Source organism: Dioscorea cayenensis, chromosome 10 (genome assembly GCF_009730915.1).
Source record: "Dioscorea cayenensis subsp. rotundata cultivar TDr96_F1 chromosome 10, TDr96_F1_v2_PseudoChromosome.rev07_lg8_w22 25.fasta, whole genome shotgun sequence".
Taxonomy (NCBI): domain Eukaryota; kingdom Viridiplantae; phylum Streptophyta; class Magnoliopsida; order Dioscoreales; family Dioscoreaceae; genus Dioscorea; species Dioscorea cayenensis.
In genome coordinates this window covers 20,118,583-20,190,671 of record NC_052480.1, presented here as the reverse complement: position 1 = coordinate 20,190,671, position 72,089 = coordinate 20,118,583, and the positions used below count along the sequence as shown (strand labels likewise).

The 72,089-nt window shown below is 33.5% G+C and overlaps 3 protein-coding genes and 1 pseudogene across 3 annotated transcripts; 3 read left to right on the top strand and 1 right to left on the bottom strand.

The window, feature by feature from the left end:
* Nucleotides 1-33,643: 33,643 nt before the first annotated feature.
* On the top strand, nt 33,644-38,325 carry LOC120270344 (annotated as a pseudogene).
* Nucleotides 38,326-41,965: 3,640 nt separating this feature from the next.
* Nucleotides 41,966-46,498, top strand: LOC120270966 (SUMO-activating enzyme subunit 1B-1-like). The gene is made up of 10 exons (XM_039278058.1): nt 41,966-42,127; nt 42,228-42,279; nt 42,746-42,941; nt 43,071-43,150; nt 43,328-43,444; nt 44,187-44,237; nt 44,788-44,854; nt 45,229-45,332; nt 45,409-45,516; nt 46,135-46,498. Exons 1-10 carry the CDS (start codon nt 42,045-42,047, stop codon nt 46,297-46,299), a joined length of 1,023 nt encoding a protein of 340 aa, XP_039133992.1. The 5' UTR covers nt 41,966-42,044; the 3' UTR covers nt 46,300-46,498.
* An 8,799-nt stretch (nt 46,499-55,297) lies between these two features.
* Nucleotides 55,298-57,419, bottom strand: LOC120270342. The gene is made up of 2 exons (XM_039277345.1): nt 57,348-57,419; nt 55,298-55,741 (listed from the first exon to the last, which is right to left on the bottom strand). The coding sequence occupies exons 1-2, from the start codon at nt 57,417-57,419 to the stop codon at nt 55,298-55,300; spliced, it is 516 nt and encodes a 171-aa protein (XP_039133279.1).
* Nucleotides 57,420-70,059: 12,640 nt separating this feature from the next.
* Nucleotides 70,060-70,880, top strand: LOC120270757 (putative protein TPRXL). The gene has a single exon (XM_039277829.1). It carries the CDS (start codon nt 70,101-70,103, stop codon nt 70,869-70,871), a length of 771 nt encoding a protein of 256 aa, XP_039133763.1. The 5' UTR covers nt 70,060-70,100; the 3' UTR covers nt 70,872-70,880.
* Nucleotides 70,881-72,089: the final 1,209 nt, after the last annotated feature.

The window sequence follows — 72,089 nt, the reverse complement described above, 5'->3', positions numbered from 1 at the left end:
GCTGACTGACTGAGCGCCCACATAAAAGCCGTCAATCCTTAGTTTTTATTTTTTTTATTTTTAACATTTTTGTTTGTGTTTTTGGTTCTATCATTCTTGTATTCATCCTTTATAACCAGAGTTAGCCCTGCTACTTTTGCATTTCATTTTTGGACCTTTAATGGTGATATGTGTGTAAATACATAAGTTTTTTGCTATGTATTTTATTTACTTTCATGCATATTTTTATAAATCTGATGCCCTTTCACGTAATTTCTTCTTTATTTTTGTTGTAGGATATCGAAGGACCATCGAGAGTGTGGGAGAGCTGCTTTGACACATTTTAGAGGATTTTTTCAATGCTCACACACACATATCCAAGCTTTGGGTAATGAGTGTACATTTGTTCATTATTTTATATTATTTTGCAGACTCATTAGGCATGTATTAGAGCTATATTTTAGAATTCAATGTTAAACATGGTGTATTTTACATTCTCAGGCTTCGGGTAGTGCTTAAAAATGAAAGAGAGATAGCCAAAAGAAGCATTTCAAAGCCAAAATGATGAAGATGGAACTCTCTTGGCATCATCAATCAACGAAGGACAAGCCAAAGAGACTCACTTATGGCACCATACGGCCATACTTACGACAGTAAGCCTCTTCCAGAGAACCTTGCGGGTAAGTTTATGCCCGTAAGGAAGAGCATAAAAATTTTTAGAGGAACTTACGAGCAGGACTTACTCCCACAAGTCGAACCATAAGGATCACCTAGAAAAGCCTATAAGCAGAGCATACGCCTGTAAGAGCGGTTGCAAGGGGTGTATAAAGAAGCTTACAGTCCAACATTCACGGTCGTAAGCCAGACTATAACACTATACAAAAGACCATTTGGATAAGACTTACGGCCATAAGTGATCCCATAAGGCTCATGACTCATCATTCCCAGCTTCTTACAGCCAGGTCCTTACTCCCATAAGTAGTCTGTAAGTGGCACAGTATAAATATTTCTAATGAGGATTTTTATGAAATCTTTCGTTCCATTGAGAAGTGAGACTAAGAGAAAAAAGAGGGGCAAATCTATAGGGCTTTAGAGACGCTTCTAGAGGGATATTCAATCCATCTACCTTGGAGAAGAAGGATTGTTGCCATCAAGATTAGCTTGGTGGCGTTTGTGTAAGGTCCTTGGGCGTTCTTCAGCAAGTATCTTTTGGGATAATTGAGAAGGGGGTTTTCATATCTTCTTTTATTCTCTTCATGTCTTATTATTTGGATGCTTATCCTCCATTAATGGAGGGCTAATTATGTAGATGTTCAGGCATAGTTGAACTCTAGGGTTTTCTTCTATTTGACATTGGTTGTGAATCTTGGTGATTTAATTGTTTCTTAATTGCAATCCATGTTATTTGAATAAAATTACGTATTTTGTATGGCTTGATAGCTAACGAAATGAAAGCTTTGGTTCTCATGTATGATGTGTTTTGTGACGAGTAGAAATACCCACCTAGCATAGACAAGCCACAATTGGAGGGGATTGTTAGTAAGCCTAGCAATGGGTTACTTTAGAATTGAGAGTTCTCCTTCCTCCATCCTTCCGAGTGGATTAACAATTAAGTGATTTCCATGTTCTTTGTAATCATAGGGAATAGAATTTAGGAGAAATCATATTTCCATTCTGTATGGGATTAAAATAATCTCTTCACAAGAAGGATTATCTATTTCAGAATTTATTGTTAATCCATAATGAGATTTTATAGAGTGCAATACGATTGTGGGGTGTCTGTATCAACACTATATTGAATCAGTTACTAATTGCCTTGCAAGAGGGGTTTAGTATATTTTAGGATTGCATACTTACACAACCTTTATCCTACACTTAACAAACCTTAGAGGGATACTATGCCCGGGTATCCCTTCTCTCCCCTGATTTCTTGAATTCTTTTATCCCTTTATTCTTGTTTTCTTCACTTTTGTTTCTTAGTTTGCTCACACACATCACAACTTTCATTTATACTAATTTTCGGGATTATGGCTAGTACTAGTACTCTCACTCTTCTATGTGGATCAATACCCTACCTTTGTGCACACTGTTACTACTTGATCGGTGCATACACTTGCATTAGCCCCCATCACCAGAAAAAAAAAGCCAAAATTCTAGTACCAATCACTATGGCAGTATTGTAGCATGTACTGCAGTAGTGGATTTCACCCGCATGCTGACTGCATGACTCGTCTAGAAGGGCATCCGGTCACCATGTGCCCGCAAAGCACTTGCATGATTTGAAGAAGGACTTTTATAGGCCATTTTGAGGGCTTTAAGAAGGTAATCTTGGACTCCTTGCCACCATTCTTCACCACAACAAATTCAAGGACACAATAAGGTCGTACTCAAGCAAGCACAGTGAGGAGTTCGACAGAGTGGAACTGATGAACTCTTGTCACCATCTCTACTCGATGATATAGGGGATTTGCTACAAACTTTTTCATTAATTATTTATATTCTATGCTTTCTCTCTTGTTGATGTTAAACTAGACTCCCAAGGTCACCAGGCATCTGGTGAACTTTAAGAGAAGAACTTGTATGGATGATGATTTTTAGTATTAATTGATTGTTGGCTTGTGTTTTTGCTTTCATTCTATTGTTATAATGTTCAACCTACAATGGATGGATTCTGTAGGTTTGATTCTTGAATGATACTTGTATAGCGGGATGCTTGCTTGATTTAGGTCACACAAAAAGAAGATTCATTGTACTAGTATGCCAGAGGTTTCGGGTGCCGGTAGCCCCGTAGACATTAGTGTTAGTTCTAGCCTAGAGAGCATTACAACTTCCCTAGCCAAGTCTCATTACATCCAATGACATCGTAGGGGTATCTACGGGATGGAGATACCCATATGGGATTAAGGTTACACCAAGAAGGTTCCAGGGTAGTCGAGTTTAGAGTCTAGCAGACCAAACCTAGCCAACATTGCATTTCAGTTCCTATTTCATTCGTACTTGTTCTTCTCCCGGGGTGTCCTCGCATGAGGCCTTCCATTATAATTGGCTTTCTTTCATTTCTTCAAATTGCTTGTGTGGTATGTCCTAGTCCTTTTATTTATTTTAATTTTTGTTTTTTTTTTATATTTTGTTTCAAGCAACAATCTCCAGTTAATAGATTAGATAGTGTCGCCTAAAAAGAAGTAATAGTAGATCTTGGGACTCAAGGGAATACGACCCTCTCCTGCTGGCACGAGAGGATTATTACTTGACAGTTCGTGCACTTGCGGCCTGGGAGTCATGTATGTACTTTCTAGCAACGCGCTCAGTCATCATCAAGTTTTTGGCGCCGTTGCCGGAGAATTTCAAGAGTACCGGAACATTCCTAGCTCATTGCTCTAGTCACTTTTCTTTCATACTTTTCTTGTTTTTTTTTATTTTCTTTCCTTTCTTTTCGTTTGTATATATTCATCTTTCGTATTTTCTATTTTCATTCTTTATTCTTTTGTATGTGCTTCTTATATTCTTTATTCTTATATTCACTCTAAAATTAGCTTGTCAACTATTTATAATTCCTACTCTCTTATAAGGTATCTTATTCATGAACTCAATTTTAGAGATAGAGGTCCCAATAACATAGGAGAGGATCCATGTAGGGATGAGGTCGAGCAAAATACAGACAGTTATTAAACATCATGCTTGCAATCAATTAAATCGATTAATGGGAAGTTTGTCACCTGGGCTTTGAAGTAAGTACTGAATTCTACACCATGGGACACAAAGGAACAAAGATTGGGAAAGGTGTTAAAAAATTTATGACAAGGTACTGAATTCTACGCCTATGTTACTGAGTGGGAAGCCCAAGTGAGGCTTGCATGCATACTGAGCAAGTGGAAGGAGAACAAACAAAGGAGGAAATTCATCTTGGGTCTGATGAATAAGTTTAGGAAATATATGAGGAATATGAACTAGAAAGCTCTATAGAAGAGAAAGACAAGATTGACAAGATTGGTCGTGACAGTGGTTATAGGTTTAAACCTTCCATTAAAGACCCACCAAAATCTTGAGTTGAAAGAGTTACCACCACCTCTATAGTATGCATTTTTAGATGATAATTCAAAATTACATGTGATAACAAATCGTTTGTATCACCTCAGAGACGTCTGAATCTAAAAATGAAGGAGGTAGTAAAAGCTAAAGTTCTCAAGTTGCTAGATGCAGGTATCATTTATCCAATTTTTGATAGTTCATGGGTGAGCTCAGTACAAGTGGTGCCCCAAAAAGTAGGATGAAGGTGATAACTGATGAAAAGAATGAGCTCATCCCCACTAGAACAATTATTGGATGGCGATTGTGTATTGATTATAGAAAACTTAATGATGCCACTCTCATAGACCACTTCCCCTTACTGTTTACTAATTAAATGCTTGAGAGACTGGCTGGCCATGACAATTACTGTTTTATGGATGTTTTCTCCGCGTACTTTCAAATTTCGATCGCCCTAGAGGATCAAGAGAAGACTGCATTCACTTGCCCATAAGGCACATTCTAATAACGTCATCTGCCCTTTGGTCTATACTCCCTCAACATTCCAACGATGCATGCTAGCCATCTTTGAAGACATGGTTGACAACACCATGGAGGTCTTCATGGAAAACTTTTCTATTTATGGCAACTCATTTGATTTATTTCTGAAGTATCTCAAATAGCTTTTGGTGCAGTCCAAAGAGACCAACTTGGTGTTAAGCTAGGAAAAATGTCATTTCATGGTTAAGGAGAAAATGGTGTTGGGGCACAAGATCTCCAAGGAAGGCATTGAAGTGGATAAGGAAAAATCGCCGCCATCGAAAAACTATCCCTTTGACATTGGTGCGAGCCATACAAAGTTTCCTTAGGTATGCAAACTTTTATAGGCGATTCATACAAGATTTTAGCATGATAGCAAAGCCACTAACAAGGCTCCTCAAGAAAAATTCCCCACATAACTTCACTCCAAAGTGTTTATCGGCATTCTCTACTTGGAAGAATCAGTTTATTCAAGCACCGATTAAGATCGCCTCAGATTGGAACTCACCATTCGAGTTAATGTGTGATGCAAGTGACTATGCAGTGGAAGCAGTGTTGGGATAGAGGAAAGACAACCATTTTCATCCCATCTATTATATGAGCAAAACCCTTATGAGATCTTAAGAGAACTATACCACCACTGAGAAAGATTTTCTTGCAGTAGTATTTGCATTTGATAGGTTTTGACCATATTTGGTATTGTCTAAAGTCATTATCTACACAGATCATTCCACTCTTTGGTATCTCCTGAGTAAGACCAATGGCAAACCGCATTTGATTAGTTGGGTTTTACTACTTTAAGAGGTCGAATTGGAGATCAAAGACAAACGAGGGGTTAAAAATTTTGCCACTGATCACCTATCTCGGTTAGAGAACAATAACACACATGATCCTTTTCTAGAGGGGTAACTTTATCATATTCAAATGGTGAGAGAGGAAGAACAACCTTGGTTTGCTGACATAGCAAACTATTTAGCAACAGGGCATCCTCCCTAAGTGGTTCAGTTACCAACAAAAGAAGAAATTCTTCTCTGACCTCAAGCATCACATCTGGGAATATCCATATTTATTTTGTGTTTGTGCCGGTCAGATAGTTAAGTGATGTGTATCATAGTTAGAGGGGTTAGATATAATCAAGTATTGTCACGAAGGACCAACTAGGGGTCATTACAAAGTCAATGAACCATACATAGTAGATTTGCTGTAGCACTATAGCAACATTACTATAGCCAAGTTACAAGAAGAAAGTGGCCGATCTTCATAAGATTGATGCAATTACATCTTTGGCAGCCCAGGTAGAGGTAATGAGTAAGAAGCTAGATACATTAACCTCCCAAAGGATGGTTGTAGCCTGCAGTGATGAATTATGAAGGTCACCAGGGGGGAGGGGGACATAGGTCTGTAAAATGGCCTATTTCAATTGATGTTTCTGCTCCTGTTAAGCAGGTTGATTTTGCGGGGTAATGCAATGAGAGGCCAAGTCAACCCTTACAACAACACCTTCAATATAGGATGGAGGAACCATCCCAAGTATTTGTAGAGTAGTTAAGGGCCAAAAAAGCCAGTTGCTGCACTAGTTTTTTAGCAGCCACAACAATCGAGTTTAGAAAGTTGAGTTTCATAATTGGAGAAAGTTTTGGCCAAGTTCATTCAGTCCTCTGACACAATATTTCAAAATGTGGAGGCTACTCTCCGCAACCTTACGGCTTCATTGCACAATTTAGAGAACCAAGTGGGCCAAATAGAGCAGACATTGATGGAGAGACCACATGAAGCTTGCCTAGTAACATTGAAACAAATATGAGGGAGCATGTGAAGGAGATCACTTTGAGGAGTGGTCAAGAGGTTGAAAGAAGTCTCCAAGCTGAGAAGGTTACAAAAGAAGTTCCCATTGAACGGGAGGATAAGGAGCAGAGCAAAGAGAAGGATGTAGCTGAAAAACCTCCATTCAAACCAACAATTTCTTACTCCGCTCGGTTAAAGAACACCCAAACTAATGAGCAATACAAAAAGTTCCTGGATTTGTTCAAGAAGTTGCACTTTAACATTCCATTTGTTGAGGCATTGTCACAAATTCCTCATTATGTGAAGTTTTTAAAGAACCTCTTGACTAATAAAAGGAAATTAGAGAGTGTAGTTGTTTTCCTTCATGCATCTTGCTCAACATACTTTAGAAAATCTTCTAAGGAAGATGAAAGATCCTAGTAGCTTTATCATTCATTGTGATATTGGAGGTTTGAGTGAGAAAAAAGTGTTGGCCTACTCTTGGGGGGGGGAGGGGGGGCAGAAATTAGGGCTAGGAAAGCCACGTCCTACTTGGATGACACTTCAACTTACTGATTGATCAGTCAAACATCTGAGAGGAATTATTAAGGGTGTGTCGGCAAAGGTTGGCAAGTACATTTTTCCTGTAGATTTTGTTATACTGGATGTGGACGAGGATGTCTATGTGCCGCTGATCCTTGGAAGGCCATTTCTGTGTACTTCTAAGGATCTTAGACATGGATGGTGGTGAGATGATGACATCAAAGGCGATAAGAGCACTAGTAAAGAGAGCACCTTACCCTCCTTTGGTAACATATTCTATTACTTTCCTCTTAAACTTCCGAATTTATTTCCAAAGAACTCGCATGATGCAGGTAAGGAGGTCATCCATCTCAGGGAACCCCCTTGAGCCATCAGGTACATCAAACTCGTGATGTAAAACAAGCGCTACTTAGGAGGCAACCCAAGTTTTTCATGTTAATTACACTAGTTTTTCATTTCTGCATAAATAATTTTCATGTGGTTGCCAATTTTTATTTTTTGGTGGTGTTGAGTTTCTCATGTCAAATTTAATTCCATGTTGTCTATTTATATTTTGGGTGATGTTTAGAGTGAATTCCATGTGTTTGGTAGATTTTTCGGCTTTGAAATCATAAAACTTGGAGTTTTTCCTACAAGGCACAAGGGCTGGGACAATGGGTGTGACTACCCTTGTGACTTACAGATTTTGTAAAAAAAATATGTTCTGAGGGGCACAAAGGCTCCCACACGGCCGTATGGGAGACCCTGTGCCTCCCTGGGGAAGTAGCACGGCCGTGTGGCCATGTGAGATATTTTTGGCCATTTTCAAAGCTCCATATAGGCACTCACATGGCCGTATTTTACACAGTCATGTGAGAGTCCGCATCACCAGCAACAGCAGCACCATCAGACCTTCCATCGCTTAGGGTGACTTTACTCATGTTTTAGTTTATTTTATCATTGTTTTAGTTTTTTTGTTTTGTTTTTATCTTTCAGCTTCACTGGAACCTCCTTGAATCCTTACAAATCATCTTTTTGAGCACTTGTGTATGTTGACCGAGTAGTATACACAACCATGTGATTTATGCGCACGGTCATGTTACCTTCACATGCCTAAAGGGATTCACAAGGAATTCTGGGGAGGATTGTTTTGATTGCACTCCCTCACATTTCTTGATTTTATTGTTTACATTCTTATCTTGCTTGCACATGTATATTGGGGACAATGTACATCTTAAGTGTGGGGGAGGGTTCACATATACATGTATCACCTTGTGCTTTTATATACATGCTCAATAGCCTATGATGGGTCACTTTAGGATCTAGAGTGACATTCTTGGTATTAGGAGAACTTCAAACACTAGGAGTCATATTTACTCTAGTTTTTATCAATTTTTGAAATTCTTTATCCAATTACTATGTGTGCACTTCACTCACTTATTAGACCCCTGGACACTCTAGTTTAGTGAAAAAAAGACTCGGTTATAAAAATAATCTCTATTTACGGAGTGGAAAAAGCTACCACTTGTGATGTATGTAGCTACTCTTATAAATTTGGATACTCGTTATTCCCAAATGAGAGAAAGAGCTATCTCATATGATGTGTGAAATCTACCAGCCTAGTTGCTTTTTTGGTAGAAAGAGCTACCGCCTTTGAAGCACGAAATCCCCTTGAGCGGCCGCTAAGGAAATGACTACCTCAGAGGATATGTGTAGCTACTACCCATTACTTTATGATTCATTATAGTTAGTTCAGAAATAAGTTGCTTGTAATAAAAACTTCAAGTTGTGGACGAGAGGTTAACATGAGTAGAGTTTTTTCGCAAAGACACGCACTTAGATTTTATTTTTCCCAAATCGATTATTTGCTAGGGTTTTATTGGCATTACTTAGTGTTAAATAGATCTCTCCTAGATTTTAGAATTTCACTTTTGTATTCTTTTGTGAACTAGAGGCTAAGCACTTCTCTTTCTTTTCTTTTGTGTGCGTTAACTAGTTTTCTTGCGAACAAGCAAATGCTTAAGTGTGGGGAAGTTTGATAAGTTCTTGTTCATACATATTGGAACACATTTTTTATGTACATTGAGCATGGTTTTATTCAGATATTTTCACTAATATCATATATTTTGTATTCTTTTATGCAATCAAGGTGTGTGAAGGAGTTTGAGGAAGAGCAAAGATAGGGTTGTGGAAGTAGTTCAGAAGAGTTTCTGCAAGACACAAGAGCAAACACATGGGTTGGAACCTATACACGAGCGTATGTGCTGGCTTTTGAGAATTATAAAGCCAATTGACACATCAGGAGGGCACAAGGGTAGTCATATGCCATGTACCAACTTGTGCATGATTTTTCAGAAGCTATTTTAGTCATTTGAATCGCTAGGAAGCCACATACCCTTCCACACGGCCATGTTGCCACACATGGGCAGTCACACACGTGTACTATAGTAGATTTAAGGGAGCACTCCAATGTAACTGTACATAGGTATCTACAAGGCCATGTGGGAAGCTGTGTGGAGCCCAGATTATCAATTATAAAATGTCGCTCAAGTTATTTTGATGTATCATTCTTCACAAGATTGAGAGGAGAAAGCGACTAGGTTTAAAGAGGAGGTCTTTGCACTCAAGGGAGCATTTCTTCATCAAATTTTATTGATTCCTCCTTCGGATAGCTATTAGGGAGCCGCTAACAACTTGATTCAAAGGGGTGTACCATAGGCTCATTGGAGGAATCCTTGGAGACATTAAAGTGGCTCTTGGAGACCATCATCATGAATCTAAAGGGGGTTTTCTTTATAGATTTCATGTGTTTTCATTCATTGATTGATTATATATTGTATTGTTGCATATAGAGCTAATGTCCTAGTGGGTATTTGGACATGTGAACCCTAGAATTCAATCTTGTATTGACTTTTATTGTGTTTTTTTTATTGGAGATTTATTGTTGAGTTTCAATCTTGTGTTCTTATTGCCATGCTATCCCTACTTGTTATACTTTGGTTCAGAGAATGTTCTAATCATCTTAGTGACAAGAGAAATAATCATTATGGTTAGATTTACTATGATTGAAGATGGTTGAAAGGGTGAGCCGTGAGGTAGCAAAGCATCCCCTTTCCTTCCAATGTGATTTATCCTACTTTCATATTCCAAAAACTCTTTGCAATCATTTATGATGTGAGGTATTGAGAGAACTCTTTGTCGGGATCTCATATAAGATTAGGGATCTTTCTCCTAGGTCTAGGGTTGGATCTGTATTTAAGAATTGGGTTTATCACTTGGGATCCTTAGAACTCTAAGTAGTTATATGTAGTGTGAGGCGTCAAGAGAACTCTCTATCGGGACTGCATAGGAGACTAGTCATCGGTTGCCTAGCGTTAGGGACCAATGTGTCTTTGGATTTCCACGACTCAACTATACTCATTTAGGAAGCACAATATTAGTTCACACTTATCATAGAATCCTAGGGGAACATTGTCTCGGTCCCCATTTATCTTAACAAATTTCTCTTCACTCCTTTTGTTGCTCTCTTGTCTTTTCTTATTTATTTGTTTGCGAATTTGATCATCTCATTCCATTGCTTAGGCAAGATAACAAGGTTACAGTTATTACTAGTACTCATGTTCCCTGTAGATTCGACTACCTGACCTATTGGGTACTTTATTACTAGACAACACATGCACTTGCAAACACATGATCAGAGACCAATCGAGGCAACGCAATTCTAACCCTAAAATGTGATGCAAGTCCAATCGAGGCTTGGGTAGGGCTCAATCTCAAGCCCAAATGATCCCTATGAATTCCCTTAGGAGGGATCTCCATTCAAAGCTAAGAAAACAATGGAAAAGAAGTGAATTTATTGATATTACAACACCTATACCGTGACCCCAATTTTAAGCATGAAGGCTACTCAAGATTTTCAACAAGATGGGGAGAAACGCAAAAGGATAATACTTCAACAACATTCTTCACATCAAATAAGAGGATAATGCAAGAATGAAGGCTCAATAACCATTATCAACCACAAGCCCTAGATTCATCATCTAGGAAGAGATATAGATAAACAAATAGAAGGAAAAACCCATACCTTGATGATTTCAAGAAGAAGAAGAAGTGAAGGGTAATCCTTCAACCCACAAGCAAAGGAAGCAGAGAGGATTAGGAAGAGCTCTTATCTAAGAAAAATGAAGGGGGAATGGGAAAGAATGGTTAAAAGGGAAGAAAAATAGGTAAAAGACAATCTTGCCTCAATACCCAGGAAAAAGCTTCACACAGCAGTGTACACCATCTGCAATGGCGTGTGCCATCTTCATGGGGTCATTTGTCGCTCTATGTGCTTTTTTGCCAATTGCTACAGTATTTTGCTGCTTTACTTTTGCTACAATACTACCAAATACCAGGGATACACAAGGCCACTCACACCAGCATGTGCTATTCTCACACGGTCATGTGTTGCTCTGTGTACTTTTCTATTGATTGCTATAGTACTTTCACTGTAGTGCCTCCAAATGCCACGAAGACACAAGGGCATCCACATGGACATTTGTGACATCCACACATGTGTATATCATTTTCACCCGGTTGTGTGTTGCCCCATGTGTCTTTCTGCTAATTGATACAACATTGTGCTATAGTACTTTTACTACATTAAAAAAACACTAGCAAGATACAAAGGAACCCACACGAGTGTGTGAATGCTCATGTGGCTTCTAAGAATGTCACACAGCCTCATACATGGCCATGTACATGCCCACAAGGATTTCTGACCATGAATTCTATAAAAAAAAAAAATGCAAAAATGACCATTCTACAACTAAGAACTCCACATACTACTGAAAATACACTACTACACATACTCAAAAATAGAAAACAACACTGAGCAAAAGTCGTTATATCACAATTGGTGACTTAGTAAGGTGGTATACTCTCCCTTGTTCACGGCTATGACTAATCATCTTCTCAATCAAGATATCTTAGAAGGTAAGAGAGAAAGTATCAAAAATAGCATGACAATTCAGCTTCGTATTAGTTTCCTATTGGTTTCCAACAACTCGATCTTTTCTTGACGTTGAGGGAACCCCTACCACTTGAGCATAATAAGAATGCACTATGGTTGGTTCAAGAATCATAGTAATTTCATTTTAACTGGGAAAGTACTCATCTTCTTTCTACCTCCCACATCTTTTACATTGTCATCCCATTTATGCTCTTTTACACACATTGAGGACAATGTGTGATTTTAAATGTGGGGGTTAGGATTATTTAACCTATAAGGGTGTATTTGAATTATTAGTGGAAGTTTCATGGTATAGGGATGGACATATACTAGAATGTTTATTTTTGAGTTCCTTTTTTTTAGTTTGCTCTATTTTTTATTGCTAGACCAATTTTTAAAAACACTCAACTTCTATATTGTAGTAACTTAGACTTATGATGACTTTGTGTAGTTTTTAATTTCAATTGGAATAATTGTAAAAAAAAATTTCAATTGTAAAAAAAAATCATTTGAAAAATAAAATAATAGGGATAGAAAGAGCTACCTCTATTAGACATATAAAGCTAATCTCAGCAAGTCGGATACCGTATATGCCCTAACGAGAGAAAGCGCTACCTCTTTAGGTGAGTGAAAGCTATTGTCCTCTACAAAATGGGTGGAAAAAGCTACCACTTTTAAGCATGAAAGTCACTATTTGGGACCCGAAGAGAAAACACTAACTTAGAAGTTGTGTGGAGCTACCACCTTGACACTCCCGTAAAGGTAGTCACAAGTGTCATCCGGAGAAGTTTATGGCCCAACACTTATGGGCTTAAGCTGGACCATAACATCAAGACAGATGACCTTATAGGTGAAGCTTATGCTCGTAAGATGCCTGTAAGGCACGCTACCTATCATCTCCACCTTATGACCTTATTCTTACACTCGTAAGGAGCCTGTAAGTGGTTAGTTATAAAAGATTTTGTTAAGAATTTTTTTAGGGGAATCTTTTGACAGCCAAGCAAAGGGAGAGAAAAGGAAAATTTATGAGAGTCATCTAAGCAATCCTTGAGAAGGAGAAGCTCATCCACCATCTAGGACACCATGGGAGTCGTCAAGAAGTATCCTTGATTGTGTTTGTGGAAGATAGGAGGAGATTTTATCGGCATTTGAAGGGCAAAGAAAGAAAGGGGGTTTTCATGTTTTTATTTAGTTATTTTATCTCTATTGGATTGTATGAGTGTTTTCCTTTAATGGAGAACTAACTTGTTGGTTTTTGGCCGTAGATGGAACCTAAGGTTTACCTTTTGATTAACATTAGTTGTGGATTTTTAAAATACTTTCATGTTAATTGTTTAATTGCAATATATTGGTGTTAAATTTAATTATGTGTTTCTATTGTCATAGATTCTATTATAATGAGAACAGTGAATCCATGATTAATGTATTTCTGTGACAAATCGAGAGATCCACCTAGTATAAATGAGCCACAATTGAAGGGGACCAAGAGTCCACCAAGAGATAGGGAACTTTAGAGTTGAGATTTCTTCTCCCGTGATCCTTCTGAGTGAGTTAGCATAGGATTCCATTCATATTGTAATCGTAGGAAGTAGCTTCAGGAAGAGATTTAGATTTTACTTCGTATGGGATTAGGGGCAATTGCCTTGAGATAAGGGTTACCTATTTTTAGAATGTGTTTCCTCTAGGAAGAGTTCATAGAGAGTATTGCAATCGTAGGGTAATCCGTATCAGCACTGTATGGGACCAGTTGCTACTCATCTTGAGAAACTGGGTAGTATGTTTTAGGAACTCTCTCGATTCAATTATATTAAAAAAGTTTATACAACCATTGTCCAGGACCTAACAAACCCTAGAGGAAGTCTATACCTAGACATCCTTCCTTTATGCTTGTTTCACCATATTTTCTACTTGAATCTTTGATTTCTAGTGTTTACTTGCATTTACCCACTATTTTGATTAGGTTAATTGTTGGATTTAGAGTTAGACTAGTATTCTCTAGTTCCTTGTGGACCGATAGTCTTGCTTCTTAACACCCTATATTACACTTGCGTATAGTAGGTAACTACGGTTTTTCCTATAACAGATCAAGTAGATCTACAGGAGAAAGCCTTGAATGCCATTTTTCATGAGATCACTAATCATGTTCTATGAGAAATTGCTAGAAAATATTTGATAATTGTTTTGTGAAAGAAATTGACAACCTGAGGGATTAATTGCAATTCTAGGCATGAAAAACCATGTTTGTTTACTTAAATAAGAAATCTTTATATAGTCTAACACATTCACCTACATAATATTAATATAAAATATTTGTTACCTTCATAATAAACAACAATTTTTTGCGTTACTCATATATATGATAATTTTACATAGATCTTTTAAATGTAAATGGTGTGCTTACTATTACTAAAAGCATGTTAGACGTTAATATATGAAAAACAATAGTCTAGTGATTAGTTTGAGATGAAGGATTTAGATGTTATACAGAAGAAATTGGAAATGGAGAGTACCAATGACAGAAGTGTTGGAAAGCTTTTCTTCTCTTAGCAAACTTATATTGTGAAAGTCTTTCAATATTTTAATGTAAATATTGCTAAGCTTGTAATTATTTTATTTGCTATTCATTTCAAGTTATTTGTTGATCCATGCCAACTAAAATAGATAAAGATATTGAGCATATATCAAGTCGTTCTTATTTGATTACTATGGGAGATCTATCATGTATGCTATAGTGTGCACTTGGCCTGATGTTTCACATATACTGATACACCCTTTGCCCATTAAACCACCATTGCATGGGACATATGAAATAGTAAAGTGTGCCCGAAGGTCAGATAGTCAAATCCACAGGGAACAATACTCTTAGTACTAATTGTTCTTCTATTATATATCTAGCTGATAAAATTGAGTAATGTTACTAAATATAATGAGGAAGACAAGAATCGGGAGACTAGATGATGAATAGAGAGTAAAATCAAGAGAATAAGATAGTACATTAGACACAATCCTCTCAAGGCATCTATGTGATTGATTTTCTATATTGGCTATTGATTGAGCAATCTTCAACTATGGAGACTCTTAAAGGAGTTTGAACCCTTTAGTCTAGGTGATCAAACCTTAATCCTATAATGTAATACTGATTGCCTCATAATTGCATTAAAATGCTCGGAGAATCCCACTATTAGATTTAACCCTAATTTGAAAAGTTCTACATTATACAACGATACCTATTTTTAGGCATGCACTCAACCTCTACCTCCTATGTGTGACCTAACATGTTTGATTTCTTAATCCTATTCATGACAATCTAATATGAGATTAGGGATTTCTCACTAGTAATTACAAGTATGAAGCAATAGAGGAGATTCTCAAGAAAACTCAAAACCAATATACTAGAAGGAAATAAAATACAAATAGTTATGAGATTCATGGTTAGAGGAACCAATGAAGATTTAGCCTCTCATAGTATAGAGAATCCTAATACATCCCAATACAAGAGAAAATATTGAAAGCATTATTGAAACTTCCTCAAACTTATCTACAAGTGGATGATGATGAAGACTCCCGAATTGGAGATGGCAATACCGTCAATCTTAAGCTCGAAGAGCAGAAGGAGCGGCACCAACTCGTCTTTGATAATTGTTTGTCTTCAACCTTCAATCGAGACCCTAACCGTCAATGAAGATCTCACCTAAAAAGTACCCCATAAAATTTAGTTGTTGGGTTTTATATTGCAAGTAGAAAGATAGTGAACAATCGTACTTTGGGTATGTGACATATGCTAATTTCTGGTGGTCTCTAGGACTCTATTCTGCTCAAAAATTTGGCATCCAGATATTTGCATGGCCAATGAGCATGTCTGTGATTATTAAGCACAGTTGTGCACTAGGCACAAGAACCGTACTTAGGTTGTGCTCTTCAATTTCTCCTTTCTAATGCTTAGCACACCCTAAACACACACATGATGAGGTTGTTCGTTTCTCAAGAATAATCCTTTTGTGCTTGTTCCGCTTAGAATTGTGTTAGTTTTATTCCTTTTTGTCCCAAAACCTATTTACATACACATTAAGCACAACATACCCTTATTTATGAATTGTACAAATTTACTAGTTAGGTTATTTTAGTGGTGTTGATTTGACACAAGTAAGGTAATTATTGGATTTTATCATTAACAAATAAAATATTTGTAGCATTTTTGCATGTTTTAACTTATATCAAAGATGCACAGCTATTTGCTCCGATGTGACACATTTTATATATGTAAATTCATTTTTGAAATATCTCTTTGTTTTATGTATTTATATTTTTTATTATTTTTCTTTTTGATGCATCGGTGAGCTCAATAGTGTGCAAGCTTTTATAATTAGGAAGATCATGTAACAGACAAGTTCATCTATGTGCAAGAAAGTGTTGTCAATAAGCACCCAACAATTGAATTTTTATTGTCAACAAAAATAATATAAAAGAAAAGCTATGTGTATACATATGTGTGGAATTTTGTATTAACATGGATTAACAAAAAATAAACTAATTAAAATTAAATAATAATTGAAAAAGTCATAGAATTAAATTATAATTTAAAAATATCTAAAAATTTGTAGACGATTTTTTTCATTTATTATAAAAATAAAATGATTACTTATTTGAGCTAATACTAAAATAAAAGTCTACAAAGTTGTACACCATGTATAATTTTTTATTTATTTAAAATAATTAAAAATTAATTTTTCAAAAGATCTGATAAATTGATGGTAAATAATAACGCTCTTTCAACCAATATGAGAAATTATTTATCATAAATGCACTAAAATGTTTTTAAAAAATGCCTAATTAGAGTGAAATAATTATAGTACATCAACCAATTTGATTTAGAATCAAATTAGTGGGCATCATTCCCTTTAGATAAAAAAAAACTACTTTTACAACTATTGAAAGACTTCTTTTGAACATAAGTAAAATAGGAGTTTTTTAAAAAATAATATAATACACACACACACACACACACACACACACACACACACACACACATATATATATATATGTGTGTGTGTGTGTATGTATGTATGTTACCCCCGGTTATTGTTGTATGTAGATATATGGCCTTCTAGTGCAAGAGGGTGCTCAAGCCCACCCTGCGATTATTGTTGTAAATAGATATATGGCATGCCCTAGAAAACAACACTAATAAATAGTAAATTAGATTTTGAGATGTTTAAAGGTGCTACAAATGTTGGCTAACATTTTGACAATATAAAGATGAGCATTTAATTATTGGCCATGTAGACTCATATTTTATCTGAGATTTAAACAAAAGGAGACTTTCGACAATATTTACTATTTCTTGTAATGCTATCAATTGGAAGATAAATATTCTAAGCTATAGTTGCTTTATCTACCATAGAAGATGACAAGTATATGGATTTAGAAGAAGAAAATAAGTTTTATAGTTGTAGTGGTTACATGGTATGATTAGTGATCTTAGGATGATTTAGAAAAAGACAAGTGTTCTCTAATAGCCAAACAATACCCATTTTACAAATTACCAAATATACCATGAGTGATTGAGTTACTGCAAAAAAATTTACTATTTTGCAATGGTCAAATCCATTGCAATCCCGTTGCAGCTATACATTTTGTAACGGTTTTGCAAAGGATTAATGCCATTGCTATTTTGCTCATAGCAAATTTTTGCAACGAGAACTAATCCGTTGCAAAATGTTTGCAACGGATTGGCAACACTTTTGCAGCAGATTAGCATTAGATCAGTTGTAAACATATTATAAATTGGTAATGGAATTATAACAGACTTCCAACCATTCCATTGCAAAGTCTGTTACAAGTGGGTTGCAAATTTGTAAGGGATTTGCAACAGATCTTTTGATCCCAGACAAATCCATTGCAAATGTGTTGCAAATTGATAATAGATTTGCAATGGATTTCCTAAATATGTGCCAATTCTTTGCAAAGAGGTTGCAAATTTGCAACAACTTTGCAATGGGTCCATAACAAGTCCCTTGCAAAGTGGTTACAAAATATGTAACAGATTTGCAACAGATCCATAAACATGTCCCTTGCAAATTGGTTACAAATTTGAAATAGATTGCAATGGATCCAGAACAAGTCCCTTACAAATCTGTTACAAATTTGAAATAGATTTGGAATAACATTTTGGATCAACCACTAATCCAATACAAATTCACTAATACCCTATTATCATGTATATTAATGAATTCTAACATTATTATCTTAATAAAATATAGCACACACAAATTCTATTGCATTTAACAAAATATAACATAGTAATAAAAAGTAGTCATAGTAACATGCATAAAACAAAAAAAACATATAGTAGTAGTAATGTGCATAAAGACAAGTAAAAATAAATATAATACTAGTAATATCCACAAAAGCAAATGAAAATACTCATGCAATAACTATAGGTCATCATCATCATCATCATCCTTGTCCTCCTAAGGTTGTGATGTTTGGCCTAGTCCAGACTACATCATTATTCGCATGCACTCCCACTCACGTCGCATCTGTCTCATCATCTTCTAGTTCTGCTATAGCAAACTTTGGTTTTTCTCTTCCAAATCTATCATTTTCTTTTTCATTCTGTCCATCTCAGACACAATCTCTGGGTGGGGACCATAGATGCTGAAGGTAGTGGCGGAGCTGATGTAGCACCACTACACAATGACTCTTGATACAAGCTTAATGCATGAGAACCAAGACCATAAACTCTCTTCTTTTTTTCTCCACCAGAAGCCTCAAAGTACACGGCATCCATATCAAGCGGTGAAGGTTGTGAGACATCTGATAATGTTTGAGAAGCAATCTCAACCATATTCTGCATAACATCCTATAATTAATTATAATAACGTTAATTACAGCATGTATGAAATAATCTACACATAAATAAAATAATATGTGATAAATTTTGAAAATTACATAAACCGCTTGTGCTCGTGAATCAACACCTTTGCCTTCTTTATTCACATGAGTCTTGCAGAAGATATCAAATGCAATAGGTGTCCTCTGAAGTGAGTTACTCTAATAAAACAAAATCATAAAAAATTATAAGTTTACTTAATAAGGACAATGTAAAACTTTAAAATTAAACCATGATATTTTTTTGAATGCTAAAAGGAAAAAACTCAAATAAATTTTAAAATATTTACCAAGTCCATAGCATGCTAAACAAATGACTTAGAGCCTCCTAGATGCCTACTAATTCCACACCTGTTGCCTCCTGTCTCAGAACATCGATTAAAGGAGGCTTGCGTGGACTTATGCTTGAACTCTTATTTATTCCAATGCTCCAACCACTTGTTCCAAATTTCATCTTCAATCCAAACAGGCTTCTTACCGGTCTTCTTGTAAGACTTGTGCCACCTACATAAATTCCGACTATAATGGCCTCAACAGACCTTTTCCCAAACTGCTTTAATAGCATTCTCTTCTTCTATGGGCCAATAATAATGTTTTAGCAAAAATCAAAACTATAAAAATTAAAATTTAGTTTATTAATACGAAAACCAATAAGAACTACAAATAAATTAATGCAACAAAAATAATATTACAATTACTAAAATTTTACTACACAAATTAAAACATAATTATACCTTAAACTCTCTCCAATAAAAATCATGTGCGTGCTTATCAATTTTGGACCATGTGCATCCTTTTTTATACTGCCTCTCCTTCATTTTGTTAGTAATAAATTTAGAAATGGCATGACGGTGCGGCATAAACCTAAATCATCATACAATGAATGTTAATGAAGATTTGTATAATTTTAAAATACAAAAATGTGCATCTAAATGATTTATATTTAATTTTTTGCTTTCTTGACATAAATTCTTTTACCTGTCAAACAAAACATAAATACAAAGCCGGCGTGAAAAGCCACCGTCACCTGTAGATGCACCCTCACTAGGAGCAAACATAGTTGAAGGGGATGCTGCCATAGTAGGTGCATTAGTAGCTAGAGTAGTACTTGTAGGAGGAGGCACAGAAGTTGTAGTAAGAGCAACAGTAGATGGTATAAAGATAGGAGCAGGAGTAGTGGTACGAACAGTAGGAGTAGGGGGGCAGTGTCGCTCTATACAACAATAGCTGAAGATGGATGCCCCTATGGACTCTGCCTAAGATGTCGGAATATTACTTCGTCCCTGACGAATGGAAGAACAATTTTTCCCAGCCATATCTATAAAAAAATATAAACTCAACACTAACAATACAAATTCAAAATATAAAACTGTCAAGCATTTGCAACAATGTAAAAACTTTAAACAAATGCATCCTACTTGTAGTCCTTGCAATGTGAAATGAAAAAACTAGTTTACACATCACATTATATTTTAGTATTCATCTTCATCATGAAAAGCATCTACATCGTCTTCCTTTTCTTCATCTTCATCATCTTCTTCTCTCACTTCTCCTTCTTGACTTATGTCTTTATCAATATCTATACCATCAGTTTCAATGAATGCACCATTGGAAGAATTTAGAGATACTTCTTCATCATGATTTTCAATTTCATGAACTTGTACTTTATCTTCTTGAAAAGCATTACAAATTGATGATGCTTGTGTACCAATACCTCAACAATAGATCTTACCTTAATTGCAGAAACCACCAACCAATCATTATAAGATTTTCTTAATGAAGGATATGGTGAGTAAAAAACTTGTGCAGCTTGAGTTGCAAGAATAAATGGTTCGTATTTGTTAAATGTTTTATTCTTATGAACATCAATGAGCTTATATTGTGGGTGAATCCTGGTACCGATTCATAGTGTCGGATCAAACCAGGTGCATTTAAATAATACGGCCTATTTCATTGGTCATCCTTCATACTCCAACTTCACCACCTCGACTAACTTCCCAAAATACTTAAGCTCACTAGCACATAAATTGGATCCCTTAATGCATACTCCACTTTTCATTATGCTCTTAGAATATCCACTATATTTTGTATGGAATTTGTAGCCATTTACACAATAACCATTGTATGTTTTAACCTTATGCATTGGTTTGGAGGCATGGCATTTTAACCATGCATTCATGATCCCTGAAATAGGATGGTGTGCCTATGTATTAGATAAAAACATAAACATGCCAAGTTATTAATAGACAATAAAAATTTTATATGCTTTTGATATGATTAGGTTGGGCCACTCACATAATTATCAAACCACAAAGCAAATTCTGTTTCCAACAGATGATCAACTTCATGATCTTGAATATTAGGTTGATTTTTCCTTACCCATTCTTCATATTGTTTGAATTGAAGTAAATAAACTAGATCATAAATGTGAGTTATTAGGATCAATTGAAAATGAAGCAGTACAATATATTATTATGACTTACTTGATGTATGGCTGAACTTCATCGCAGTTTAATAAAACATATGTCCTAGAAGCATGATATTCCTTCTCATCTAAACATCTTGTTTTTGTGGACCCAAATGCCTATCAGATGGTTTAAAAATTGAAAGAATTCCAGGATATTCTTGCATATCAAAATTAATATTGTCATCGTTCCTTCCCACTTTTCGATATCTTATGTAAATATGTGAGTCAAAGTAATGTGCACAAAATGATGATATTTATTCCACAAGGTATGCATTACAAATTGATCCTTCAACATGAGCTTTATTTTTCATGTTATTCTTCAATCTACGTAGATACCTGTATTTTATAAAGTTTAAAATTATATATGACTACAATTAAATATTTACAAATTTCATAGGAATTAAAAAAAATCATATTTATACCTTTCAAAGGGATACATCCATCTATGTTGTACCAGTCTAGCAATTCTTACTTCATAGGCTAAGTGAAGTGGGAGATGTTCCATGCAATCAAAGATGCTTGAGGAAATATTCTCTCAAGCTTACACAAAATAATTGGGATTTCCCATTCCAATCTTTGCATATTCTCATCTTTAATGACTCTAGCAGTGAGATCTTTTAAAAAATGCTCAACTCTGTCAATGCTTCCCATATATTTGGTGGAAGTAGCTCTCGAAATGCAATGGGTATCAATCGTTGCTTGAAAACATGGCAATCATGGCTTTTCATCCCAAACAATTTCAATCTGTGTTGGTCCACACATCTACCCATATTTGAGACATACCCATCTAAAAATTTAAGCTCCTTCAACCAATTGCATAATTCTTCTTTTCGTTTTCAATCAAGAATGTAACATGCCTTTGGAAACCTCTTTGTTCTTTCATCCATATGTAACTCAGGCCTATCACAAAATTCCTTCAAATCTTCTCTGGATTTTGCATTGTTTTTGATTTGCGAGACACATTCATCACAGTGTTAAAAATATTATAAAAGCAATTCTTCTCAATGTGCATGACATCCAAGTTGTGCCTAATGAGGTTTGTCTTCAAATAAGGCAAATCCCAAAATATACTTCTTTTCTTCCATCCACATTTGTTACAATGCTTTTAAATATCAGAATTTATTTCCTCTCCATCTATTTCTGTGACCTTTTGAAACCCGAAGCTCTCAATTTCTTCAAGTATTTGAACTCCAGATTTCACTTGAGGTGTATCTTTCTTTACTGAATTTCCCTTCAGGAACCACTTCTTGTTCCTTCGGTAAGGATGATTTGGCGGTAAAAACTTACTATGATTATTAAACCATGATGTCTATCAACCTTTTGTCAGAGTGAAAACATCTGAATCTTCCATGCAGTATGGGCAGGCTAGTTTTCCCGCTGTACTCCAGCCAGATAACATTGAGTAAGCTAAGAAATCACTGATTGTCCACATCAATGCAGCTCTCATCCTAAAATTTTTTTTGATCGCGACATCATAAGTCTCCACCCCAATCTCCCACAAATCTTTTAGCTTAGATATTAAAGGTTGTAGAAACACATCTAATCTGTCCTTTGGGTTTAATAGACCTAGAACAATTATAGAGAGGAACATGTACCATCTTTCATGCACATTCAAGGAGGTAAATTGTATGGTGTGACTATCACTGGCCATGATGAGTATTGTTGACCAGATTGCCCGAATGGTTGGAACCCATCTATGCATAAACCCAATCTGACATTCCTACATTCTGATACAAATGATGGGTGCATGTTATCAAAATGTTTCCATGCATGAGAATCTGAGCAATGCCGCATTACACCATCTTTTTCCATTTCATGTTCAAAATGCCATCTCATGTGCTTAGTAGTAGCATTAGATACATTTAACCTTTGAAGATGAGAGGTTAAGGGGAAGTAGAACATTTTCTTATATTGTACCATTGTTTTTCGGATACGAGAATCAGTTCTACTTCTCTTGTACCTATCATGGCTACATAATTTGCAACTTATCAATTCACTATCTTCACCCCAATACAACATACATGCTCTTTTACAACAATCAATCTGCTCAATTGGTAACCCCAAGCCTCTAACTAACTGCTTTGTTTCATAAAATCCATCAACCATAACATTATTACTTGGGAGGCATTCTTTCATCAATTTGCAAAAATCATCATATAATCTTTCAGAAAAATGATGTTATGCCTTCAAATTCATTAAGCGAGCAACAACAGATAATTTTGATATTCAATTAGGATTATTAAGCCATAGCTCTTGTTGTTCTGCTCTTAACATATCATAAATGTGTTGAATTGCTGGGGTCGGGTTGTCTTGAATATCATGTGATTGAAATGAAGGCCCTACAACATCATGAATCATTGTCCCAAATGCCGACAAATTCTCATCCTCAACATATTGCTCGAACACCTCTCCCACCACATGTCCTCTAAATATATCACCATCATTGCTTTCACCATGACGGATCCAGGTTTCATAATTCTCCATAAATCCATACTTAGCAATGTGCGCTTTAACAGTATCTTCATCCAAAAAATTGTGATTCCTACATTTCTTATGGTTGCATGGACATCTCATCAAATGACTATCAAGACAATTCGAGTGAGCCTTAGCAAACTCCACAAAAGAATTTACCACATCTATAAAAGTTGGATCAATTAATCCTCTTGTTCTCCTTTGATACATCCACTGTCGGTTGGGGCGCATATTTTGTATCTCGAAAGTAGCATTCACAAAGATGACAATGGAATGTATTAATCACACAAGAATTATAATTATAAGGAAGAACAACTAATATTCTTTTGGTTATGTGCATTACTTTTCAAACAATTTGCATCACCAAACTAAAAAACATTGATAGAAAGTCGATGAATATATATATAATGGATGCAAGACAATATATATATATATTGATATTAAAATTAAATAAAGCATAATAAAGCATTAATACCTTTTCAGACCATACTAAAAAACATTATCTACCTGAGCTGCATGTGTATCTTAATAATTTTATTGTTCAACTCTATAGTAAACAAGTGGCAATAATGCATGCAAATAGAAAGTTTACTTTAATAATAATAAGGTCAAGAACTTAGGAAATCTAACCCCCAAGCCTCTAACCCAGTACTTGACTTGTTCTTTTAATGCTTGATCTATAGTATAATATATATATATATATATATATATATATATATGCATTCTGAAATACTATAAATTCAGTGGCCGTAGTTGGTCTAACATTGAATAACATGTATAATGATTTAAACGGCTAGATTAGCATCAAAAGCTGTAAGCCTTTGTTATATATATATATTTGGTATTAAGTTAAGTTCCTAGTAATTCTTGATATATATCTAGTTTCCAAACTAGAGTGTGAAAGATGGGGCCATGCATTTGAAAATGGAGACAAATGGGAACCTGTTCAATGCTTATTATATAAAGACCAAAGAAAAGAAGCAAGTGGGCAAAATCCAAATGATCCCCACCCATGTTCTCAATAATAAATACTAATATTAAATATTGTAATAAGTACTAAATTCACTTTCATTCAATGACATTCTAGATTGCATATCATTTAAAAATTAATAGAGTGTAAATGCACACCATATACTTCAAGTATACATAATGATTACCTCAATAACTACTTCATGGAAACAGTATACTCATCCAGTCACCATAACCATGTCATATATTAAAAATTTTATCTCCATGGTTATTATCACATAACCATGTCCATTCTTGACCTATTATGGAACTCACCATCATGCTTTTCATGTCCTTCCTTCATTATAGTGAAAGATACATAACAAAATATCATGTATACTAGTCCTTGGTTACAGCATTATGCAAATTTGTTGTAGGTTAAAAGGGAAAAAATAGCTGCCACAAAGTTTTCGAAGAGACAGAGAGAGATCGAAGCACTAACCCAAAGAGAGAACCCGTGAGCTGAAGGCTAGCAGAATCGATGATGATGATGATGATGATGGCGATGTGATGGAGTCGTTGGCGTCGTCGGAGGAGATACGACCTTCTTCTTCTTCTTCTTCTTATTCTTCTTCTTCAATTGTTTCGTTTTCAAATGATGGTGCAAGAGACGTAATGATGGTGTTGTTGCTGGTGAAAAGCTTTGCCCAGGAACTTTCTCTAATGAAAGGGAAGGATGGATCAGCCGTGGCCTGTTGCATCAATTGGGTAGGTCACTTAGTTCACATCTTACATGTTTCATAGATGATCAACTTAATGAAGTAGGAAAAGATGTGATTAGAAATAAATGAACAGAACGAGCAAATGATACTTAAAAATGTGGGATTAAATTTGCTTCCAGGCAATCAACAAGACACATTTTCCTTTTACCTAAATTTCATTAAGAATGTTCTCATCCAGGATGTTGTTAGTTTTGGTGACTGAAAAGTACATGTAGATCATCTGTGCTGCTGGTTTTTCGGAGTCTGATAAGCCAGGGCAAAGATTGATATATTTAATGGTAATAATGGTATTCAAAGAGTGGGGATGGTTCAGGGCTTGGATACAATGTCTCATGCTCATTATCCTCCTTTTCCTTGACTTTTTATTTTTATTTTTTTTTGTTTTTAATTATTATTATTTTTATCATATGGATGTGATGGGGATAGGAGGAATTAGTTGATGGATGCTTTTCTGTAGATAGATTTTTGGTGAAATTTGTAATAAATGAAGATGGAGATTGTTTTGTTAGCTATTTGTATGTGGAGCTTTTTTGGAATTTGCTGGTCAAACAATTATGTGTATATATAAAGAGAGAAATATCAATGAATGTGTAATATAAATGATTTGGATTCATAGTGGGATTTTTACTGCAAGAGATTAGTACTTCTTAGATTCATGTTTTCTAAGTGCCAAGAGCAAAAGATGACCATGGTTCAAGTTAGTATATATACACCTAGGACAGAAACTAGACTGATTGGAAACAGTGGAATAGCAACAATAACATGAACTTGCTTCCTCAATAACAATATAGAATGGGATTCCATTTTAAACATAGGGCCTTAAAGAAAGGGAATCATCATGCCTGCTTTAAAGCACTTAGTATGAGCAGAATTTTCCAAATGAAAAACAAACAAGCAGGCAAATAGGAACCAATGCATTTTTATTGCCTCCTACGATAAATATAATAAGCAAAAAAGCAGATGCTGACTCTAGTTGGAATCATTCCAAAACATTAACAATCTCATTTTTGAGCGTTAACAAAGAGTAGCTTGAGCTTACAAGTGGAGGATGCTACTAAACTCTATTGCTGGTGCGTGATGGTAGTGTTGTTGCTGGTGCTTGATGGTGACACATGATGGTGGTGTTGTTGCTGGAGATGGTGGCGACGATGGGGGCGGAGAGTCGGCATCATGGTGGTGTTGTTGCTAGAGATGGTGGTGAAAAACTTTGCCCTAAAATTTGGTTAAAGTGAAAAGTGAAAAGTTGGACTAAATAAGAACTTGGGCCATGGGTTGGATTTGATCTAGGGCTTTGGGTTCTAATGTGGGGTTGGATAATAATATGTAAAACCTTTTGTAACTCTGCATGGTTTGATGAGTCATCCTATGGTCCTAATAAACAAATTAGGGTCATTTTTATTCTTATTTTAGATTTTGGTTTTATTTATTTATTTATTTAATTTTGGAGTGCATCATTGTCATTTTTATTTATTAATTGATTTTTTAATTATATAAATAACTGATTTGATATATATAATATATTTAAAACTATAATTTTATGGAAAAATTTATGTAGTGATGATGATGATGATATATATATATATATATATATATATATATATATATATATATATATATATATATATATATATATATATATATGTCACTTAAAGAATATATACATATGAAAAAGTTTAAATTTTTCAAAATTAAAAATGGATTTTTTTTTTATTTACATATATTTTTGTTAAATTTATATTTTTGGTTATACACCCTCATAAATTACATTGTGTATGATTATAAAGGTTTGTGGTGATAAATAAAATAGAAAAAATCTAATTTAATTTTTTAAGGGTGATATGAGATTTAATTTGGCTTTTTTTAATAATTCTCAAAAACATAAAGCATTTGCTAGTATATATACAATTAACAGTGAGTTGTACAAGAATATGACAAAATACGATTTCTCTTTTCACTGATTCAATAACGATTGAACATATCAGCATCGACACACAAGCAAAATAATAAATTAAAAAAAATCACTTGCTAAGAAACGGAGGACAATGAAAGTATAACATATGCTAAATAAGCATAATTTCATTTTAAGTATAATATGAAATTATTAAGGAAATATGGAAATAGTTATGGGACTAATAACCAAATTTAATACTTAATTGTGAAAATACTCATGTGATTATTATTTTAATATATATCTTAAATTTATCAATTTTTGAAAAAAAAAATGAAATAACTTAGTATTCTATATTATCATTAATTAAATTTAGAATATCTTAGTAGGTATATTTATATATATCTCAAAAGACGGTATTGTAAGGCATCATCATTATATCCAAATTTTGACATAAAGTATACTTAATAACTCTAAAAATTATATAATATAAACAAAAAAATTTTAAAAATCATATAAATTAAAATACATAGCAACTTTATTAAAATTCTGTTGCAACTTTGTAATGTCATAATTCCATTGAAAGTACTGTTACAAATTTGCAATGGAACTTTGCAATTGAATCATTCTGTTGCAAATTCTTGTTGTAAAATTGTAATGCCTTTGTATACATTGTCAGTCCGTTGCAAAGTTATTGCAAAATTTTTCCCGCGCACTTCCCTCCATATTTTTGTAATGGAAATTTATGCCATTACCAATCCGTTGCAAACCTGTCCCAAAGTAAGTTGCAAATCCGTTTCAAAATCACTCTCACTATTTTTGCAACAAATGTTTTTGGCTCGTTGCAAAATCAGTTGCAAATATTCAATGCCATTGCAAAGCTATTCCAAGTCTGTTGCAAAATTGCAACAAAATTCATCGGTTGCAAATATCCGTTGCAAATTTGTAATTTTTTTGTAGTAAGTGAATAAGACACATTGATGTTAGATATCACCTTATTTGGGAATTATATCACAAGAAGTTGTAATGTTACCCAAAAAAAAAAACATCAACATATAATAATCCAACAAATTTGATAACCCAACATAATTCTAGTTAGGAACAGGGACGAAACCAGGACTTAGTGATTGGGGAGGGTGAAGGCATAATGTCAAAAAAAATATATTTCAGTCAACATAACAATTGTATTAATCGATACAAAATAGTGCGATATTGTGACATTTAATTAAAACATTCACAAAAAAACATTTATCTATGCACACTAGAGCTAGAACTGCCATCTGTACGACACATGCTACTCAAAGGAGGTAACTGAATACGGTGAGTTTGCATTTTTTTAAAAACATTGTAGAATCGCCTCATTGTCAATAGTTGCAAAAACCTCTTTCTCAATATAGACAATCATGCTATCGTTCATCCACACGTCTCCCATTTTTGTTGCGCAAGTCGGGTTTTCCACTATATTCATCAGCGAAAATACCCTCTCAACACTAGTCGTCATGAACTCGGTAAAAACCAATGCCAACTCAATAAGACGATAAACGAGTGGAAAAATAGTACATTTGCCAAGTATCAACCACCTTTTATAGCAAAAACCTCCCAAGTCCCCGACATTTGCAAAATCATCATCATGTCGCACATCATAAAAGAAAGTAGCAAGTTGATCCTCAAGTATCATACGTTCAGTCACTGAGAAGTCTTCAGGATACATCTCTGCAAGACGGAGTAGCTTATGGATGTTGAATTTAGAGGATCAAGGCATGATACCAAAAGAAGTAACTCCGTGCTAGCTTCAGGAAAGCGGTTGAGCATTTCTTGAGAAATCAAATCAATAACCTAACATTAAAATAAAATAGAGATTAATAAAAAGAATACATTAATGAGATTTATAAAACTATAATAAATACAAAAAATTAATTACCTCACAAAAAATCTCTACACGATAATGGTGAAAATAAGTAATGAATTGTCCTTCCCGCCTAGAACGACCACGAATTGGCATATTATCCTCCATATTAGGCACATTGACTGAGTTCTCCTTACAAAAAGAAGTAACTTCTCCCAAAAAATCCTCCCATCCTGTCTCCCTAAAGTGTTGAAGACGAGCTTTCACCGCTTCAATCAATCGCATAGCTTGAACAATATTTTGGTCCTTTTGTTGTAAAGCAAGTGACAACTCATTTGTCATCCCCAATAAACGCCTCATCAAGTACATCACAAATACATACTGGTAATTCTCCATTTTGTCAATCAAACTTGCCACTGTACCTCTATTATTAGTAGAAGTCCCATCATCATGCACATTTTGGAGTACCTCTAAAATTGAGGTCCACATAGAAATTAACCGGAGAATTGTAGTGTAATGCGATCCCCAACGAGTATCCCCTGGTCGTGCTAAACTGGATTCTTGATTTTTCCTTTACCACTAACTATCTCCACTTTCTCCAATTGCTCAACCAATCTATCATGATGATGTTGCCGAAGTTGATCTCTCCTTTTACATGATGCTCCAGTGGCATTAACAATCATATTAACATATTAGAAAAAATCACTCGCAATTCGATTCTCTTTAGCAACGGCAACAACCACTAATTGTAGTTGGTGAGCAAAACAATGTACATATCTTGCATATGGATTTTCTTTTAAAATAAGTGCTTTCAAACCATTGAATTCACCTCGCATATTTGAAGCCCCATCATATCCTTGCCCTCTCAACCTCGAAAGAGACAACTTGTGTCTAGCAAATAAACAATCAATGGCATTCTTTAAAGAAATTGCAGAGGTATCAGGCACATGAACCAATGCAAGGAATCGCTCTATCACATGTCCATTCTTATTCACATATCGTAAAACAACTCCCATTTGTTGCTTTATTGAAGCATCTCGGGCTTCATCAATCATAAGAGAAAAAAATTTATCCCCAATATCATCAACAATAACACATGTAATCTCCGTTGCACAAGCATTTGCCAACTCCTTTTGAATTTTTGGGGAAGTCAATTGATTGTTTCCAGGGGCATTTTGATTTATTGTCTTCCAAACTTCTTCATTTCGTAGGCTATACCATTCAAGCAACTCAAAAAATTGCCTTTGTTTAGTGAATTTGAGGACTTATCATTTCCACGGAAAGGTAAACCTTGCTTCAAGAGAAAATGAGTCACATCTAAAATTGCCGTCAACCGAATACGATATGCAACCTCCATCTCATGTGAATGTGTAGCCAACAAGTGTGACACACTTTGTCTTTGGGTTTGGAACCCTTGAAATTTTACTCTCGCATCATTATGCATGCTATTTATGGCACCAATATGTTCTACGAATTTTTCCAATGCTTTTTTCCAATTATTGAATCCCATTTTAGTGAATGCATCTTCTCCCATTCGGCTTCCTCTACTTGGCTTGAAAAGATAACACCAAAAACAAAAAGCCGCATCTTTTGTCATACTGTACTCCAACCATGGATGTTGTTTAAACCAAGCATCTTGAAAACTTCTCTTTTGTTTGCCATAATCTCTTTGTGGATAATTGTGGCCAATTGGTTGACATGGGCCTCTAGTCAAATACTCTCTTCTAACTTGATCTCTAATCCCAATATCAAAGTCTTCAATTGGTTTTCGTAATCCGGGGTCACTAACAATATCGTTGAAATTAAAATTTGTATTAATGTTCTCCTCACTTGATTTAGAGTCCAATGGTACTTTAGGAGTATTTGATGACTCTTCACTCCTTGGTCGTTTGATCAAAAATTTATCCATGATCTATAAAAAAAAATAAGTAAAAAAACTTTAATTATAGACTATGAAAAATAACAAGCAAAAAACGTTAATCATGACACAACTAACATCATTAGAAATTTAGAAGAATCAAACACAAAATTGTTTGAACATGGTAATGCTAATATTCATGCATCTAAATTGTTATTGAATCTATTTTGTTATGTGTCAATGAATATGAAACCTTTGGCAATTGGTATAAGTGTATAACTAGTCTTATTGAAGTCTATCTTATTATACATTTTGCTATATAGATTTAACACTAAACATTATTTAATTATACATATATGATATATACATTATGATATATATTAAAATTTGATATTCTCAACATTTTAACTCATTGAGGCATTTAATCAAACACATTGTGGGCATATTTATAAAAATGAAGTTTAACATTTATGTTCTATTTTTTCACCCATGAATTTTATACATTCATTCTCATTTCAAGGAGTAATACATTCATAATTCATTCTCATGTCATGCCAATAATAAAAATAATACTAATGTAAGTATGTAATATACTCACTATATTATCTCCAAGACTCTAGGAAAGTTAGACCCCAAAAGCCAAGTTACACAAACACAAGCCCAGGCTGCCCAGCTGCCCAGGCCCCAAGTACTCTAGCTTTTTATTTTTTTTTCCATTAATAATTATTAATGAAAAATTTGAACAAAAAGGAGTTGAAGTTGATAAATGGCCCTATATTAATTAATGTTGTGGCCTTGTGGGCCCACTCCACATGCCAAGCCACTCACTTTTCAATGTTTTCATTGTTTTCATCATCCAAACTTCAGCCTGCCTATTCGTGAGCTCCTGGTCATCTTCATCCTCATTCCTCATGGACCTCATGCTCATCCAAACTCCAAAGCTTCAAGTCTCCAAAGCTCATTGCTAGTCATCTCCCATCAATTGGTGCTGTCAAGAAAAGCTGCTTGTCGCCAGCCGGGAACGAGGTCGGGTTGCTCGGCCACCAAGGGGGGCTGGCCGTCCTCCAAGGGGGGGGGCTGGTTTTGGGGTCTTCCGGCCACTCAAAGAAGACCACCGATGGCTAAGGGGGGGCTGAAGCCCCTGCTAGCCCCCCTAGTTCCGTCCCTGGTTAGGAAGTTGAAGTACCTATTGCCCATTTTTTCCGGTACATGTAGTGCTTATAGCTCCATTATGAAAGTATTTTGCCAAGTTAGACATTGAGATTTTATTCGTTTATTTATTTCTATGATATGAGAAATATAAATAAAAGGGAAGAGTTGTTGAGATGGTTTGAATTTACAATAATTTTTTCGGTGTTGTTGACTCATGATCTTACTTAAAAAACCTATGGCTTTGTGTATGGGCTTTTGTTTTGGAGTTAGTAAATAGTTTTTTTTAAGATAAAAAATATAAATTAAGAAATTGTGAAATATTTAAAATTGAATATATTATTTTTTGTGTATAATTTCTTTTGTGTACTACTTGTAGATGTACACTTTACAATTGATCTATGTAATTCTTTTGTGCAATTTTCTCTTGTTCTCTATCATATGTTTTTGTGAAAGTATATGTGCCGGAGGAATTTATTACTTATTTTCAACAAAAGAAATTTTGGCTAGGTAGTCATATATTTAGTATTGTCCATGTGTATTAATCTACATTAAGGACCTGTTTGGATGCATAGTAAATTTTTCTGTAGGAATTTTATTTCACAGGATTCAGAAATGATTCCTACGTAATTTATTGCAGGAAAAATTCCTACAGAATCAGTGTTTGGATGTGCGTAGGAATTTTTCTATACGAATTTTTAATTTTGAAAATAAAACTAGCCGTTAGAGTTTTAAAAAAAAACTAGCCGTTGGATTTTTTGAAAACTAGCCGTTACCAATCTCTCTATTTAAAGCCAACACTCTTATGCCATTTGTAAACTTATCTCTCTTCATCTTAAATTTTACGTCTCAAACTCTTTTGTTTCAATATGGATCTGGATCAATGGAAAAAACTTAATGAAGATGATGACAAATTCATGTTCACCATTTTACCAAGTTTATTTCCTGTAAGTTCAGAAAGTAGGCCTTGTCATACATCAATATTAACAGGCGATACATATGTTCAAGAAATTCTTCAAGGTCACGAGGTACATTGTAAGCGTGAATTTCGTATGGAGCCTCGTATATTTCAAGCACTTGCTAATTGTTTAAGAGAAAGATTTCTTCTTCGAAGCTCGAAAAGGGTTACAATCGAGGAACAACTAGAATGTTCATGTACACTCTTGCTCACAACGCTAGCAATCGTTACGTGCAAGAACGTTTTCAACATTCAGCAGAAACAGTTAGCCGTTATTTTAAAAAAGTGCTTGAAGCTATTACTACTCTTGCGACTACATATATAGAATTGCCACCAACAACTACATCACCAGTTATCCAGAATAATAGACATTTTTTTTTCCATATTTCAAGGTTAGAAATCTTTATACAAACTTTTTATTTATTATTTATGTTTTTTATATATTCTCTTAACAAATCTTATGGGTTTTTTTATTTTAGGATTGTATTGGTGCTATTGATGGAACACATGTTCCAATCACTATTTCTTTGGCTTTGCAAGATCCTTATAGAAATAGAAAACAAACATTATCCCAGAATGTCATGGTTGCATGCGATTTTAACCTACGTTTTGTATATGTTCGGGCTGGTTGGGAAGGTTCTGCTTCTGATGCTAGAGTACTTCAGCTTTCAATTGACCAAGGCTTCCATGTCCCCCCCAATAAATATTACCTAGTAGATGCAGGATATGCAAATACTCCAAGTTTTATTGCTCCATACCGAGGTGTGCGTTATCACTTACAGGAGCAAGGACGGGCAGGATGTAGACCAAGTAATTACAAAGAACTATTTAATTTGCGACATGCTTCATTGAGAAATCATGTTGAACGCATTATTGGTGTCTTGAAAATGAGATTTTCTATACTTAAAGTTGCGACCTTTCATCCAATAGATTCCCAAACTGGTAGTAGTTGTTGCATGTGTCTTGCATAATTTCATACGTATACACAATGGCACAGATGAAATCGAAGAAATCAGTAATGCAGCTGACGAAGTTACTGTTCCAAATGGAGATGATATATATCAAAATGATGTCAGCGTATTGAACTCTGATCGTACTGCAGGTGCTCACAAAAGAGATGAAATAGCAATGCAAATGTGGAATGATTACTGTAACTATCGTAGAAATGTAACTTAATTGATGTGTAAGTTTATTGTAGGGCTGCAATTATCAGTATGTAACTTTATCGATGTTGCATTATTTATAAAATCCTCTTTCTTGTTATAAAGGGATAGGATAGCCACAAATAATTCATTTACCTATCAGCAAATAAGCAAGTATATCTCAAATAAATAAATACATGTCATAAACATAATGTCTTACATAAAAGATGCAAGTCATTTAAACATAACGTCTTACATAAAACATAACGTTTTACATGTAACTAAATATTAAAAACATAAAACATAACATTGTTTTTAATTAATCATTTGCCGAATCCACAATACTTTCCTTTCTTCATTGATGAGACTCAAGAAGATTTCACGATTATCCTTATCTTTAAACAATGTTGTAATTTTAACAAAATCTTCATCTGGAAATTGATCACACAACACATTAAATGCCGCCATGCATTCTCAAATGGTGTACTTCTCCTCTACTCGGTTCATTTTTATAGCATCAATATATCTATCCGTCTCAACTCGACGCATATCTATATATTGTTCTAGGAATGACTCTTGAACATTTTTTCGCTTTCGGTCCTTTTTCCTTCTTTGCACTTCATCCCCTAACCTTTGCCGGCTTGCACTACATGAGTTTCGGGGTTGTGAAATATTTGGTTGACTGCATGGAGGCTTCACTTGTGCAAAATCAGGATCCTCTATCTCTATTTCTGGTGTAGACAATGATTGGATGGGATCATTTGGAGCCGGAATGCTTGGAGATGGAGTGTCCATTGGCATATTTGCATAATAGTCTACATCACGAGAGCGTCTTCCTTCTGCATATCTCCCTGTGTAATAAATGTACAAATTATTATAAAATATATGAACAAATCTTTAAAGCGAACATTAGTAAACAACACTTTCTTACCCTCATAAATCTCCTGCAGTGCCGTGAAATATGGAAAGGGTTTTTGATGCCATCTTCTAGCTTCTTTATTTCTCTGTATATTTTGGTGATTTTGATTAAAATAAATTATTGCACAAAGTTTATAAATTATGTAATAAAAATATATACCTCAAGTAGTGGTGCCCAAACTTCTTCAGTGGCTTCGAATATATTTTTTTCATAATCCCATCCAAAGCCACTCAATTCGGTAAAACCCTTTAGAAGCTTGTAAATTTTTTTCAACTCTTGCTCTAGTGCTTTAACTTGTACAACAGTGCATTTTAAATTAGGGAATTTCGTTAGCATGTCACGCAATATTCTATTCCATGCCTCTTTAGTCCATCCATTTTGTGAGCGGTATGCGGGAACATTATAATCACCTAATAATTTCTCTAGATGAACCCTATGATTTTCATTCCATTTGGCCATTGTGTCGGCCTTCTCTTGATTTGCCATCTATACAAAGAAATACAAATAATAAGAATTTGATTAGTAAAATAAAATAAAAATAAGTTAGAGAATGTTTTGTGGTCTTCTCTTTAAAGGTTTACATCAGTTACATGTGCCAAGGTTGATCATGTATTTTGTTCTAGTACTCAGGTTAAGTATATGCTACATTTCTTTCAAAAGTTTTGCACCAACTATTAATTAAAGTATGAATGATGGTTCTCCTGATCTTCAGACTGAATGAGTATATGCTACATTTCTTTCAAAAGTTTTCCCAACGAGGTAGTCATGATATCTGTTTGACCTAATTGGGTATTATTATGAATGGATCAATGATCTTTGTACTTAAAGCGTCTCCTTCTTCCATTGAAAAGAAAGCCTCTATAATTTCTGTATTTAAATACACAACTCATTAAAGTTTAAGCTCACAGCGTTCTAGATTAAAGAATTACATAACGATAAAAAAATATTTTTAAAACATTCTCTAAGATGGAAGTTGTGATGTTGATGGTTGGAATGAGATAGACCAGTTCAACTAAGACTAGAGGCTATTCCCAGAAGAAGATAAGTTATTCTTTATGCTAAATAATAAAGAAGATTTGCATATAATAGTATGACAAAATCCATTACCTTACTCACACTCCATGCATGATAATTGATCAGAATATTACTTAAATTCTCTGTTTTTTTTTAAAAAAAAATTAGTTTTGATTAATAAAATGAAATTGCATTCACTGATCATGCATATACTGATCATCCAAACACACTATTTTGTCTTGACATGACATTCACTGTTTTACAGGATTGGCTATTGGGGTGTTAAGTTACTTGCTATTGTCATTCCTCAGGTATTCAACTAATCAATAATAAGGCATGTTATATGGTTGTGTGAGAGGCTGGCTTATTAAATTTTTGGTTGAATTAGTAATCTCTGTTAGCCAAATTAAATCTAAACTATAACTTTTAACAAATTCTGACTAATGTGCCAAATTCATAAGCACAATTAATCTAGAAATATAATTGTTGTTATACATAGATAAGGCATAACACATGTAGCTATATTGTTTGTCTCATTATTTGATTGGTTTTTAATATGCTAAAACAGCAACTAAATGGAATAACTGGTTTTCGATAAAAGTAACACAAAATATATATGGATAAATAAATAAATAAACCTTACTGGTAGTAGCTAAATTTGATCATAGTTCATTTGCTTAGCTTGGCTTATCCAGACTATGCACACTCCTAAAGGCAGTAACAGCATATGAAAAACTCCATCAAGCAAATTTCACTTTTCTCTACTTTCCTTCATTCGCAGGGTTCAACAAATATAATTAACATAAATCATGAATGGCACAGACGTAATCCTAAACACACCCATCTTAACAAAGTTCAAACCAAAGAAAGTAGATATACAGAGAAACTCAAATCAAAACAAAATCACAACACTATAACATGGAATTCCCAGCATAAAAACTCTAGAGAGAGGAGGAAAGAGAAGTACCAAAGGCCCTGAATTGGATTGAAGAGGAGATAGAGAGATCGTCGCCAATGATCGGAGCAAGGGAGTGGGGATGCAAGCCCTAATCCAAGGAAGCAAAAGAACAGCCTGGTGAGCTGTGACCGGGCCGGAGGTGTCGTCACCGGACTGGAGGCGTCGATACCGGACTGGAAGCGTCGTCACCGGATCAAAGATGTACTGGCCAGCCCTACCTTTTTCCAAAGTCTGATGGCCCAAGCAGCAAGGTAGCAGCCCCAAACCTCAACTCAAAAAACAAAGGGACAAAATATTTTGGTCTCACCACTTTAAAATATTCCTATGGAATCCTATGTTTACATAGTAATTTTGCCCTATGAAAACAATGTCCAAACACCCATTACTATAAATTCCTATGTAATATTAAATTTCATAGGAATGAACACTATTCCTATGGAATGTAGGACCATCCAAACAAAGCTTAAGGCCCTGTTTGGGTACCATTAAATTCCATAGGAATAGTGATGATTCCTATGGAATTTAATATTACTTAGGAAACTATAATAATAGATGTTTGGCCACCAGTTTTGTAGTATTAGATTACCATGGATTGACATAAATTCCATAGGAATTTGTAAAAGAGAGGGACCAGATTTTTTTCTTCCTTTGTTTTTCGGGCGAACCAGTTGCTATGCTTGTTAGGGATGCTCTGCTTGCCCTTGCTTTCCATACTTTATCGAACCCACAATCGTACCCTTCGAGCCTCGCCATTGCTCCGTTGCGTATCCTCAGCGCTGTTGCTGAGCTCACCAGCTGCGTCAGCTCGGAAGGCCTTGTCGCCGGCTAGGTCGTCGAAAGGCCTTGCTGAGCTCGCCCGCTGCATATCCTTAGCACTGTTGCTGAGCTCCTTGAGTACATCCACCTTCACAAAATGGCGGTCATCCTGGAAGCCTCCATTGTCATCAGTTCCATCGTCGGCGGTGGCTCTGACTTGCAGGTTGAGCAACTGAGGAGGTATGTGCGGTGTATCGGGCTGTTGTTCTAAGTGGTGGATGATATACTGGATGTGCAGGGAAAGACTTGGCGAGTGATAAGTTGACGTATCCCAAGCTCATGGGTTTGGAGAAGTCCAATGAGTTCACGGAGGAGTTGAACAGAGATGCTAAGCAGCAGTTGAAGGACTTTGATCGGGAAAAGGCAGCACCTTTGGTGCATTTGGCTAATTACATTGCCTACCGGCAGAAGTAGGAGTGTTGCCTTCTTGTTTAGATGATGGTTCTGGTAAACTAATGTTTAACTCTTTCTTGTTGTTATTATTGTTGTTGCTCTTCTTCTTCTTTTTGTTATTGTTATATTGTGTTTCTTGCTTGCATTTAAATGTTGTGTCTTTCATGATAAGTTAATTTGAGTTCTATTTACAGTGTACTATGTAGTTTATTAATAGCCATGCTAAAACTTTGGAGATATTTAAGATGATAATTTGATGAAGATTTGGGAATTTAATTGCATTCTGTGGCTGAAGAAAGAGTATGCATAAATTTAGTATTATTGATTTTTGTTGGATATAGATTATTGATTGGTGGACATGAGTTGTTGCACATCCTCTACCAAGCTCGATAATAACTCTTGATAAACATAACATACCTGAACATGATTGAATGAATGTATGTTTATATATATATATATATATATATATATATATACATTATTTATCCTGGTTTCACAATCATTCAGCATATTGCTTCTCCTGATTCCATGTGTGATTTATTTGCCTTATCTATGTTTTCTATTCATAACGATAAGCTTCTATGTTTGTTTAGCTTGCCAGCAACAGCCCATTGATCTGCTATTAATTGTGAAATTTTTATAGTTGTATTAAGATTCAATTTTTTCCCCCTCATTTATTTGGATTTGGTTCTCTGCAGACCTTGAATATTGTACTTCAAAATGTTTACAGAAAAATGTTGCTGCATTGTTTTTTGCAGTTCTAAAATGTTTACAGAAAAACTCTAACAACTAGTTTCATTTTCAAAATTAAAAATTCCTATGGAAAAACTCCTGCACACATCCAAACACTGATTCCGTAGGAATTTTTCCTGTAGTAAATTCCATAAGAATCATTTCTGAATCCTATGGAATAAAATTCCTACAGAAAATTTTACTATGCATCCAAACAGGCCCTAAGTCTTTAACTTATAAAATTTTATAATGATATAATTAATTTCAGGCTACAAGATATACAGATAAAACAAGAGTCTTCAAGCGAAAGTCATAAATAATGACTATAATAATATTATTACCTTCTATAATGGTCTTGTAATAATCAGTATTTTAAATATTTTATTTTTTCTATTTTTTAATAAATAAAACTGTTATATTTAAATATATAAGATCCTTACAAAAACCTATATCCTCTCAAACTTTTTATTTATGGTAAATTTCTTAGTAATGCTCCATTGCTGGAACAAATACTCGTGGGCCTCATCAAGCTTTAGAACATGTTAGGTCCCCCTAACAGCTCCTTAGAATTTATATCTTATTTAATATTAAAAAAAGACAATAAATATTAAAAAATAATAATATTAAATGTCCAAAATAATACTAATAATATAATTTGTTACGTTTTACTTTCTCCAATTCTATTTATGCGTACATTTTAATCACAATTAAGATTGTGGTTAAAATTAGTTGATAGTCTTAAAGTTATAAAAATTATACTAATTTTTCAAAATTACTCTTAATTAAAAGTTCATAAAATTTTTTTTTATTAATTTCTCTCTATTTTGATTATATTTTTTATTCTCTTTTTAAAAATGGTGCTTTACGTCCAAGTGTAAAAATATATTAAAAATAAAAAATAAATTTAGAAAAAAATTATTCTGGAAATGAACAAAAAGTCCCTTCAAAATTCAGGTATTCACAAAAAAACCCCATGACTTTGAGTATTCCCAAAAAGTCTTTCCTTTTTCTGGCAGGTTATTTTTCAGACCTTTCTGACATAAAGGTGATTGATGTTGACATAATGGTAACAGATGTTAACTGGGTTGGCTCTCAGTTTTTAAGTGAAAATACCAAATTTCAAGTTGAAACCCATAATTTTAAGCGGAAAAGTCAAATTTTAAACGCAAATGTGCTATATGTTAAGTGAAAACTTATGTAGTTAAGCGAAAACACTAAATTTTAAGCGGAAACTCATAATTTTAAATGCAAATATGCTATATGTTAAGTGAAAACTTATGTGGTTAAACAAAAACACGCAATGTTAAATGGAAACTATATATTTTTAAGCGAAAAATATATGTTGTAAAATAGAATAAACTAACGGAGTAAGCTGCATTAATTGAAAAGTACATTGTCAGAATTGAAAAGTAAGCTGTCAAAAAAAGGAGGGACTGTCTGGCAAATTCAAATGTCAGAGGGTCTGTCTGGGATGTTTTGAAACTTTTAGAGACTAAAAAATAATTTTCCCAAAATTATTTAATGTTTTACAAAGTTTTAAAATAGACAAGTAAAAAAACTAGAGAAAGAGACATAAATAGAATCATAAAGAGTAATCTTTAGAATGAGATTAAAAAAAAAAAAAATCAATCTTGTGATGTGAAGAGGCACAAGCAACTCTTGCCCTTCCCTAAAATTAATTAATGTCACCTTAAACCTTGGAAATTAACAATATAAAAATGTCTACCATATATAAATTACCTCTTGAGATCCACAAACCAGTGGGAACGTTTTCTTTGTTTTCCTTTTCTTGATAAGCTTGTTTCTTCCCTTTTCATTCTGCAAAATGAAATCTCAAAGGATAGTAGGATTGTTATGCCTTCTTCAACATGAGTCACCAAATAACCACTTAGTTCTTCATCATTTGAGGTATTTTCATTTATTTATTTATTTATTTTATTTTTAGCCAGCATGATTTATTTATTTTTATTAATTTATCTCAACAATTTTTTTAAAAAAAATTTAATAAAATAATAATTACGTTGGGAGTCTTGAGACCCTTGTGAAATTATTAGAGCATTTTTTTCTGAGATTGTTTTGCATATACACCACTGTAAAATTCTATAATTAGCCTTCTTTGAAAATTTACAATTTTCATTATATATATATATATATATATACCTTGAAGTATCCGAATTTACAGAAATATTTGTAAAAATTGAGATTGTTAACTTATTCACTGTGGTTTGGGAAGAATATGAAGTTATTTAATATATATTTATATCTAAATATTTAACAATTCATATATGATTATATATATATATATATATTATAATTATCATATTTAGACCCCTAAGGTAAAGGACAAAACTTGACAAACTTAAAATTCAAAGTATTTAAATCAGCAAAATAAAAATTCTGATAATGTAATTTAATTATTCACACAGAAAATCCCTTGATTTATTATGAGTTAATTTTCAAATTGTCAAGCTTACTACTAATTTATTTTATATTTATTTGATGACCAATTCTCTATGTATGTTTATAGATAAGAAATTTATAAATGTCTATTATCAGCCATTGGATCTCGATCCAACGGCTAACATTGATGAACAGTAATTAATATGGTAACATATATAATAATTACTGTTTGTAACAGTACAATGAATAGCAATAATGTTCATCAATGTCAGCGGTTGGATCGTGATCCAATGATTGATAATTGAACATCCATAAATTTTTATCTATTGGGTGTCAATAGAAAATGTAAATTCTATATAATATATATATATATATAAACAACTTTTTTTTTTCTAAATAAAAAGATTTCATTAAAACAAACAATTTTTTTTTGCAATATAGACGTAATTATGAAGTTCCTCAGGGTTATAATTACAAAATTTACTGTCATTAGTTTGATTGAAGTATTTCAAGGTTCTACAATTTTGAATTTTCTTTTTATTTCTAGGGTTTCTTCGTTTGGCTACTGGTTCTCTCTTGGAATCCTTGGCGCCAGGGCCCGGATCGAGATGGACGGGGAGGAGCTGACGGCGCAGGAGACGGCTCTGTATGACCGCCAGATCCGTGTTTGGGGCGCTGATGCTCAGCGGAGGCAAATTTTTATCCACCATCTCTTGAATTCTGTTTGGCAATGCTGTGTTGCAGTGTTTTTGATTTGTTTCTGTGTTTTTATTGCTTGTTTTGTTGATTAGGTTGAGCAAATCGCATATCCTGGTCAGTGGTTTGAGTGGCACCTCAGTCGAGGTAATTTGTGAACGGATGATTGGGTTTTTTTCTTCGTTTTTATTTGTCAATCTTGTGCTGTAATAATTTGTTTTGGTTTTTATTTTCCAGTAGAGAAGAGTGGAAATTTTATTTATTTCAGTTGTAAGAGCAATGGAGATTAAAAAAAATGATCTTTTTGCGTATTCGAAAGGGAGGAAAAAAAGTGAAGACCAGGGAACTGTGTTGGTGTTCATCAAAGATTTTATAACACTTTCACGATAATTGTATTTATTTAAATAAATTGTCAAATGTTATTTGTCCTGTTAATATATATATATATATAGTGAAAATTGTTGTGTTCTTTGAGCTCTATTTAAGTGTTTTTGTCAAAGAGATCTGGGTGATGAGCATTGCTTTATTTCTTTGGTTTTGTAACTACCTTGATAGAATTTTAGCTTGAAGTGATCATTGTGAATTCTTATATCATTTTCTTGTTCATGGTTAGTTTTGCAAGAATATTGTGCTTGCTGGAGTTGGAAGCTTGACACTTATGGATGATCGTTCTGTCACTGAGGATGCCCTTCAGGCAAATTTTTTGATTCCTGCACTTGAATCTGAATATGGCGGGAGATCTCTTGCTGAACTTTGTTGTGAATCGCTGAAAGATTTCAATCCCATGGTTCGTGTTTCAGTGGTAAAAGGTGAGTTCCACTATTAATATGCATTCATAAATGGAAGTGATTACTTGTATCGAAGTCTTATTGGCAACTTATCTTAGGTTTTTTATGCTGTTCATGCCATTTAAAAGATTGCCTTTTGATGCTTTTCAGGTGATTTGGCACAATTTGATGTTGAATTCTTTGACAAATTTGATGCTGTTGTTGTCAGCGGTTGCGCTTATAATACCAAAGTACTGAATGCTCGATTATATATTAACATGCTCTATCACCATATATGTTGTCTTGGAGTTTCCGTAATAATTACTGATATATTTATTCTATTTAAAGTTGAATTTATTGGTCAGTGGCATGCTTGATCAGCATGCTCTATTTGATATATTGACAAATTTCTGCCATTCTTCTCACAGAAAGCAGTTAACGAGAAATGTAGGAAGCGGTCAAAGCGGGTTGCATTTTATGCTGTGGAATGTAGGGGCTCATGTGGTGAAATTTTTGTTGATCTGCAGAACCACTCCTATGTGCAGGTCTTTCTCAATTTGTCTGTTTTTGATAGTTCAAACCATTGTTTTTCTTGAATGATTAAGTTCCTGAGACTTTATCATACTTTGCCAATGCTTATTATAATCCTACTATGATTTTTCATGTTTGATTTGTTACCTGAGGATGAATATTTATTGTTCCAATGCTTGTTTTGGTGAATTTATTAAACTGAGCAGTGTGTCTTGCTCCTTTAACTTAAGTACTCTGGTAAAAAATGTATCTTCTAAGCATGCTCTATTTTCTTGCTCAGGCTCATTAGCAACTCTGGTTCAGTTGGGTTTGCTAAATTTAGATACTAATAAGTTCTGTCAGTTTGAAAATTTAACCATGGTACAATTGAACCGTGTTTCTATTTTCTTTAGGCCAACATGGTAGAAGAATTGCAAACAACTGCCGAACATAGAACCTGGTATCTTACTTTTATTAACATTTTTCTTTTTCGAAAAATGTGGGCAATCTATTTTGAGGGAGAGGAGAAATGAACCCTTGACGTCTGATTGGGTTGTGGAATGAAGAGCCCTCCTATTACATTAGTCAAAGTTATTTGTATTTATTGAAATATGTGCCAATGCATGAAGAATAAGAAAGGTTTTGGATGAGAAGTGCTCCATTCCTGACATTTGTATAGCAGATGCTTAATGTAAACTTTTTTTCAGGTGGAGATAATCTATCATGTAGAAGTTTGTAAAAGCCATTGAGCTTAATTTACCATTTTGCTTTCTGCAGAAAAAGTCCAACGCCGCTGCTGAATGCATTCTCAATTATCCTAGTCTTGAGGTATGTCCCGTGACATGATCAATAACATGATGTTTATGAGAAAACTTTAGTTTTTAGACAGTTGCATTTCCTCTATTTATTTTTGGCATACTGTGAGTGATGTTGAATAATTATATTCCTTTTGTGCATCAACTATATTTTTTAGGAATCTCTCTAGTGTTGCTTTTTTGAATCCCTCATTGAGTAATTGTGGTCCACTTTTTGTCATGTTACATGGAAAAAAGTTGCATGAATAGGTATGTACAGCTTGGCGGATAGATTGGATATTTATAATGCTGATAGAATTATAATCATCATATGGAAGGGCATCTAATTGTTCCTTTAGTTCAGTTGGTTATAGCTAAATAACTAATTGATAGCAATAGTCAAGGAAAGCTCTCAATTCTAATTCATAACTGTATTACTACAAATTAAGTCACCTGTTGGCAACATATATTGAATTATGTTATTCTTATTTCTCTTGATGTACTAAAAATGCTTTAGCCACATGTTGTCTAACTGTTCCATGCTTGTTTAGTTTTTCCTAATTAATCTTGAATCTTCAATTCAGGAAGCAATCATGATACCTTGGAAGGGTCTTCCTAGGAAAGTTACCAAACTGTATTTTGCCTTGAGAGGTGTGTAATGATTTTTTTTTTTGGTTCTAGTTGGTGTATGAGTCTGGGTGGGACAATGGATTGAATTTTTGGGTTACACTACGAATAATTTCTATTTTCTTTTTATGCAATCTCATTTGCCTTGAGTACTCTTTTGACTTTGTTGTTCATTTTTTTTTTTTAAATTTCTTTTCTTCCTAATATTCACTTCAATTGTACCACAAGAAAATGAACGACGATATTGAGACTTAGTGTAAGAATTATCAATATTTTTGGTTATTAGCACTTTCATAACTTGTACTTTTGCACAGTCATGATCTATTATTTAATATTATGGGCTTATGCTAAGTTGATACCTTCCATTTGTTTAATGTGCCATTTCTTGTTCAATGCAGTGATTGAAAAATTTGAGTTGTTTAAAGAACGAAATCCAGGTGAAGTATCTATTTCTGATCTCTCCGATGTGCTGAAACTGAGCAAGGAACTCTGTGAAGCACAGGTACTATTGTCTGATTTATTGTATTGTAATCACTTAATTTTCTATGGTTCTAACAATTTGTTATTGGCACTTGCAGTCTTTGAGTGAATCTCATATACCAGTTGCTCTTCTTGAACGGTTACTAGCGGCTGGCAGCAGAGAATATCCTCCTGTATGCGCAATCCTTGGGGGAATTCTTGGCCAGGTTCACATTTTCTCCTTCAAGCTTGTTATTTGTTTTGGCTGTTAAACCTGAAGATAAGCAGACATTACCATCCCATCTGTTTTTGCTTCCCTTGAAGTGAAGTATGCACCTTTGTTATTTACTGTGGTATATGAAGCTTCACTATAGCTATAGTGATCTATAACTAATTGTTGGTGATTACATTAGCAATAGAAAAAGTTCGATCCATTTGTCGGACAATACCACTATCCTTCATTTTTGGCATAAAGAGTGCCTATCTATGCTTATCAGTCAATTTTGCACTATGGCTTTTGTGATTATGGAGTACAAGAGGTAAATTTAGACATGCTTACCATGATAAAGTCTTCACTACTGTTAAATGTTCTTCTAGCATTCACATTGTATGGTTTAAAATTAGGCTAAAGTTGATTTGAGGATTTTTGTTTCCCTGTTTTGATTTCACAAAGATTTATGTTAATCATTTACAGTAATAATTCCATATGGATTATTTCATCACCTAAATGCATCCCATTGAAGACTTTATTAGTTGTAGACAAGAGTGGCACTAAAAGTATTACATGCATAGTTTGTGTCGAATTTTCTGGTGGTTCTAAAGCTGAGTCATTTCCGACTTATTAGGAAGTGATCAAAGCACTGTCTGGGAAGGGTGATCCTCTCAAGAACTTCTTCTACTTCGACACTGCTGACGGGAAGGGCGTGATCGAGGACATATCTAACCAATCTGCAAACTCAGCTGATGGCAAAGCTGTGAGAGTGGATGTAGCCAACATTTCTGAATGCTGATGGTTGCGGCGGTGATTAGCATAATCGACATTGTCTAAATTATGATAAACTAAGGAGTAGTTATTTATTTTTCGGTTAACCAGAAGTTAAAAGGCTTGTTTAGTATTTTGTACTATGGAACTGAAACTTGAACTAAGTTTTGTATTGCAAGTAATTATTACAGCTTGGTCTGATTTTGAAGTTATTACAGTTTATATAATGTTTGCCTTTGGGTTATTTTTTTATTATTTTTAAATTATATTGTTCATCATGATGGTACTTCTTTTGAGATAGGTGAAAATTCGAGCAACGGGTAAATAATTTTTTTAAATATTGTTAAAATGTCTCGTTTCCGTGTGTCATATTGTATTCTCTTTAAGGAAAATATTTGGCAAAAATTAACTTTCCATTGATGTAATTTGTTCTTCACTGAATCTTAAAGGTTTAATTTTATATGTTAAATATATATATATATATATATATGCTATTATCTATGTCTTGTTTCCATTTTCTAAGCCATCCTTCTGTTAGTGGGAAACGTGCATAAGTTTGAGAAATTGATTCTTTTATTTTATATGAAAAACGAAGGACGTTGATCCAAAATTTAGATAGTAGTAAATTTAAAAATAGAAGATTTAATTGACCAAAATGAAATTTTATATGATAATAGAGGACAAACTAGGGTGAAAAAAACATATTTGTTTATGAGAGAAGAAAAAGACCTTAAGGCCTTTAGATATATACAAACTAACTTAAAAATGGCACTATGATATTTTCAATAACTAACAAATCACTATTTTTATCGATAGTTTTTATATACATCAAATCAATTTTAAATTATTATAGGATAAACAACTAAAATGGTCCCTCACCTTTAGGTGTGTTTCTATTTAGGTCCCTCAGTTTTAAAAAGTTACGATTTGGTCCCTTATCTTTATTTTTTGTTACCATTTAGTCATCCGAGTGAACATCGTTAACTGCGAGCAGATGTGGCCTATGATGTGTCACATTTATTCCAAGTTAGCAACCTTATAACCCATCTTGGACGTCCACGTGGATGCCAAGTCAGTCCTCTTCAAGCTCTGACATCTTTCTAACCACCAAGTCCTTCACCTCCTCCGACGAGCTCATCCACGTCTTTGGTGCTCTTCTTTCTCTTCTCATCTCTCACCACCAAGTCCCAGGCATTTTTCTCAACTCCAATAACACTAATGACCCTACAGCTCTCTTCCTCACCCAACACAACACAAGCGGCATCAAAAGTCGGGGCATTATCAACAACTTCTCCTTTATTGAATTTGAGTACACTAAACTCTTTGAATCATTCTTCTAGAATGGAGCTCGTGCATGGCTCATTTTTCTCTATTTTCTTTGACGACTCTCACTGACGAGGGTGACTGACTCTTATGGCTAAACGACAGGAAATGAACTCTATGGTTTACGTGGTGTTTGGGACACAAACACACTTGACGGTGGAGCAGTTGATGGAGGTGGCGGAGCGTGAATACCTTTAGGTAGTGAGAGACACTTCATGGTAATTGTAGGAGAGGATAATCGGAAAGAGAGGAAAGATAGTTCGGTGGGGAACCGCAATGTGGTGTGCTTCAACATGAAGCAGTGGGAGGGTTTGTGAGTCAATATGGGTGGAACTCAATGCTAAAAAGCATGATTTCCACTGTGCTGATGTTGATGTGGCCGATGATCATTGAGCAGGCACTCAATGAGAAGATGATCGTTGATCATGAACTTGAAGCTAGTTTGAGGCTGAGGAAAGTGGGTGCATATGGGTGGTGAAGATAGACGAGATAAAGGAGGGAGTGAGAGAGTTCATGGTGGGAGAGAAGGGGAAGAGAGCAAAGCAAAAGATGGAGTAGCTTGGAAGGATGGCCATGGAGGCGGTTGAAGGATATCAGAGCTTGAAGATGATTGACTTGGCATCCACGTGGGTGCTAGCTAGATTTGTGGTTGTTAGCCTTCTTCTTCCTAGAGGTAATGGTGAAGCCACCACCGGATTTTTAAGCGAGGGTTTCTGAGTAGGGTTTCGGCGGTGGGAAAGGAAAAGAGATGGTTTCTAGGGATTGAAGATGATGACTTGGCATCCTCGCTAGTGTCCAAGTTGCCATTATAAGATTGCTGACATGGATGAAATGTGAGGCCACATCTGCTCGCCATTAAAGGTGTGCACTCGGGTGACTACATTATAGCGAAAAGTAAAGATAATGGACGACATTGTAACTTTTTAAAACTAGGGGACCGAAATAGAAACACACCTAAAGGTAAGAAACCATTTTAGTTGTTTACCCATTATTATAATATCAAAAATTTCCAAATTTCATCCTCGTTTTCTTTTATCCCCGGTATTTTTTTCTTAATCATATTTTTTTAACATTTTTTTTTATTGTTGTTCTCCTTCTCTAAAATATTCATTATAAATCTTCTCATTTCTTAATGCTTTTTCTTCTCCTTGTCTATTATTTATTGTAGAGATTTATTAATAATCCTGGGAAGTATCTACTACTCCCTTATATTGTAAATCTACTTGGGTTGGATCATGCTCTAAACTTCCAAATTCAAGGAAGAGTATGCAAATATTACTAGTTTAGAAAAATTAACTACTGATATAGTGCTGAAAAAGAATAGGAGTAGAGTTGTGAGAATAACTGAGTAAATAATAGATTACATATATTACTCTCGGTTGTTAAAACTTGGTACAAAAGGGAGGAAGGGCAAGGTGGTAATTCTAACTAGCCAAGGTGTTAACATAATTATATAAGTTACTCTCAACTATTAATTCAATTACAAAGGAGACAAGAAAAATGGGGTAATTTCTCAAGTGCTGAGGTGTTATGGTGGTTGAAACTGGCACAAAGAGGGAGGAATGACTTGGCATCTGAAAGATTATAAGGGGAGGAGCTGCTCTCTGATCTCCATAGTTTTCTTGTAAATTTATTCTTCATTGATATTCTTTCTCATTTGTTGCTCTTGAATCATTGTTATAACTCGAATCCTCTTGAGAGTAGTGCATTAGTTTGGTATCAGAGAGTTCGAATCCTGAAGGAAAAAATTCAACATTTTCTCTGTAGAGTGGAGAGATTGATCCATATAAACTAAAGGACAAAAAATGAAGAAGCTCAAAGATACTCTTAAGAGTCTTCTCAGAGATCAAATCGAGAAACAAGATATTGAAATTCAAGAAATTAAAGAAAGACAAAGCAAAGACATGGATGAGGCAAGATCTTTGTTTCTTAAGTTGGAAACAATGATTGGTTCTCAAATTTCTTGAAGCGTTTCACCAAATGTTGGGTTAGAGATTAATAATTGTCATAAGATAATTGAGCAAAAATTAACTAGACTGAAGTTTTCTAAATTTTGTGGAGAGAATCTTGGTGATTGGAAGTATAAATGTGATAAATTCTTTGAGTTTGATGACACTCCAGATGATACAAAGGTTAAGCTTGCATCCTTGCACTTAAATGGAAGAGCACTTCAATGGCATCAAAATTTTATGAAAAACATATTGAGTAGGAGGATGCCTAAGTGGATTGTATATATGTAGGTGTTAAGAATTAGATCTTTGATGAGTTGCATTGTGATCCTATGGTAGAGCTTATGAGTCTTAAGCAAATTGGTTCAGTACAACCCTATTTGAGATAAATTTAATGCCATTCTTAATAAAGTTCAGCTCTTGGAAGAGTATACTATGAGTTGCTTTCTTAGTGGTTTGAAGAATGAGATTCAATATCCTGTTATGATGTTTACTTCCAAATATTTGCAACAAGTTATTAGTTTAGCTAAATTGCAAGAACTAATGGTAGAGAATTTACAACAAAAACAAAAAAAAAAGGAGGGAAGGGAGGAAATGATGCAAAAAAGTATTAGTTCAGCATCTTTGTTACCCACATCCAAGTTTTAGCAAGAATTGGGACAACATTCTTATAACAAGGCCAACAACTTCAATGTGAAAGGAAATACTAACAGACCATATAAGTAGTTAACTAGCAAGGAGATGGACCAAAAGGAAGTAAGGCACGTGCTTTTGGTGTGATGAAAGATATACACCATGTCATCAAATGTAAAAAGAAACAACTATACAAAATGGATTTGTATAGAGAGGAGAATACCAAAATTATTGTTACTGAAAATGAGATAAACATTACTAAAACTGAAGACAATGTACATTCTAATTGATTTGAGCAGTACACATAACTTCATAGATATATATATACTGGAGAAGTTGAGGTGTAAAGGTGTTCCTAGTTCTCTTGTCACTGTGGTAGTAGCTTATGGAAATAAATTCAATAGGAGAAAATTGGGCTAAATTAGAAGATGTATAGGTAGGAATTTCAAGCTAATTTTTTAGTCTTACCTTTGGAGGGTTATTAGATGGTATTAGGAATTCAGTGGCTTGCACTATTAGGCACTATTATATGGGATTTTAAGGAGTTAAGAATGGATTTCACTATTGACAAGAAAAAGTGGTATTAAGAGGATCTCCTTGGACTAGACTTTAATTGATGCAAGGGAAATATTTAATTATAGCACTATAGCTGCTAGCATATATAGTTATGTAATACATGCTATAATAATTTCCTAACATGGCAAAACTAATTAAATAGTAAAGTTACTGTACTCCATAATAGAAGGAAGAGTTGCAACAATTATTACTGAAATCTGAAAAAAAATTTCAGTGAAATGCAGTCATTACCTCCTAATAGAAGCTGTGATGATAAGATTGTACTAATGGAGGGAACAAATCCAATTTGTGTAAGGCCCTATAGATACCATGTATTCCAAAAAAATAAATTTAAGGTGTTGGTGACTGAAATGACTAAATTTTTCAGGTGGTTACCTAACTTTCAACCGTTTTCATTTGGATATCTCAACTTTGATTTGAATAAAAAAGGCTATCAAGCTTTGATCTATTCTCAGCGGCAGGTTACACCAAAAATTATGGCTGAAATTAGTTGATGTGGAGCCCAGACTTGCACAATCAGCATGGGGTTAACAGTGTGTGTGTTTGGCCAGGTAAGTCATCCACGTCACCCAGACATACCACATCACCCATAAATTTCCACCTCAGCCCAAGTGGCACAATCCCAAAACCTTCCTTCACTACAAGAAAATTACTGTTTAGAAACAGTATTTTTCGTTTCTAATCCGTTGCTAATTCACTTTAGCAACGAATTAGAAACGGAATTTATCTATTTCAAATACCCTTGTTTCTAATTTAAATAGAAACGGAAAAATGTTCCGTTTCTAAATTTAGAAATGGATTGGAAACAGAAAATATTATGTTTCTAACTTTTGAAAAATTAAAACGGAATAAAGTATGTTGCTAATCCATTTCTAAGTTACAAAAATTAAAAATGGATTCCAAATGGAATATGTTTTGTTTTATTTTTGTTCCCCCATTAAAAGCAATAGTTTTTTTTGTTCCTAATCCGTTTCTAAAGTTTTTTAAATTAAAAAAATAATATTCAAACAAATAAATCCGTTTCTAATCCGTTTCTAACATTTAAGTCAATAAAATAAAATAAAATTTATATCCCTAAATTTTTTTTTAAAACCTAGAACATAAATTTTTAACGAAGAACACCAACAAATAAGATAAACTCATCAATTCATACAAAAAAAATGTTTAAGTATATATGTTCAACACAAAATAATAAGTATACGACAAATACAACTATAAGTCAACATCATGATAGTCAGTAAATGGTTGTGAGTCCTTTGTGGTAAACTGCGACTGCTGAAGAATCCTCCTCTCAAAATTCATCATCATGCCCTTCATTTGACGCATCATCCCCGCATGATATCGTTCCCTCTCCTCTTTCATTTCAAGCAAACTTTGTTGAAGCTCTTTGTTAGTATACATCCAACTCCTATTTGCAACCATGTTACTAATAGTTTTGTGTTGAAAAGGTAAAATCAATCAACACACTCGTTATATTATTAGCCCTTAAATTCATTAACTAAAAAACAAACAAAAAATGAGAATAAAATGGTCATATAAAAGCTAAGTTATTGGCTAATATTAATTAATAATAGAATAATAGTTGTCATCAAACCTTTATGGATATTTTAAAAAGAAAAACTGAAAAAGAAGTATATATATATATATATATGGAGAAAATGAAATGATAAAAACTAACAGGAACATACATGGTTACCACGTGTTACCATATTGAGGATTTGGAGGATGTCATTTCTAATGACACCAATGACATAACAAATAAAATAAAATAAAACAAATAAATAAATTATGCTAAAGATGTCAGCATTGCTTAATTTATACATAAAAAAAAACTTAACAGAAGATGCATTCACGATTTTACCAGATTCTAAACATGTATAAGTAAAGGCCCTAGAAGATTGTAGATAGCTTTAAACGCAAAGGTGATCACATTTTTGGAATAATTCACCTAAAAAGCACACAAGCACATCCCCTGTTACTTATAATGATACCATCATATTACATGATCTCTCTAACACCAAAGGCATGCCAACCAACTATTAAAGAATGATAAAATTCTTCCATAACATTAAATTGAAAGTTTCATCACTAAATTGTATATTCTTGAATATGAGCACACCCATTGAGAATAAAATGGCATAGATAAATCATGCTAATGGTACACTCATGTCAAATAAAAGTATTTGGCAGGTCTCATGGACATGATGGATAGATGGATGTGGATGGATGCATGTATGGATGATGATTGCCCTTTTCTTCTCTCTCTCTCTCTCTCTGTCTCTCGTCTCCCAACTATTATCTTGTCTTGTGTTGTGGCACGATAGTGCTGGCATTTATCATGTGATGCTAGAGCTTTTTAATAATAAGCCTTAATGAATTATTTATATATATATATATATATATTTACGTAAGGTAAGAGGTCTACTCTCCAGTAAAAATTATTTATGACTGGATTGGAAGCCATGTGTGGGTTCCACTTGAGAGAGCCTGTCCTGTTTTCTAGCTTTTATTTTCACACTCCAATGGAACTTCAAAACCATGATCTAATCTCTAAACAGGTACAACTCAGGCTAAAGACCGAATCCCCCCAAAGACTAACAATAACTATTTCATGATATAATTTTCAGCTGATGGAAATAAAAAAAAAACAATATGCTTCTTCGAAAATGCTCATGGACAAGCACAATCCAAACATTGAAAGTCCATGAGAAAAATTGAAGAATAAATATTCACATCAAGAAACAAAATAGAGAAAAAAAAACAAACAAACAAACATGATCTTGAACTCCCATACCAAAGAAACCACCAACAGAACAATGATTTCACAAAGATAACTTCAAAAAGCAACCCAAAAAATTGTATTTTAACGAAAATCGCATACCATAACACATTGTCTAAAAGCAATGACGACACATTACAAATCACAAAAATAATACTAAAAAAAAGACTTTTAGAAAAAAAATACCAAGAAAAAGGAAAGATTTCCCAAGCAGAGGTCAAACAAAGATCAGAACTTGATACATTCCAAGATGAGTAAACTCACCGGCAATAAAGAACTCAGCTTCTGATCGGCCCAGTGATAATTTGTTAAGACCTTAAATGTTGAACCTGGTAATTTGTTCTGCAAAAGGAATAAGGTTGTATCCATCATCAAATGGCAATCACTATCAGACAAAATGATAAGCCCTTTGCCTACAGTAAGCAACATGCAAAAGACAAGAAAGTTAACCTTGAAAAACGATGATTAATCCTGCAACAAGTGACATTGTGGCACAACATGTTCGCATGGGGATGAGTCCTTTGCCTATAGTAAGAAACTGTAACCTGAAAGAAAATATATTTGGGAATCAGATCTTAATCAGCACTAGTGAATTTATAAATAAAAATGAAATTATATGCAAATCTAAAGTCTCGAATATTGATAGAAGACTACAAAACAAAGCCTCCATTCACCTAAAACTAAAGCTTATTTATTTTATCAATATACTGACATCCATTCTGAAGAAAAGTTCTTTCAACAGAATCAATCTAAGAAACATTTAGTTTACTATAATCAACATTATCATTCATTATTAGTTTTTTGCAGCTTATACTAACAAATGTCCAAAAGACATGACCACTATCATTATTTTATGCCTCTATTCATAGCATAAAACTCAGGCTTTCATAATTTCAGTAAATATCATAGAATAAGGAGGGAAGTGAAAACAAAGAATAAACACATGAACCCTAGAACGTGTTAATGTTATCTTCCGTGAGAGATCAAATAAAAAGAAATAAAAAGGATGAAAGTTGGATTCCCTTTACAAGTCAACAATAAAAACATAAATCAAGCTCAACACTAATATCGCCACAGGCATAATCACATACCACTTATATGGCCAAAAAATTATAATTTGCAAAACCTTCTTCAAATGAATATTTGAAGCTCAAACACTCCGATATACATCAGAAATGTAATGTTCGATAACCGAGCCGCATATCATTCAAAAGAATATAGATACTCGTCATCGATCATATTGCCATACTATTTTTTTACAAAGAAAGTATATCAACCAAGAATGCTAGATGATTTAGTGAAAAATGAGTATTAGTCTCCATGAGGGAATAATAATTGAGAAATCACAAAAACATGATTAATGAAACAAGTCCGACATAAAACAATTTTTGAAGTAAAAGATTTGAAGATATTATCACAACGGAAATTATAAATGAGGTAAAAAGTTATATTAAAAAGAGGGACAAATCAACATAAACTAACCAAATTTATACAGTTGAAGATTTACCAAAGCATTGAGAAACATGAAGATCATGATAATTTAAGTTAGAACACTCCGGGTTCATAACTTGTTCTTTGATACATCATAAAGGAGAGGAATTCAAACAATTGCCAAGCATGGAAGCGTAAAAATCCAACTAGTATGTGAAGACATAAATACAATAGTCTATCAAGGATGTTACAGGAAAAATGAGAATGGCAATCAATGTCACAACCAAAAATTTGAAATTGAGAAAAGACAGATAAACCTAGATTGAGATGATGGATCAATTGTAGTAGAGCTTGAGGCCCATGTCGTCATGAATCTCGTAGTCCTTGAGAGTGATATGGTCCTTGTAGATGTTGTAACACTTTTGGATGTGGATTTTGTCTGCCCTCATTCCCGTTTGGGCGGCCACCAGCTTCCTCAGCTTCTTCAAGAATGAGATGTAAGATAAGGGCAAAGTTGAAATCGGAGGCATGAATTGAGGTGTACCTACAGTGATGGGGATTTTGGAGAGGAGTTTGGTGAAGTCGTTCTTAACGATGTGGAGCTTAGCGTTCTCTTCGCGAAGGGCTTCGAGCTTGTCGGTGATGGGAAGCTCAAGGGATCGGCGATAGGAAGCCTCGATCGAGAAGAAGCCCGTGAGGGATGTCGTTGTCGGCGCCGGCCGTGGCTTCGCCGGCAACAGTGACGCCGAAGGAGGCGCTGAGGGAGAGGATCGCTGGGGCTGGAGAACGAGGCAGCAGGGTTTGATCTTAGGGTTGGGGCTCAAGTGATAGATGTTGTGAAATTACTATTAGGAACAGTTAAAGAAATGTTTAGATTTTTAAAAACGTTTTAATGAATTCATGTTTATTTTAATGTTCTTAGTTTGGGTTGATTATAAATAAATCAGGAAAGATGAGATAAACCTTCATCTTTCTGATTTAAAGCTACCCACATGTAGTATAAGTCATGAAACAATGTTCATTAAGCTTGTTCAATATATATCTCATGCACGTGTTTAATTATATATAATTTGCTTTGTTTGGGTTAATTTTTGGTTTTTCTGTGTGATGTTTGAAATTAATTAATTAACTTGAGGGTTGTGTTTTGAATTAATTTGGTGAATAATATTGGTTGGATGAAGAGACATTTTAATTATTGCTTATAAATGTAAGTTTATAATATTTGAATGTTATTAAAGTCAGTTCGAAAATCAAGCTAGGAAAAAAAGAAGTTAGCATCTTTAACATGGAGATTGTACATGGTTAATCTTTATAAAATAGTTTCAAATTCTTAAAATATACCCATTGTATAAATTTAATTAAGATAAATCAAACTTTTATCCTCTTTTTGAATTCTTTTTAAACATTTTAATGAAATGTTTAGATTGTTAAAAACGGTTTGAATTTGATTTTAGTTGCACATAACAAATTAGTTGATAAATTAATCAAAATAATTTGATTGATTTTGTTAAATTGATTATTTTTTATATTTTTTCAAAAATATGATATGATTTATTAATTTAATAAATAAAATATTTATTTGTAAATCCGTTTCTAATCTCTTTCTATTAGTAACGGATATTTTCTAATATTTAATAATATTTAAATAAAATATTAATTTTTAGGTCCGTTTCTAATCCCTTTCTATTAGAAACGGATTAGAAACGGATATTTTTTAATATATTTTAATAATATTTAAATAAAATATTAATTTTTAAATCTGTTTTTAATCCCTTTCTATTAACAACGGATTAGAAACGGATATTTTCTAATATTTAATAATATTTAAATAAAATATTAACTTTTAAATCCGTTTTTAATCCCTTTCTATTAACAACGGATTAGAAACGGATATTTTCTAATATTTAATAATATTTAAATAAAATATTAACTTTTAAATCTGTTTCCAATCCCTTTCTATTAGGAACGGATTAGAAACGGATATTTTCTAATATTTAATAATATTTAAATAAAATATTAATTTTTAAATCCGTTTCTAGTCCCTTTCTGTTAGAAACGGATTAGAAACGGATATTTTTTAATATTTAAAAAAATAATATTTTAAATTAATCGTTTGTAAACCGTTGTTATTTAGATTATATTTAAAACGATTGCTTGTCCGTTGCTAATCGGTTGCAAGTAGAAACGAAATAAATTCCGTTTGTAATATTCCGTTTTTAAATGGTAACTTTCTTGTAGTGCTTGCCAAGCGTCACTAAAACCATATGTTCTCGAGAAACACAAAGGAAGACATAGTCCTTCGATCTTGAGTCTGAAAAAAGACATGAAGAGACGAAGAGGAGGAAGAGGGTTTTGCTTGGTAGTCTTTTGGGTCAGACAACACACCAAGGGAGACGGGGAAGAGAGCATTGTCGTGGTCAGTGAGTTTGATCTAAGGTCAGCGACGAAGATGGCCATTAACTGGGAGGTTCGGCACAGTCGGGAGAAGCCCGGCTTACTGTAAGTTCACTTCTCTGAAACACTAAATCAGGGTTTGTAGTGCTTACATTTTTAGTTAGGATGAAGTACTTATTTAGGTTTGTCCAAGTATCCCTACTGCCAGTGTATTCCCCATTGTTTTCTACTACTGAAGTTGCCAATCAGGATGTTTCTTTTTTATGATATGGTTTGAAATAATTTTCTGAGTGTGCTATGCCATGGACTGCTGAAGTTAATTTATTTCTTGTCTTGTAACCATTTTTTAAGTTGTTATGTGGTTTAGTTTCTTTGAAGCATCATATTAACCTTACTTTTCTCTCATTCGGTGAGAAAATTGTTTTGATTTACAGTAGTTATTCAATTTTACTAAATTGGTGTTCTGTTCTTTGTAAAAAGATTCTATGTGAAATTAGTTGGCATGTCCGTGTGTGAGTTTGGTAACCTCTAGAGCTGTAAGTATCCTTCATGGTGTTTTTTAATTCTATAGATGCCATGTGAGCACATTTAATTGTGTTAGAGATAGAAATTAACTTGGTGTTTATTGCTTCTCAAGATGTCGAACATTCTAATAACTCCTGAAGGTGTGTATTGCTTCTAGATTGTATAGTTGTATACATATGTTTTTTATTTGTAATGTTGCCATCTAATCCTTTCTGGAGTGTTGAATTAAATTTGAATAGGTTCTTAATTTGTAAAGAAGCCATGCCAACCAAATAATTTATATGTAGATGGTTATTTTCACCTACCATGTAATTAAATTCCGAGATGGTTTTTTACTTGTGAAATTGCCATGTATTCACTATTGAAGGGTTGAAATAATTCTTTTAGATGTTGTTTAATTGTGAAGCTGCCATGTAAATGGTCCTAGATAGTTGAAATTAATTTATTTCATGGTTTGAATTCATTATGTTGTGATTTTATTACTCAATTGATATGTGATCTTAGTTACCATGTACCCTTTTTTTTAGTGTACAATAGGACAATAGCATAGACTTGGATGTAACACTACTCTAGAATGTACACACATTGATTGTCACACATGTTTTGACAATGCCAGATGTTGAGTTATTCACCATAAGGATACATTACAAGTTGGATAAAATAGAGGGTCTTGCTGGTTACATAGATTATTGTTCTACTGATCAAATGTCCAAATAGAGCTAGTAAGCATGGCCAAGGAATTTTTTTTGGATGTTTAAGGGACTTATATTTGGTGGTTAGATGCAAGGAGTGTTGGGGATTGTTATAAAGAGGTGAAAACTAACTTAGATGCCCTTACAATTGCCTTGTCTGTGGGGTCTAATAGTGAGATGTGTGTATGCATTAGGCTTCCCAGTGGTATGAGACCTTTAATTAAGTGATGATGATGTCAATGTTTCCATAGATGAAGATATGGAAATAGGACAAAGTAGTGGTGTTTCACTATTAAAATATGTTGAGGAGGATGAGGAGGAGGAAGATGAAACAGTAGATGATGTAAACCTGGAAGAAATTTAGTTGGTGGCAGTCAAATAGGGAAACTTGTGAATGAGCAGGGGATTATCCATGATTCAGATTATAGCTTCAGTGATGAGTTAGTTGAGGAAGACAAAGCTTTTGGAATGAATACAACAAAAACTAATATAGGTGGTGACACTACACAAGTAGGGGATAATGGTAACCTAGATTCTAACTATGCTAAATCAGAAGATTTCCAATCTTGTTCTTCAACAGATGAAGATGATTTGATACCCTCTAAACCTATGTATTCTGAAGTCAATGATGATGTTGAAATGAAGGACCCAAAATTCAAAATTGAAATGAAATTTAGGAACTTCCAAGCAGTTTAAACAAGTTGTGAAAAATTATGGAATCAAAAATCGATACGTGATGAATTTTAGGCCGAACACTAAAAAAAATGCAAGGCCTTCTGTAAAAAAAGGTTGTCCTTTCTACTTATAGGCCTCACCAATGGGGACATACCAAAACACAATTCAGATAAAGTCTGGAGTGTTGGAACATGAGTGCTCTAGATAGGGATGGCAAAAACCGAACCGACCCGTGGTTTTCGACCCGATCCTCCCCGAACGGGGCGATTCTGGGTGAGGCGGGTTTGGTTTTTCCATGCCCCACAACGTCCCGCCCCGCTAATAATTTAACTTATTGTAAATATTATATAGTGTAGAGGGTAAATGAATTTTTTTTAAAAAAATTCAATAATTTCTTATGAGCTTGTTTTTATAAGTATAGTGTAGAGGGTGTGTTGTTTTTATTTGTTGTTAAGCCATTTGCAAGCATAGTGTGTTAGTGCAAATGTTGTGTTGATGCACTTGTTGAAGTTGATGTAATCTTCTTTACATTTACTGACTTTACTTGTTCTTTATCAGTGGATTATTTTTTTGATGTGCCATTGTCTCCATTTGTTCTTTATTACAAAAATTATTTTCCCAATCAATGTGATAGTGACACACTAGTCCATCATAGCAATTACTTTTCCCAATTAGTAGCATATATAGTGATGCACTTGTCCTATCTTTTTTTTTTGTTGCAATGTATGTACCTGTTCTCCATCAGGGAAGTTTTATTTTTTTATATTACACTGTCTCCATTTGTTCCTTGTTATAGTAATTTTTTTGGGTAGCATTGCATGCACTACTTCTACATCAATGTGATAGTGATGCACTAGTCCATCATACCAATTATTTTTCCCAATCAGGAGCAAAGTGATGCACTTGATTTTTTTTAGGCTACTATTTTTGTACTGTGAGTGAGTTCTTTATTTCATTGCGTACTTGTTATGTGTTTTTATATATCACTAGCATTTGATTTAATTCAACTTCTTTGCTTCGGACTAATTTGTATCTTATTCTCACCTTGTTGTTGGACTCTATTTTTGGGGGTGACGTGGACTTCAATACTAACACAAAACAGGGGTTAATGCCTGCAATAGCTGAGTTATTCCCTCACTGTTAACATAGGTATTGTGTTAGGCACATACATACAAATTTTAAGAAAACATTTAGAGGCAAAGCACTTAGGGACTAGCTTTGGTCCTATGTTAGGGCAACTTATTACTCTGCCTATGTGAGGGAAATGGAGGGTCTGAAAGGAATTTCTATAGGAGCATACGCGTATATGAAGAAAATTGAACCAAAGCATTGGAGTATGTCACATTTCAAACCTTAATTTAAATGCAACATTCTCCTAAACAACCTATATGAGGTCTTCGATAGTCACATCCTAGAATCTAGGATAAAATGTATTATTACAATGAATAAACTAATTAGAACACAATTGATGAAGAGAACCCAAGGAAGAAGAGACAATATGCACAAAGTTATAACCACACATTACCCTAAAATAATGAAGAAGCTTGAAATGTTCAAACAGTTAAGCTGATTTTACACCAACACATGGTCTAGGGGAGATAAATACCAAGTAGTGGTCCCTGCTGGACAATTTATAGTTGATAAGGAAAATGGTGTGTGTTCATGTAGGAGATGACAGCTTAGTGGTATACCTTATAGCCATTTAATTTTAGTCCTGTATTACAATAGAGAAATGCCTGAAAACTACCTTAATTTATATTACAAGGTTAGCACTTTTATGGCAACATATAGGAACATACTGAACCCTACACATGACAAAGATTCATAGCCAATGAGTGATCAAGGTCCCATCATCCCTCCTTAGGCAGTGAATAGTAGAAGGGGAAGGTTAACAGTGATGAGAAGAAAAAACTTCGGTGAAAACAAAAGCTACTACCATGGGAAGGTTAGTAAGAAAGGAGTAAAAATTAAATGTAGCATATATGGTGTTGTGGGACACAATGAGAGGTTCCATGGAGTGCAACAGGTAATTACTTGGTCTCCTTCATTATAGGTATGCACAATTGACACACAACATCTGTTGGTTTGAATTGTGTTCTCATGTCTACTAGGGAAAAAGTGGAAGCTCAGATGGCCAATCACAAGAAGGAGTATCTCAACTACTACATGTCATCCAAATGAGCACAATTTCCTGGTATGTTGTATTTGTTGAATCTCTAAAATGTCATAATAACCTTCTTTGTTCCATTTTATTATCAAACTAATAATGGTTTTTCTCTCCCAAATTGTAAGGTTGTTGCTGGTGAAGCTATAGTAAGAGTTGAGTTGACTATAGAACAGGTGGCATTATGGTGTCCTGTGTAGACCATATTTCAATCCTAGATGCTGAGGTTTGGTAACATGTGACCCTTTTTCCCATGTTTAGCAGTATATAACAGTTCTTATTCAGTCAACTGGCATGACAAGCTAAGGAGAAACATTCATAGGCAAAGCAACAATCACAAGTGTGCATTTAGTACTTCAAAAGATAACAACCAATTCTCAGGTGGCCCTAGAACAAAAGTGAGTTCTTGCAACATTTCTTTAAAATTTATGCTCAACATATTTTATTACATCATGACAATCTTACAGGAAGACAATGTTCCTATAGAGACATCCCATGTGGACTTTACTTCAGTTTAACATCAGGAGAGGGTGGGAGGAGCCAGTAATATAGGACAAAGTTTAAAGGAGCCTCCAGGAGGAACTCATCTAAGTATGCAAATGTCAAGCATAAGGAGAGGCAAAAGAAACAAGGTTAGATTCTGCAGTAGAAGTAGCTCAGCATGGAAGAAATCCCACTAGCAAAACATCATTTACTACTTCAGCAAAACTCATGGTAAAGTCTTAGGTTAGACATCAAGATGGCAGAGAATTTAGCACGGGGGTTGTAGACAAAAAGAGAAAAATATGGGTGCCACCAGGAATTGGAGCCCCTGTTGGTGCATCTGATCCCTCCAAGAAAAATCCTTAAACCATATAGATAGATGTTGAGAGACGTGTTTTCTTTTTTGTTTTTTTAGAAAGCTGCAAGATTAGTAAAGCTGGATTTTTTTTTTTTTTAAACATTGGTTAGTTCAATTTTGTAAAGCACTTTCCGAAGTGCCTATTTTTGTGCAACTACCTATATGTTAAATGTGCAATAATTACAACCATGTCAATTTTCAGTTTATATATATTACTTTCATGAATAATTTTTGTCAAATTTCTTATGTGGCTTTTTAGCAAAACTGTAATTGCATTTTTTTTTCAAATATGCAGGTTCAGAAAACCTGGCATTACTTGTCTGTTTTCAGTTTTAATGTATTGCTTAATTAAAGTATTAGTCGTCATGTTGTTGATGGTTTGGAAACCCAGATGTATACACAGAATTTGCAATTCTGAAACTAAATTTGCAATTTAGTAAACATTACACAGATGTATACACAGTTAATTCCTTCATGTGTGGTGTAAGTAAAGATGCAGTTTCATTTAAATGTAAAAATAACTCTTCCAACATAAGTGTAACATTAATTCTTTACCTAGATAAAAATGGTTATTATCATATGAACCTCTCCAATTTTAACTGCTTCAATTCAATTGTAATAAAGCCTTGGAGATTCGGAAACTCCAACTTAACTTAATTATGTGTTCATCTAATAATTGAATTCAATAACCAAAATGGGGATTATAAGACCTTACACATACTAAACTATACAAACAACAATTGAAATAACTATCACCGGCAAGAACACAAACCTATCCCTAGATCCTCAAACAAATCACCCAAACGACAAAAAAAAATGTGTAAGATATAAACAACATGAACAAAAAAAAAATTTAAGTAGGGACATTGATCCCAGAGTCTCCTTTGTTGGCAAGCACTTGCCATGTCATAAGCTAAGTTTTGTTTGCTTTGGTTCATTGGAATAGACAGTGCTAGTTGATGGAATGGATAACGCCATCTCATTTTCCTCTTCCTTGTCATGGTCATGCTCCTCTTTTTCCTACTCCTCTTCCTATCTCTATCTCTATTGCATTGTTGAAGAAGATGATGGCGGCTGGAAAAGGGAAGGTTTTGAGATGATAAATTGGAGTAAAGGAATTACCAGTTTTATAGAGGATGGGAGGTTACTAGGGAGTGGAATCTCTAAAAAGAAGAATTACCAGTTACTTTTATTGAAAAGAGGTGAAGAGAAATACACATAAGTATGCAAGTGAGTGTGAAGTGTGTCAAAAAAAAATGGAAAATAAACTGGCAGCAGGTTTGCTATAGCCACAACCATCGCCACCAGGAATTTGGGAGGATATCAGTATTGATTTATAAAAAACCTGCCTAATTCTTAAGGAAAGAATACTATCCTAGTTTTAGTGGACAGAATGAACAAACATACCCACTTTACTTCTCTATCATATCCTTATATTACAATGGCAATGGCTCAAGTTTTTTTGGACCAAATTTATAGGCTTTATGGTTTGCCCAAGTCAATTACTAGTGATAGAGACCCTATCTTTGTAAGCAAATTGTGGAAAGAATTGTTTAACTTGCAAGGTGTAAAGCTACAAAACTCAACTACTTATCATCCTCAAATGGATGGTCAAATTGAAGTGGTGAATAGGTGTTTGGAGAAACATCTTAGGTGTATGACAAGAGAAAGGCCTTGGGAGTGGATGAAATGGCTATCTTTAGCTGAATGGTGGTATAACACCAATTACCATTCTTTTATTAAGGCTACTCCATATGAGATAGTCTACTGGTAAAGGCCATCAATGCATATTCCTTATGTGGCTGCTAGCTATAAATTTGAAGTGTTGGATAGAAGTTTGTTAGCTAGGGAATCAATTCTACAAACACTCAAGGAAAATTTATCAAAGCAAGAAATAGAATAAAGCATCTAGCTAATATGGAGGGATTGGATAGTGAATTTGAGAAAGTAGACATAGTTTACTCTTAGTTGCAGCCATAGAGATAGACTTTAGTAGCACAAAGGCAATGCCACAAGCTTTCTACAAAGTAATTTGGCTCTTATATGGCAGAATTAAAGCTCATAAAATCATTATACCAAAGGATGCAAAACTCCAAAATATATTACATATTTTACAACTTAGTAGGAAGGTTGGTAACAAGGCTAGTTTAGATAGGCAGTTGGTAACAAGGTTTAACAAGAATGCAACTAAGTTCCTGTGTGATGGACTAATTCAACTCCTGAGGAAACTACTTGGGAGTATTATGAAGATTTATTGAAGAAATACCCTTCATTTCGCTTGTAGAATCCTTGAGGACAAAGTTTCAAGGGGAGGAAGTTGATATAGTGTTGAGAAAGAATTGAAGTAAAGCTATGAGAATACCTGGGTAAATAGCAAATTACATAAATTACCCTTGGTTTTTAAAGTTTGGTACAAAGAGGAGAAAGAGCAATATGGTAATTCCAACCGGATGAAGTGTTAACACAATTACATAAGTTTCCCTCTACTGTTAATTCAGTTATAAAGGAGAGAAGGACAGTGAGGTAATTTCTCAAGTGCTGAGGTATCATGGTGGTTGAAACCAATATACATAGAGGAAGGGAATGACTTGGCATTTGAACGGTTGTAAGGGAAGAAGCTGCTGAAGCTAGAGATGATCAAATGTTGAAGGTCTTTTTCTTCTTTATTGTGTCTTATTGTTCTTTTCATACTTGTTTTTTTCTTATGAGCATCCATAGTGATCTCCAAAGTTTGAAGCTTTCTGATCTCTATAGTTTTCTTGTAAATTTGTTCTTCAATGAAGTTCTTTCTTATTCATTGCTCTTGAATTGTTGTTGTAACTTAAATCCTCTTAAAAGTAGTCCATCAACCACCTACTCATATTATAGGTATATCCATTCTAATTCTCAAGGTACTCATGTTTGTTAGGCTATCTTCTCATGAATACCTACTACCTGCTCAAATTAAAGTTGTATCAGTTTTAACTCTCAAGTTCTATGCACCATGTTCATTACTGATAATAATAGTATGTTCAAATATTTATAAATTTAACTGTATTTATAATAAAGAAGATCGGGTTAATGGTTAATATATTATATATTGCTATCCAACCATAGCGAAATATAGTTATTCTCTTCAGTATTGTTTGTCTATTATTATCTTCTATCTCTTTTTAGAAAAAGTGACTTTGAGGTCCTTACAAATTATATGCAAGTCCTTTAAGATGTTACAACTTTATATATTTATGTAAATATATTTGGGATGTGATAAGGTTAAAATGTTATTGCAAACATTCTTCTATGGGTCCATATCAATCAAAATCAGACCCAAATTGAAGAAATCAAGCAAGAGATCAATTTGTCAAACAAAAATAGAGGGCTCTTGTTGTTTTAATTTAAATCCCACCAATTCAATCAATCCATACAAATGAACAAAAACTAATCCATCTTTGGGCCCTTCAAATTTATTTCACAATCTTTGATTCGCTCACTCATCTTCTTCATTTGATTTGATTGTTCAATATTTGTTATTAGGGATATAATTTTATTAATTATTATTTTTTTTTCTTTTTGTCTTTTATTTTTTTTAAAAAATTTATTGATACCCTTTTAAAAGTGGATATAATTACTAATATTATATCCTATAAATTATATTTTTTATATATGTTCATAAAGTGATTTTATTTGCTCATAAACTGTTATGGTTAAAAATCAATATATAATTATATATATATTATTTGTTTTATTTTATTTTATATTTTTTTAAGATAAAAACAAATTTTTTTAATATATAAATCGAACAAATATAAGCAAAGAATAATAATTTCTAATGGTATGTAAACAAACATTATTTTTCAAAAGGGGTATGCAAGCATTTGGTTGAATTTTCTAAGATAAATAAAGTGAGAGTGGAAACAATTATTTTTTAAAAATAATTAATTAATTTTTAGTTAGAGATGTATACATATATTAAAAAAAAAAGATGATTTTCACAAGATGTATATATAACCAATTAAACCATATTGTCTAATCACTAATGTTTGTTTTGGATTATATTTCTTTTCAAACCTAATTGACAAAATCTAGTGTTCAACAGTGCCGACTAAAGTTTGAATATGAACTCATTTAGAAATAGAAGTCAAGATTGATAAGATTTTTGGAGCATTCTCTATCCATTTAATGCAAATGGACATGAAAAGTATTAATTAATTAATTAATTAATTAATTAATCCTAACTCTATAAAGTTGTTGGCCTTTGGCTTCTTTCAATTATTGCCAATGGCTATCAGTGCCAATGCATCACAGCTTGACTTTTTGGACCAGTTTTTAAGCTTTCTAATATTTTTTGTATTTAAATAATAAAAATAAGTCAAATGTGAGTCAATATTTTTAATTTTAAATGTATGTTTTTTTTATCAAATAACATTTTATAAACATTTATTTTTTTATTAGTATTTACTAAAAAAACAAAAGCGTCCTCTATTATTTATTTTAAATAACCTTTCAATTGCTTCATGAAAAATAATCCACAGATAGCAACCTAACAAATTTTTATTTCAAAATTTGGAAAATATAAAATGACCAAAGTATATAAAAAATTTAAATTTTAATCTAATTTTTTAGAAAGACAAAAGAATGGTCCCAGTCTTGTTCAAGTTTGATTTGTTAGCTCATTGATAATGATAGTATTAAATAATGAATGTATATTAAATTTGAAACAATAATATCAATCAATTACATGTTAAATGAAACTCTTTAACGTTTGATTGTGTTAAAAAAAAAATCTATGTCAATTTTATAGGATTAAATTCTCCAAAAGTAGTTCCAAAGTAGTTATCAATAGATTCTATTTCCAATTGAAATTTTGATTAATTTGAGGCCGGCAAAATGCATGAAACTTATTGAATAAATAAATAAATAAAATGTGAGGCCACTCTAAACTGACTTCCCTCGACCATAAATTGCCAATTCAAGCTAAGCATGTGTGCTTGAATGAGAATGAGAGGATAGATTTCCTTCTATCCCAAAAAAATAAAAACATGAGAATGAATATATCTATGATATGATAATATAAATAAATATTTCATATATAAAATATCATAAACAATATAATTATTAAATGTTTTTGTTTGTGCATCTCTCTGAAAATGGAATTTATTTATATATATTTAAAAAAATAGCTAAAAAATTATATAAATTTATTTATATCACCATCATAGATGTGTTGAAGGGGATGAACTCTTTCTCTCAAGGCCAAGTGCAAACATGTCATTAAGTTCATTGCTGTTCCGACTCATCAAATTTGTGGTTAGTACTATTTAAGTGAATAAAATTAAAGATGGTTTAGTAATTTTATATAAATTTAAATTTTAAAACAAATGGTTTAAAAAGTATGAGTATATAAAAAGTTTAAGATAAATTTTTTTTTAATGAAATTGAATGAATAAGATGAATCTTCTAGTACCTTTCTGAAAATAAAATTATAAAAAGAATGCAAAGGAGTGATGAGCATGCATGGAGAAGGGGAGGTGTGCAAAGGGCACATTGATTGAAAGGAAAACATAAAAGCAAAGTCAATATCATAACAGACTGACAAAATGTTGAAAAAGAAAACAAAATGAACCCCAAGTCTTTGTGATGGCAATGCAAAGGCCAAGCCAAGCAAAGCAAGCTGTGGGAGAAAGGTGACTAGGAATAATGTTCCATTGCTCTTCTTTTATTTGTTTATTATTATTATATGGTGGGCCCCCCTCACCATGTGATCATATGTTGACTAATTAATAAGCAATGTTTTATATTTTGTTTTTTTTCCCTCTCTTTTTTTTATTTATATATCATCTATAAAAAAAAGTTAATTATTATTGGATTTTTTTATAAATTTTTTTTAACAAATAAATGACAAACATTTATTTTATAAAAATAATAATCAAGAAAGTGTAAAGATATGAAGTACAACTACAAGCTCAAAATTTTTTTATGTCCTCATCTAATATGGATTTTATAGTTTAATTTTATATTTTTTTAATTGAACAATTTATGTAAAAAAAGAAATCAGATACCAAGAGAGGAGGAGGTGGTTGTTGGTATAAAACATTTTTTTCTTGTATTACCATAAATTATTTTTATTTATAAAAATAGTTACACATTTCTCTCATTAAAAATTAATTAGTAATTTTTATAAAAAAAAACCATTATTAACTCTCTTGATTTTATTTATTCATCTTGAAAAATAGACATAATAATAATAAAATTTAGATCTATGCTTTTATATATTCTATATGCTGATTTTAAACTATAAAAGCAAATATCTATATAAAAACACTTTATAAGAACAATCGATGAAATATCATTTTTGTTAGGATATATTAATAATTAACCTTTTTCTAAAGGTATAGAAGTAATTTTATTCTTCATAAATATATATATATATAACTTAATTTCATATATTTTTTGTCATCAGTTTAATCTATATTTGTCAAATTACCATAATACCTTAATTCCGTGTTAAACATGGCAGAAAAAATATATATTTCTCTATATATATATATGAAGTGTTTCAATGGATTCAAATGAGAGAGAAAAAGATGCTTCGTTTCCAAGGGTTCCACTCATGTGAAGCAAAAATCTTGCAAAAAGTAAGAATCAATGCTTATTGGTGGGGTTTTTTCTTTCTTAATTTAGAAAATTCTATCATTTTATACATTGGGATAATAGTGCTAATTTTTAAATCACAAAAAACATTTTCCTAGAAAAATTACAAAGAATCTACAGATATTACATGTAATTATAAAAAAATATATTAAAAACATTGTAAAATAAAAACTTATAGAAAAGAATAAAGATATGTTACATAAATAAAACAATACTAATATATTCCTTCACAGCTATACAAATATTTTCACTATTAATTACATATATTTGATCATTAATAATTATCTTAATCACAATCTTATATAATATGGAAAACATCTTAAATAATAATCTCCAAAACATAAAAACATTAAATATGCATTAATATATCAAATATATTTTAATAAACATATTACACACAAGCATGTATATATATAGGATTGATCCTCTATGCACGTTCACATTTAATCTGTGAACGTTGCTTTGGACCATTGGATTTTGATCCAATGGTCGGACACTATTTATTTAATCTAGGATCAGCTCTCACTGTAGCTACAGTTTAGTATTACTGTAGCTCTATGTGGACGTCTATGCACGTCCACAGAGAATTTTTTCTCATATATATATGTATATATATATATATATATATATATATATATATACTGAAATCTTTTCTAGTCATGTGTAGATTTTGAATATATGCACAATTAAAAGATTATTAAATCAGCATCTAAGAGTCCCTTTTTTTTAAAAAAAATATAATATTAATATAATTTTTTGGGCTCAATCAACCTGTTATCTCTGTGTCTTTTTTCAATCTTATTTTTTATTTTTTTTATCATTTACCAACATCCACATATGCTACATCCTAATGATCGTTAGATTTTTATTTAACAACCGTTCATGTACAATATATAACAATATTTGATAGCACCAAATATTTTTTCAATAACTTGAAAGCAACATTAACTCTATACACTATCTCACAAAAGCAATTGTTAAATCATGATTTAATAGTTGCTATCCGTATTTTTATTTTATTTTAAAAAACTAAAACCCTCCATCCAAAAATGTAAACAATATATTATAGTATTATACACACATTTATATATATAACTAATTTAAATATTAAAATGATATATAAATATATACAACTCCTTAGAAAAAAAACACTCACACACTCCTCTCCTACTCTCACTCTTCTCTCTCTGTCTGTCTGTCTGTCTTTCTGTCTGTGGATGGCGAGCTCCTCCTCCTCCTCCTCTTCCTCCTCGGCCACAGCCTCACCGGAGTTCGAGTTCTGGAATCCATCCATCCCAGATCCCCACATCCTCTCCGCCGACCAACTCTTCTCCAATGGCGTTCTCCTCCCTCTCCATCCACCTCCTCATCCTCCTTCTCCCCATCCATCTCTCCTCTCCTCCAACTCCTCCAACTCCTCCTCTTCCTCTTCCTCTTCCTCTTCCTCTTCCTCTTCCTCCTCCAAACGCTGGCTTCATATCTTCAACAAACCTTCTTCCGACAAACAAAAGCCCAAAAAGGACATTCCCAGATCCAACTCTGGCGGCTCCACCACCGCCACTGCCACCGCCACCGCCGAACTCAACATCAATCTCTGGCCATTCTCACGTAGCCGCTCCGCCGGCTCCACCACCACCACCACCACCACGGCCAAGCAAAAAACCCCACGCAAGTCCACCAGCGCCCCTTGCTCTCGTAGCAACTCCCGCGGCGAGTCCTCCGCCGGCCGGAGATGGTCAGCCCCTAGCCCTGGCCGTCCCGGTGTTCATGTCGGCCGTTCTAGCCCTGTTTGGCAACCCAGGAGACATCCCGGTAAGGTTACCGCCTCCGCCAGTGGTGGTAGTGGGATTAGAGGGATTAATCTTAATGTTAATACTTGTATTGGGTGTAGAACTCTTGGTAATGGCACCGTCGGTGACCGTATCCGTAAGGATGGTAATGCTAGCTTGTTTAACTTTAGGGCCTTCTTTTCTAAGAAAGTGTACTGAGTTTCTCTCTCTCTCTCTCTCTCTCTCACTCTCTCTCTCTCTTTTGAGTTTTACTTGTAATTAATTAATTAATTAACTGTCTTTGTTTGAAATTTGATCTTTAATTTCTCTTATAAGATTTTTAAAAAAAATACAAAAAAGGCTTGTTGATAGCTGAAAAAAAGGAAATTTTGAAAAATGTGAGTTAATTTAAGAAATGAAGATTATATTTGTTTAGGTAGTTCTTTTTGTGTATTATATGTTTTTAATATTTGTAATAAAAAAATATATTTTTTTTGGCAATGATAGTTTTTGTGTTATTTATTAATTAATTAAAAATACATAAAATTTTAACAAACCACAAAAATACTATTTTTAAATGGAGCCAAGAGATCCAGGATCTTATCTTTTCTTTCAATTAGTCTTGAGATTGCGTTCAAACCACAAAAATACCAAGATTGTGGTCCATATTCTATTTCTTGAAAAAAAAAAATATTGTTTTGGAATTACTATTAATAATATCTTATATTTTTAATTTATAAATATATTGACCTGTTATTACATGGAACAAAATATATCAAGCAAATAAATAAATTTGTCAACTTAGTTTTTATTTTTATTTTTTATATTTATTTTACTAACCTCAAATTATTTTACTCATCAAAATGACTATAAAATCATTTTGTCATTTCCGTGACTGGGCACCAAAATAATAATAATACTTTCTTTTGGAAAACATATTTGGTTCCTCTAATAATTAGTATTTTTAAAATGGTAAGTACTTTTTACATTTCTTAAATTAAGCAAAGCCTAGGTTAATGAATATTCAATAAAATAATAATCTCAATAAAATAATATTTTTTTAGGTCCTTGATCAAGTCGATATATTAAATTATAATTTCGTTAAATGCATAAAATAAAATTTTTTAAAAATAACTCTTTGAAATCTAACAAAAATATAAATTAATACTTCATTCAATACATAGATAAATACCATACAAAATTCATACATTAAAATATTAAATTAATTCTATTTTTAAATTTTACTATCTTTTTCAAGAATATGCATCTAAGCCATTATTATTATTTTTACTTTTGAATAAAACTTAATCTCATAAGTTTTTAGCAAAATGGACACCATATTTAGTAGGCTCTTGTCATCTGCAATTAGTAGTATTTTGGAAGATAAGAAGAGCAGACAACTGACAACTGACAAATGTCTAATCAAAGTTTAAAATA

Bases quoted from the DNA above. Each gene is read 5' to 3' on its own strand.
- LOC120270966 (XM_039278058.1), top strand. From the start codon at position 42,045: ATGGACGGGGAGGAGCTGACGGCGCAGGAGACGGCTCTGTATGACCGC. The intron at 42,942-43,070 runs GTGAGTTCCACT...GATGCTTTTCAG, and splicing joins TCGTGTTTCAGTGGTAAAAG to GTGATTTGGCACAATTTGAT. The intron at 45,517-46,134 runs GTTCACATTTTC...CCGACTTATTAG, and splicing joins TTGGGGGAATTCTTGGCCAG to GAAGTGATCAAAGCACTGTC.
- LOC120270342 (XM_039277345.1), bottom strand. From the start codon at position 57,419: ATGGCCATCTTCGTCGCTGACCTTAGATCAAACTCACTGACCACGACA. The intron at 55,742-57,347 runs GTGTGTTGTCTG...CTCGTTCTCCAG, and splicing joins TCTCTTCCCCGTCTCCCTTG to CCCCAGCGATCCTCTCCCTC.
- LOC120270757 (XM_039277829.1), top strand. From the start codon at position 70,101: ATGGCGAGCTCCTCCTCCTCCTCCTCTTCCTCCTCGGCCACAGCCTCA.